This window comes from Rhincodon typus, chromosome 20 (genome assembly GCF_021869965.1).
Source record: "Rhincodon typus isolate 14 chromosome 20, sRhiTyp1.1, whole genome shotgun sequence".
Taxonomy (NCBI): Eukaryota; Metazoa; Chordata; class Chondrichthyes; order Orectolobiformes; family Rhincodontidae; genus Rhincodon; species Rhincodon typus.
Window position 1 is genome coordinate 17,354,043 of NC_063351.1, and position 72,089 is coordinate 17,426,131.

Here is a 72,089-nt window from a genome sequence, read left to right on the forward strand (position 1 = left end):
TATCAAAACGCAAGAACAAACGTGAGTAAATGGTTGTGTGGATAGACAACAGAAAACTGGATAAGCAAGCATGTAGTTTAGGAAAGGGAGGATTTCTCCTCGGTACTTAAATAATTCAAAAATCAACCTGTTTTGGATGTTCACTTTTGCCTGAGAGCAATAAATATTCTGAGGCAGAGAACAGTTACAAAATTTCATTCTCTCACATAAATGAATTGCTGGATGAACAAAATAACTTTGGGGCCATGATAAGTGATTTTAAAAAATCTGCAGCACAGGTGCATAACCAAAAAGTTAAGGAGATCATGAATCTCTCTATCTCTTAAGAAATCTTAAATGGACAGACAAAAGAAGACATCCTTTGAGTGTAGCCAGTATATTTCCAGCAACACATTCTCTTCCATCCCTCACAGTAACCTTGGCTCTCGACTGTTCCAGATGTAGCTCCTCAGGCTTGCAGATACACTCTGTTTCCACTCCCGGCTCCTCATTCATAGAGCCTGTTACAGGGTGGGAATCCACTTGAACCATGCTAATGTTTTGGGTCAGCAAATGCAGCGAATGTGTGGCTTTGACAGGGGTACTTTACCTGCCTGGTGCACCAGGTTGGTGAAGAGATAGCAGTTCTAGAAATTAAAACAGGGGAAGAATAAATACAATATCATCCAAAAATAAGAGGCTGCCCACTTAAGACAGAAATAAGAACTTTTTTCTTTCCCTGAGAGACTGTGAGCCTTTGGAACTCTCTTGCTTAAAAGGCAGTGGAGTCTAAATACTTTTAGGCAGAGGTGGATAGATTCTTGATAAGCAAGGGTTAAAAGGTTATTGGGGGCGGGGGGGATGGGAAGGTGGAATTGAGTTTCTAATCAGATTACCAATAGTCTTATAAAATGGCTTAGCAGGCTGAGTAGCCAAATGGCCTTCTCTTGCTCCAAATGCAGATGATCATATATTTGTAAATTTAATGTTAAAGTTCACGTAGAAGCATAAAAGGTACTGGAGCTATGATCAGAAATGGCACCATCAGACCAAATCCGGAACTGTTCCACTCACTCGAACTCCTATTCTTAAGAATATTGATTTTTATTTTGTTCTTACTAAAGCAGTTAATTTGGGTGTTTGTAGTATATAAATCTCTGGCCATTTATTCTCATAATATTGTACTGCGTTTTTTGAAATGTTTCTGAAGAAGGCAAGGTTTTGAGATTGTTTCTGCAATCTTAAATTACCATAATTGTTACAGTTAGTAACTTGTTACTTTGCTTTTCACATTTGGCCAACAATCAATTATTATACAGAAAGATTATAAAATCAGAGCAGACTTGAAACAAGAAGTGGCAATGAAAAAGGAGATATGAGCTGTGAATGTTAAGATGTACAAATAATAGCAGGAGGCACAGAAAGACTCCCATGTCTTGATATGGGTCTTTCTCTGTACCTTTTGCCATTGCATCTTGTGCTGCTTATACATTTTCAGAAATTAAAGCTATCCCAAAATATCACTGTGACACTTACTAATAAAGTGATAAATAAATAGTCTGTTGGCATAAAAGTATTTAAAGAGTCTATATAACATTCTGCAGTTGTTCTGTAAATGGATTCAAAATAACAACTTTAGCATTTATAAATGTCACTATATACCAGTACGTTTGAGTAAATTGTAAAGTAACTTTACAAGAAACAAAATAAACAAAATTGAATACTTACCCCTGACAATAGTCACTGAATGCTATATTATAAAAGTTGGCTTGTATATTTAATGTTTTAGAAGCTTGAAAGAAAGCTAACAAAATGGCTCTGACATTTATGCTCATGGCACTTTAGTCTTTAATATAGTCTGCCTCTCCCCAGATCACATCAAATAAAGAGATGATCTCAAAGACACTCAGGGTCAGCAGATCAATGGGGTAGATCAATAATAAAAACAAAATATGGCAATAATAATGGCAATAATAATAAAAAAACTTTAAAAGTGCATGAAAACACCTCAAATCTTTCCGACAGACCCTATTGTTTCAACTAACTTCACCTCTACGGATAAAGATTTCTTGTAATTTATATTTTTACAATCAAAGCTTTTAGAGCTAAGTCAGAAAGCTGGCTGTTGAAATGGGTGAGATAAGACTTTTCATGCATCACATCAAAAATACAATCTAATGCTGTTAAGACAGTGTGGATAATGGAAAATTGTGGTTGCCTTTCGCAATGTACTTGTGTTAATTTGTAAATTAAAATCAATTAAGAATATCTAAATGCATTAGTCACTGAGCAGATGGCAGAGTTAGCTCTAATTCTGTCTTTAATAGACAACAAGAACAATAACTAATATTTATGTAGCACCATCAATGTGCTGAAGAGTCCCAGGATATTTCACAGAAGCATTATAACATAGAACATGACATCGAACTGTTTAAGGACAATCTCCATTTCTCAGTCTGCAGCACATCTGATGATGCCACCATCCACCGATCTGCATCTGACATGATTTCTTTGATCCTCAGCCAAGGACTCCCTTCCAATTGTTGTTGACAGGGCATTCAGCCATGTCTGATCCATCTTCTGTGTTCTGCCCTCATCCCTTTCCCTCCTTCCTGGAACAACGATAGGGTTACCCTTGTCCTTACTTACCAGCCCATGTATTTTCACATTCAAAGGATCATCTTCTGCCATATCTGCCTCCTCTGGCAGGATGCCCCCATCAAACATATCCCCTCCACTGTCAGCATTCCACAGAGACCATTTTCTCCATGATACCCCCAGTCCACTCCTACATCACTTCTAACGCTTCCTCAATACCCCATGGCAGCTTTACATGCAACTGCAGAAGGTGAAAAACTTGCCCAATCATTCAACATCCAAGATCCCAAACACAACTTCTAGATGCAGCAGCATTTCCACCTAGCATTCACTGCTCACAATGCGGTCTTTTTTACATTGGTGAAACAAAACACAGACCACTTTGTGAAACACCTTCACTCTGTCTGTAGAAGTGACCCTGAGCTTCCAGTTTCTTGCCATTTCAATAAACCACATTGCTCTCACGTTATCATTTCTATCCTGGACTTGCTGCAATGTTCCAATGAAGCACAACGCACACTCAAGGAACACCACCCCATTTTCTGCTTAGGCATTTTACATCCTCAAGGTTTCAATATTGAATTCAATAAGCTCAGAAATTGACCACATTATGTCGGAAATCCATTTTTCTTATATTGTCGCTCCCCTCCAAAAACCCATCCCACAGCCTTGTCTTGTTTGTGTCTTGTTTACTTTGCTCTTAGTATGGAGGAGCCATTCTCTCCCTTTCACACCTTAATTTACATGCATTTTACATCTCTATTTCTCTTTCTCTGCCATGAACATATCCTTTGTCTTTTGCACTGGGCCAACAACATAATCAAAAATACATTTAAACCTTTCTCCAACATATTTCAATTCCGAAGAATAATCATAACAAACTTAAAATGTTAACTATTTTCCTTTTTCCACAGATGCTGCCAGACCTGCTGAGTTTCTCCACCATACTCTGTGTTTGTTTCACATTTCCAGCATCCACACTATTTTGCCTTGAGAGAAAAATTGGTCTGATGACCAAAAACACAGCCAGAGTTAGTCTTTAAAGAGTGCTTCAAAGGAAGAAAATGAGATAGAGACAGAAAGATGTAAAGAAGGAATTCCAGAAGTTAGGGCCAGGGCAACTGAGGCACAACCACCAATGGTACTGTAATTAAACGGGGATGCACAACTGGAGTTGTAGAGCTGGAAAGATTACAGAGATGCAGAGCCATTGACAGATTTGAAAATCAGGAATTTTAAAATCAAGATGTTGATTGACCAGGAGGAAATGTCATATTCAAAGAGCAAAGGAGTAATGGGTGAAAGGAATTTGGTGTGAGTTAAGGCAGAAGAGCTTTTGATAACCTCAAGTTTATGAAGTATAGGATGTGGGAGAGCAGGTGGAACACATTGGAATAGTTGAATCCAGGTATAATGAAGGCATGAATAGGGATTTCAGTAGTGGTTGAGCAGAGCAACAAGGTTGGTGAATGTTATGGAGGTGGAAATTGCTGGTCTACAGCAGGTAAATAAGGTTGGATGCTTATCGTCATATTATATGTGACAACAAAAGCACAAACAGATTCACGTATGGCCAAATATTTGATGCTGATGCAAGTATTTTGAGCCAGGGAATTTCCTGATTCTGCTGTGGTTTAAAGGTCCCCAATAGATTCAATTTCCACTCTGTAAGGGTGGGATGGATTACACCTGGTGTGCCAATATTAGAAGCAGATTCTCGATATCCAAAGGGCATTGCCAAGTTAGGCTGGTTAGAAGGACTGTCTTGGTTCTCTGGGGTTTTGTCCCTGTTGATTTGTTTGTTAGGCCCTGTAGTCCTCATCCCTTGCAACTCCTCACCGCTGACCCAATCCTTATGATCCTTTACAGTCCAATGTCAACTCCATGTCAACACACTTCTATTTCATAACAATGCCAGCATATGCCCACTCACTCCAATGCCCATCATACTTGCTTATCCCACCAGTTCACCATGACACTTCAACAGCTACTCTTATTGACTCACTCAATATTCAACGTGGGCAGACTTCAGAAATGAAAAAAATAAACCTAACAATCTAATACCACTCTTGCTCGCACACAAGGTAGTAGAAAAAATTGCCATTCAAGAAACCCATTCAAAGCTTTGAAATCGCAAGTGGCCAATCTCCTATAAAATAATTTTTTCAGACCCTACATTAAAGGCTACTAATTCTTTGATAGCCTCTTTAAACAGTCAAACAAACTATGAACTCAGAATCTTGCGTTGAGGTAATTCTTTCTTTCGAAACAAAATCAAGTATCCATAACAACATAATAACAGCACTTGGGGAATTGTCAACAAAGAATTCTACACAAGCAGCTTAGAAACTTGATAATACTTTACCTGCCTTACACCAAATGTCCAATCAAAGCAGGTGAGGCTGGCAATTTACTAATACTGATTTTGGTGAAAGAAGAATGGAATACAACACTGTCCAGGGAACATTCAAGGACACGTCAGTAAAGGACATTAAAATAGAGGCTCAGTGAATCAAGCGGTGAATTGCATCCACCAGTTAACCACTCTGACTTTCCAGTCAGGAATTGTCACCATCTAGATGCTCACGCAAGGAGAGGAATATTGTGAGCTGCATTTAAATGAGGTGAGTTACGGAAATAAGGTCGTTGCCACTTGTCGGCGAGTTTCTAGTCTCCCTACTTAAACTGTATTGGGAAAATTTATCTTAACGTTGACAATCAGCTTTTCTCATTCCTGACATATTTTTCCATAATTCCTGCCATTGCCCACATCACTCAAGTGCAAGGAAATTCTCACCTTTATTTTTGAACTGTAGTCGCTGTTCTTGCAGTGAATCTTAAATTTAGTCATTCTGAAATATGTTAAAAAGTATTATGTAGTATCTTCCCTGTCTATGCTTGATGTTTGAGCAAACATACAGATGAGGGGTGATTGTATGGATATTTGTAAGAATGGAGGTTGAACTGTTGGCAGCGGTGTTACATGCACACTAAGTTACATTATTAATCTAAACTTTATGAAGAATATGACTGACTTCAGACTTGACTTTGATGCTGTTTGCCAAGACTGTAGTTTCAGAATCACTTTTCTGAGTTCAGTTATCGTAAATATTTCTTTTATCTTAGGTTGTCAGCCAGTAACCATTTCCAGACTGATCCTACATTAATATAAGCACAAGGACTGACTAGATAGCAGTTAGGTGCACTTTCTTCATTAGTTTGGGAATTGTTCAGGTGCATCATCTTATTTTAAGCTCTGTTGTTAATGCACAAAACAAAACTAACACTGGGATAAATGATGAAGATTTGGCTCGTAATCGTATTCTCATAATTTAGCTGATAAGCACTGGTATGGTCATTTTTTTAAAAAATTCATTCTTGGATGCTGATTGAAAGACCAGCAGATATTGCTCAGTCTCAGTCCCTCATGAAGGTGGTGGTGAGTCTGCTTCACAAACCACTTCAGGTTACGCACTGAAAGACTGCCCACAGTATGGTTAAGCAGGGAATTTCAAGAATTTGGTCAGTGACAATGAAGGAATACCAATATGTACCTTCGTCAGGATGATGTGTGACTTGGAGGAGAACTTATGGTGCTCTTATCAATGGGTTGCTGCTGTGATGGTAGAGGCTGCAGGTTTGGGAAGTGCTAAGAAAACCAAAAGAATACTAATTCAAGGTAGATATCTAATTGAAATCTAGTTGACCTTCAAGAAGTTCACTTTTGATGCACAGGCCTAAATATCTTCCAATTCAGCTCATATTATTGGCTCAAAAACAGAAATTGCTGGAAAAGCTCAGCAGTTCTGAGGAAGGGTCACTGGACCGAAAACATTAAATCTGATTTCTCTCCACAGATGCTGCTCGACCTGCTGAGCTTTTCCAGCATTTCCATTTTTGTTTCTCAATTCCAGCATCCACAATCCTTTTGGTTTTCATACTACTGGCAGACTGAACCTACCGCTGCAATGCTTCATGGGTTATGTTTTCAATACTTCAGCACATACTTGGAAGAAATGACCCATTGTATTCTCCTGGCCCAGCAGGCTTCTAGGTCCAATGCTGAGTGGTATAAACTGACCATAAGAGGTAGGAGCACATGTACACTATCGAGTCCATTGCTTCTGGTCCACTATTTAATCATGACTGATCTGAGAATCCTCAACTCCACTTTTCTCCATAACCCTTGATTGTCTTAATGATTAAAATTTTGCCTGTCTCAACCTTGGTGGAGTGAGGAACAACAAGAGATACTGTGGAAGATTGACAGTGACATGTGCTGGAAGTATAGGGCTAAATTTTGCTCATCGTTTTCCATCCAAGCACAATTTTAAGTCAAATCTGAAATAGGTCTGAGAGGATATTTGCCTGGGTTAACACTCTGACACATCAACCCCACTCCTCACCCTTTGTCACAGCGTCATGACATGACATTGTGAGAGATGTCCACCTTTATGTAGGCAATAGTAATTAGAATTATAGGAGAAGAAATACAGCCTAATTGAACAGTGGTAAAGGAGAAATTGAGATATGAAATAGATGTTAATTATTGGTGTGAAAAGGAAAGAAAAGAGTCCACTCTGCTGAAAGCAAAGGCAACAAGACACAAGCAAGACATGGGAGGTATGATTGTAATCAAAATCAAAATGGAAGACTGTGTTCATGCTCTGAAGTTGCTGAACTCAATTCTGAGTCCTGGAAGCTTTAAAGTGCTTATTGGAAAATCAAGGTTCTTCCAGCTTGTGTTCAGCTTTGTTGGAACACTTCAACAGACCTAGGATGAAATCTTTTGCATTTGAAACAAGATTGCTTATTGAAATGGCAAACAACTGAAAGGTCAGGGTCATTATTATGGTCTGAGTGGAGATGTTCCACAAAGTAGTCACGCACTCTGCACTTGGCCTCAGCAATATAAAGGTTGAGAGCAGTAAGTAGAGCTGACTAGATGGACAGAAGTAAAAGTAAAATGGTGCTTGAACTGATTAGTGTGTTTTAGACCTTGGACAGCTAGAAAAAGGAGGTGATAGGGCAATGACACAGGAATGTGTCATGGGAGGGTGAGGATATGTTAGGAGTGATGGTGCGGAGGGTTCTGGAAGGAATGGTCCCCATGGAATGCTGACAGTGGAGGGGAGGAGAAGATGTGTTTGGTGGTGGCATCCTGCTGGAGGTGGCAGAAATGCCAGAGGATGAATGCAGTGACTGGTGGAAAGTGAAGAGAACGGGAAGCCCATCATTGTTCTGGTAGGGATAGGAACTGGTGAGGGCAGAAGTGTGGGAAATAGATCAGATATGGCTGACTGCCCTGTCAACCAGAGTAAAATGGTATCCTTGGTTGAGGCAAAAGTAAAAAGGTCAGAGGTACCCCTGTGGAAAGTGGTGTCATCAGAACAGATGGAATGGAAATGCAGAAACTGGGAGAATGCAGGAAGCAGAATGTGAAGAAGTCAAGATGAGGAACAGGCTTTGGGGAGCTAGGAGGTCAGCCACCACCACAGGGTCCCTAGCCTCTGACCTGCTCTTGAAGCCACAGTATGGTTGATCGGTTCAGATCCTGGTCAATGGTAATCCCCAGGAAGTTGACAGTGTATAATACAGCAATGCAAACACCTTTGAATATCAAAGGCAACAGTTAGATTCTCTATTTATGGTCATGGTCATCTCCTTGCATTTGCCATTGCACTTGTGTGGTGCAAATGTTAGTTGTCATTTTTCAGCCCAAGCCTGAACGGTTATTAGGTCTTGTTGGATATAGACATGGACTGCTTCAGTATCTGAGGAGTCACAAATGGTTATCAACATTGTGCAGTCATCAATGAACATCCCCACTTCTGAGCTTATGATGGCAGGGATTTAATTGATAAGGTAGCTGAAGGTGGTTGGGATGACAACACTACCCTGAGGATGTCCTGGGACTTTATTTACACCAGTTTGAGATACATTAAAGATTATTATTGTATTTGCAAAATGACTTGGCAAGTATTTTTAAGTCCCACGAACAAAACTGCATTCTCAGATATTGCCTATTTCAAAACCACACACAATCCTGCAATTCTGTATATGAATAATAAATGAAGCCAAAATAGGGTTTTTTCAGCAACTTTTTCATTGTGCACAGAATATTTTATTACTCAAATGCTTCACAGGAAAAACAAGAGAGAAAAAGTCAGGAAATAAGATTCATGCAGTGTCAAACTATTTTTATATTTGTGTAATGGTATCGTGTTTTATTTATTAACCTCAGTGCAGTAATTGTCAGCATTCTGAAAGTAGCAGCCCTTTTGTGTCAAATCCAATGCCGATTAGAGGAGTATGTCTCAGTGGTGAGGCACAATGACTCCCCCTCCTCCTGAGCTAAGCCCAACATAAGCAGCCTTGAGTATTGAGTACATGCAAGTCAAAAAAACTACTCCTATGTAAGATATCACCGGCCATGTTAAACTGTGCAAATTAATGGTTAATTTTAAAAATAAAAGTAAAAGATGTTCAGTTCTGAATTTCAAGGTTGATACTGCAGGCTCTTAGTTCCCCTTTGAAACAGAAATCCCTGTTGATCCTAAAGCTCTGGCAACAGAGGAAGCGACTGGGAACAGACAGAAACACATACAATGTTGAAATGGAGGGATTCAAGGTGAATAGATAAGACAGAGGAAGAGATGCCAGGAGCATAATTACTTGCACCACATCACTACATAAATGGGCTTGAAGATTTCTGCATGTGTTTGATTTACCAACATGGAAACAAGTGTAAATTTTAAGATTCACAAAGAACTAATTATCCTGTCTGCTCTTTACGAAAAGTGTGAGAACAGTCCCGGTTATTTTATACTTCAAAATTGCTCTTCTTGGAATGGGTTATTGTACAATTGCTAAATTAAATTCTTCCTTTGGTATTCTGAGATAATAAAATGTTTCTTTTAAAAAGCTGAATAAACTGTTACTGCAGCAACAAGGAAATTTCATATGAACATAGTTGCAAGTGTGCACTTTCAAGGCAGTCATTTCTGAGCAGTCACAGTTGATGCTGCTCTGCATCTATTTAATCCACACAGCTGGAACTAGCATAATGCTCAACTCATGTGCACATACTTTCCTAAAATGGCTTAGCACCTCATCTTAAAGTTCAGTCTGACAATATTAAACTAGAATTAATATACACTAAGACCACCAAAAGCAGAAACTGTGATGCAACAGGCCAATGAGACACCGAGAAAGGAAAGTGCCATTTACTCATAGAACATAGAACAGTACAGCACAGTACAGGCCCTTCGGCCCACAATGTTGTGCCGAACTTTTACCCGAAACCTAAGGTCTATCTAACCTGCACCGCTACCTTATACTATCATCCATATGCCTATCTAATAGCCGCTTAAATGCCCCTAATGAGGCCGACTCCACTACCCTCTCCAGCAATGCATTCCACGGCCCTACCACTCTCTGAGTAAAGAACCTACCTCTGACGTCTCCCCGATATCTACCTCCTTTCACTTTAAAACTATGTCCCCTCGTAAAAGCTACCTCCATCCTAGGAAAAAGTCTCTGGCTATCTACGCTATCTATACCTCTGATCATTTTGTACACCTCTATCAAGTCACCTCTCATCCTTCGTCGTTCTAAAGAGAAAAGCCCTAGCTCTCTCAACCTTTCCTCGTAAGACCTTCCCTCCATTCCAGGCAACATTCTGGTAAATCTCCTCTGCACCTTTTCCAACGCTTCCACATCTTTCCTGTAATGAGGTGACCAGAACTGGACACAATACACCAGATGTGGCCGAACCAGGCTTTTGTATAACTGGAGCATAACTTCACGGCTCTTGAACTCAATCCCTCTATTAATGAAAGCTAACACACCAAACGCCTTCTTAACAACTCTATCCATCTGGGTGGCAGCTTTCAGGGAACTGTGAACATGAACCCCAAGATCCATCTGCTCCTCCACACTGCCAAGAATCTTTCCGTTAACCCTGTATTCTGCTTTCAAGTTTGTCCTTCCAAAATGAATCACCTCACACTTTTCAGGGTTAAACTCCATCTGCCATTTCTCAGCCCAGCTCTGCATTCTATCAATGTCCCTTTGTAACCTAGAACAGCCCTCCGCACTGTCCACAATGTGACCCTCCTTCATATCATCCGCAAACTTGCTAGTCCACCCTTCCACTCCTTCATCCAAATCATTTACAAAAATCACAAATAGAAGAGGACCCAGAACAGATCCTTGTGGTACACCACTCGTAACTGAGCACCATGTTGAATATTTTCCGTCCACTACCACCCTTTGTCTTCTAAGGGTCAGCCAATTCCGAATCCAATCTGCCACATTTCCCTCTATCCCATGCCTCCTTACCTTCTGCATGAGCCTACCATGGGGAACCTTATCAAATGCCTTACTTAAATCTATGTATACCACATCCACTGCTCCACCTTCATCCATGTGTTTGGTCACCTCTTCAAAGAATTCAATAAGGTTTGTGAGGCATGATCTAACCCTCACAAATCCATGCTGACTATCATGAATCAAACTGTGCCTTTCCAAGTGATCATAAATCCTGTCTCTTAGGGCCCTTTCCAATAATTTGCCCACCACTGACGTAAGACTAACTGGTCTGTAATTTCCGGGGTTATCCCTGTTCCCTTTTTTGAACAAGGGAATGATGTTTGCCTCTTTCCAATCTTCCGGCACTATACCCGTGGACAGTAGGACAAAAAGATCATCGCCAAAGGCCCTGCGATCTCGTCCCTCGCTTCCCATAGAATCCTTGGATAAATCCCATCAGGCCCAGGGGACTTATCTATCTTCAACTTCGTCAGAATTCCTAGCACATCTTCTTTACTAACATCAACCTCCTCTAGCCTACCTGCCTGTTTCACAACATCCTCCTTTACAACTAGGTCCCTCTCAGTTGTGAATACTGAAGAAAAGTATTCATTAAGGACCTCTCCTATCTCTTTAGGCTCTGTGCACAAATTCCCTTTACAATCCTTGATCAGTCCTACCCTTTCTCTGGTCATTCTCTTGTTCTGCACATACGTGTAAAAAGCCTTGGAGTTTTCCTTGATCCTATCCACCAAGGTTTTCTCATGCCCCCTTATAGCTCTCCTAAGCACTTTCTTCAGCTCCTTCCTGGCTAACTTGTATCCCTCTAGAGCCTTTTCCGTTCCTCTTTTCCTAAACCTTACATAAGCCTCCTTCTTCCTCTTAACTAGTCGTTCGACCTCTCTCGAGAACCATGGCTCCCTCACTCGACCACATCTTCTCTGCCTGTGGGGACAAACATATTGAGCACATGCAGTATGCATTCCTTAAACAATCTCCACATTTCTGTGGTGCTCTTCCTTGACAGCATCTGTTCCCAATTTATGTTACCCAGTTCTTGCCTAACTGAATTGTAATTACTCTTTCCCCAATTATAAACTTTACCCTGCCGTATGTACCTATCCTTATCCATGACTGTCGTGAAAGAAACAGAGTTATGATCACTACCGCCAAAATGCTCTTCTACCAACAGGTCTAACACTTGGCCCGGGTCGTTGCCAAGCACCAAATCCAAAGTGGCCTCTCCTCGCGTTGGTCTATCTGCATACTGTGTCAGAAATCCTTCCTGAACGCACTGGACAAAATCCGCTCCATCTAAACTATTACAACTAAAATGTTTCCAATCAATATTTAGAACACTCATACCTACAATGGAGATAGAGAAGCAATCTACTAGTTCATGTATAAAAGCCCATGATGATACTGTCCTGATGCCTTGGTTGGTAAATGCGCTGTCATTGATCTCATAATCTGGCACTAATCTCACCATTTTTCAATGCCTTTGATGTTGATGTCAATGTTGATCAAGGGCAGAATAGCCTGCTAACATGATTGGGTGATGTGCCAATGGGGACGTCATCCCAGCGGTACCATAGCCCAGTAAATGTTTGTGACTTTTAGAACAAAAAATAGAAGAAGATTCAGAAGATGTGAAAATAAGAGAAAACAATACACATATGCCAGGAGAGGGATAAGAGATATGTAAATTCACTAAGTAGTAAAACAGAGAAGTCACATATTCACATCGAAAGAGGAAATATATACATATCAAGAGGGACAGTTCTATATGCATATGCTGAAACACACAGTAACATGTAGAAGAAACAAAAATATCATGCACCCAAAATACACATTAAGAACCTCACAGAGGGAAACATAAATAGAGAATCAAAGATATATATCAAAAGAGAGGGAACTTAAAAAATATACAGTCCAATGTGCATTAAAACCGAGAGAAAGATGCACACAAACCAAGAACACTAACACAAAGATACAGAGATAGAATAAAAATACAGAGATGGTGACATGCCAAGAGCAAGGAAGCAAAGATATACGTGAAGAACAAAAAACAAAGAGAGCCAAAAGCATCAGGAGATACACAGGAATAAATATTAGAAGCTGCGAGTCAAGCTTCTTTAATGGTTCAATGCTAAATGTTACTATTCTGTTTGACACTGAATTATACTGAGCAGGAAAATTTCAGATTTATTGCATTACTTACACTGAAGCATCGCTGAGGGAAAAAAGAGATAGCGGTTATCTTACTGGATTTGTAATCCAAAGGTGAGTTCAAATCCTGTTAGGTCAGTTTGAGAACTTGTCTTTGGTGATCATGGAGCAGTCAGATTAGTTTCAAACCTTAACCAGTTCATTAATGTATTTTAGGGAGGAAAGTTTGACATCTTTATATGATCAGGCCTAGAGTTAATTCCTGTGACACACCAATGTGTTGACCTTTAAATGCCCTCTGCAATGGCCTAACAAGCCACTTAGTTGTATCAAGTTGCTATGGGCATTAAATGTTGGTCAACAATGCTCACATCCCAAGAACAGATTTTAATAAACCTGCTGATACATTTGTTGAAATCCATCTTGCATGACAGCACATAGCAGGCTGCAATGAATTAGCAATATGTGATACACCCAGCCTGATTTTATTTTCTGTTAACTTTGAACAGAGTGTCAGCCAGGCTGGAAATTGGTGCTTCCACTGCCAAGGCAAATTTCACCCCGTCTCTAGCAATATTTGTTCCTGGAAAATCCATTGTGCTAGAATGCATAGTTGTAGGTAACTCTGACAAAGTCTAAGATATTACGTAAAAAAGAAGCAACTAGGTAATAAACAGATTTATACGAGGAATTGCAAAATGTGAGACAGACTCCAGTTATAATACATATAATGGTTTCAGATCAATATAAAGTATGATCAACAGACTGACTACAGAAATTATACAATCAACCGCACCTCATGCTGTTACCAGCAACAATGGACCTCCTCCTACAATCGAATCATAGAGTCATAGAGTTATATAACACGGTAACAGACCCCTCAGTCCAACTCATCCATGCCAACCAGATATCCTAAATTAATCTTTTCCTACTTGCCAGCATTTAGCCTATATCCCTCTAAACTGTTCCTATTTGTATACCCATACAGATGCCTTTAAAGTGTTATATTTCTCCACCACTTCCTCTGGCAGTTCAGTCCATACATGCACCACCCTCTGCGTAAAAAAGTTGCCCCTAAGGTCCCATTCAAGTCTTTCCCCTCTCACCTTAAACCTATGCCTTCTAGTTTTGGACTCCGCTACCCTGGAGAAAAGACCTTGACTATTCACCCTATCCATGCCCCTTATGATTTTATAAACTTCTATAAGGTCACCCCTTAGCCTCTGGCACTCTAGGGACAAAAGCCCCAGACTATTCAGCCTCTCCCTTTAGCTCAAACCCTGCAACCCTGGCAACACTCTTGTAAATCTTTTCTGAACCCTTTCAAGTTTCACAACATCTTTCCTATAGCAGGGAAACCAGAAGTGAATGCAGTATTCCAAAAGTTGCCTAACCAATGTCCTGTACAAACACAAAATGACTTCCCAACTCCTAAACTCAATGCACTGACCAATAAAGGCAAGTGTACCAAATGCCTTCTTCACTACCCTGTCTACCTGGGACTCCACTTGCAAGGAACTATGGGTCTGCACTCTGCTCAAGGGGTGGTGAGGTCTGCCTCCTTATCAACACCTCTTGGTGCTCAGAGTTGATGACCCTGGCGAGTTAGTGCTGCCCAAACCTAGAATATCTAATGGTGAAGTGCCATCCCTATCACCTGCCACAGGAATTCACCTCTGCTACCCTGACAGCAGGTTACATCCCCCTCCATGTGGAAGTGAAGAGCGCACATGATGAAGTATTCACCACTACAAATAGCTTTGAGAAGGAATAATCCACGGCTTTGCTCATCGTAGTCAATGACTTCAACCAGGCCAACCTCAAGAGTTTGCTCCCAAAATACCAACGACGCAGCTCCTGCCCCACCAGGTGTCCAAACATCCTTGATCATTGCTGCACAAGCAATAAAGACGCCTACCACTCCATCCCCCACCTGCATTTTATATAATCAGACCATAAGGCTGTGCGCCTTCTGGCTTACAAGCAGAAACTGATCCGTGAAGACCCAATACAAAAAGTAGTGCACAATTTGTCAGAGGTAACAGAAGGGCTTCTCCCGGACTGCTTAGAATCAATGGACTGGTCCACATTCAAGAACTCAGTGACCAACCTAAATAAGTATGCCACTGTTGTTACATCAGTAAGTGTGTAGAAGACTGAGTGCCAAAGGACTTAATCCGAGTGTATTTTTAACTTAATCCGAGTGTTCCCCAACTAGAAACCATGGATGAACCAGGAGACCCACTCCCTACTGAAGTCCAGGTCTGAGGCATTCAAGTCGGGCGACCCTGACCTATACAGGAAATCCAGGTACAACCTTCGCAAGGCCATCAGAGAGACCAAGAGGAAATACCATACTAAGCTAGAGTCCCAGACTAACCAAACAAACGTCTGTTGTTTGTGACAAAGTTTACATGACATATCGAGCTTTGAAGCGAAATTGATCAGAACTGCTGGCAACAGCACATCCCTACCCAATGAACTCAATACATTCTACACTCATTTTGAACAGAAGGTCAGTGACCTGAGAACCTCAGCTGTGCCTGCACCTACAGTCACCGACGCAGACATCAGACTGGCCTTCTCAAGAGGGAACCCACAGAAAACAACTGGCCCGGATGGAGTCCCCGGCTGTGCACTCCGATCCTGCACGGACCAGCTGGTGGGAGTACACACAGTCATCTTTAACTTCTTACTACGATCGGAAGCTCCCACCAGCTTCAAGATGACCACTATCGTCCCGGTGTCAAAGAAAAATCAAGCAGTGTGCCTCAATGACTACCACCTGGTGGCTCTCACATCCATAATTATGAAATACTTTGAGGGGTTAGTAATGGCTCACATCAACTTCAGCCTAATAGTTTACCTTGTTCCTCCACAATTCACCTGCCAGCGCAACAGGTCCATGGCAGATGCCATCTCCCTGGCCCTACGATCATTTCTGGAACATCTGGATAACAAGGATACCTCCATCAGATGCCTATTTACTGGCTACAGCTCTGACTTCAACACCATTATTCCAACCAAATCCATCTCCAAACTCTGTGACCTAGATCTCTGCTCCCCGCTCTGCAACTGGATCCTTGACTTCCTGACCCACAGACTGCAGTCAGTAAGGATAGGTGACAATAACTCCTCCACGATAATTCTCAACACCAAAACCCCGCAAGGCTGTGTACTTAGCCCCCTACTCTACTCCTTATGCACTCACAACTGTGTGGCCAAATTCTGCTCTACTTCATTTACAAGTTTGCTGATGACACCATTGTAGTGGGTCAGATCTCAAATAATGATGAGACAGAGTACAGGAAAGAAATACAGAGCTGAGTGACATGGTATAAAAACAACAATCTCTTCATCAACATCAGAAAAATGAAGGAGCTGGTCATTGACTTCAGGAAGCAGAGTGGAGGGCATGGCTGTGTTGGTATCAATGGTACTGTGGTGGAGATGGTTGACAGTATCACGTTCCTAGCAGTTGCAATCACCAATATTCTGTCCTGGACTATTCATGTTGACACCACAGTCAAGAGAGCACAACAGTTCCTCTACTTCCTTAGAAGGCTATGGAAATTCAGTATGTCCACAATGACTCTTAAATATTTTCTATAGATGCACCATGTAAAGCATCTTGTCTGGATGCATCACAACTTGGATGGCAACTGCTCTTCCCAAGACTGCAAAAAATGACAGAGAATCATGAACACAGCCCAGTCCATCTCACAAATCAACCTTCCATCCACTGACTCAGTCCATACTTCCCTCTGTCTCAGGAAAGCAGCCAATATAATGAAAAACCCCTCCCTTCCTGGTTATATGCTCTTTCACTCTCTTCCATCGGGCAGAAGATACAAAAGTTCGAAAACATGTACCAACAAAGTCAAGAACATCTTCTTCCCCACTGCTATCAGACTTTTGAACGGACCTCTCAAGTATTAAAGTTGATCTCTTTTTGTACTTTCTCTGTAACTATAACAGTGCATTCTGTTCTATTACCCCGCTGTACTTATGTAAGGTCTGATCTATCTGTAGAGCATGCAAAACAGTACTTTTCACTGTATCTTGGTACATGTGACAATAATAAACCAAATCAAATCAAATAAATTTCCAGGCAAGCAGGATTCTCAGTATGAAATTTGTAAAATCTACCTTATTGTCTGTTGATCAAGCAAGCAAACGTATCATTCTGGGTTTGTCCAAACTGTAACATTTTTATGCACAATATTAACTCAGATTTGTAGCGTGATGGATGTAACAGTGAGGATATGAGCTGTCAGGATTCTTACTAGATAAATTTGACAGCTGTCAATTTTTAACCCTTTTTTTAATATATCCCTGGATGGTAAAACATACATGGCTGCACAGACTATCGCCATCCTACCTACCTTCCCCAGCCCCTCTTGTCCTCACCTCCTTGACCTATCCATCATCTCTCCCACCTATCTGCTCCTCCAACCTCACTGACCAATTCCCACCACTGTCTACCTGCACTGACCCATCGCCATCCCACTTACCTTCCCCAGCCACACCACTCCTCTCTATTTATTTCAGAGCCCCCTACCCCCTCCCCCGTTTCTGAAGAAGGGTCCCGACCTGAAACGTCAGCTTTCCTGCTCCTCTGATGCTGCCTGGCCTGCTCTTTTCCTCCAGCTCCACACTGTGTTATCTCAGACTCCAGCATCAGCAGTTCTTGCTATCTCTATGGCTGCACAAGATGGTTTTCTGCTTAGAGGAGAGATAATCAGCCTCCTCATTATCTCCTCTTGTTAAGTCTCTCCCTGTTTGAAGTTTCCCTTGTATTTTACAGGTGCAATATTCTATGGGCTTCACATAGGACTTTTCCAGTCATTCACTGAATTCACATTGCAATTTTTGTTTCCTCTAGCAGCCCAGTCTACTTATCCAAAAGGCATCTAATTTCTGCCCCAATTTGGCCTTGGTGCTGAAAGCAGGAAAGGGCAACCATCAAGTCTCTGGCAAAGTTTAAATTGATGTATTCCTATACTGTTTCAACCAACTATAATTAAAATACAAATTGCCTTCAGCAATAGAAATTTGATGTATTTAATCAAGGTCGAATTGATGTAAATCAAACGAAATAAAGTAAACTACAAAAAGGACAATGGAAAAACTGATCCAAACAAGCTGTCTTATAGAGGAATAATGGAGATTCATTGAACATTAACCCATTCCCCTCCCCAGCACCTGTCTCCATTCAAGCAATTTTCTAAAAGGTGCCAAAAAAATTAGAAACTTCACAACATTAATTTAGGAAATTTTCTTGAAAATTTCAATGAGAGCATGCCCAATATGTGTAACAATAGAAGGAATAGATACTGTTTAGTTGCAAAGGTAATTTGAGTTGAACAAGAGAGATAGAATGTGGGAAGACAGCAGATGAAAAGAGAACATAGAATCAGGATATATTTCCTCATACTTTTCAACCTCCAGAATAGACTGCCAGAAAGATTGGCTCTTGATTATCAAGGGGATCCAGGGTTATAGAGAGAAAGCAGGAGAATGGGGTTGAGAAACTTATCAGCCATGATTGAATGATGAAATAGACTCAATGGGCTGAATGGCCTAATTTCTGCTCCTATGTCTTATGGTGTCTTAAAGGGTGTGAGTACCAAATCATATCAGATCTTGAAAAGAGAGCAGGATCCATTCTTCAGAATGTGAGGTATCTAGGGTTACCTAACAGAAGCTGGGACTAGAGTTCAGATTTCGCAACCTCCTGCAACTTGCTCAGTTGCCTCCAGGTTCAATGAAGAGTGTAGAAGGGCAGGAACAACACCAGACATACCTAAAAGTGAGGTGTCAACCTTATGGTGCAACCAAACAGGACTAGTTGTGTGCCCAGCAGCATAAGCAGCAAGTGATAGACGGAACAAAGCAAGCTCACGACCAACGGATTAAATCTAAATTCTGCAGTCCTGTTACAACCAGTTGTGAATAGAGTTGGACAAGTCAATAGCCTACTGGAAGAGAAGGCTCCACAAATATCCTCATTTTCAATGGCAAGAGAGCCCAGCACATCAATGAATGAATGATTTATTGTGACATATATCAAGGGGGACGCAGTGAAAAGTGTTGCAAAAGGTAAGGTTGAAGCATCTAACATAATCTTAAGGCACAAGTGCCAAGTGGATGATCCATCTCCATAAGCCAAAGGAGTGGAATTAGGCACTTTGGCCCATTGAGTATGCTTCATCATTCGACCATGATATGTTTCTCAACACCATTCTCCTGCTTCCCTCAAAAGCATGGTGCTAAAGCCAGGTGATTTCTGAAGGTGGTTAGTAGAAGAATACATTTTAGAAAACTCCATGACTGACGGCAAGTGTAGACAATGCAGTTTATTCCTTAAACAGCACCATTGTGGAGCAGGCAAAAGGCCTGGTAAAAATGAGAATTGATCTGGGGGGTGGGGGTCAGGGGTGGAGGGCTTGTAGTATGCTACAAACAGAGTACTGCATAATCCTTGCAATCTATGCCCTTCACAACTAGATCAGGCAAAAAGGGGATGTGATGGACACTGTGAAGAGCTGGGAAAAGTGGTAGCAGTTTTCTAAGGTGGAAAATGAAGGCATTGAGCAGGAGGAACATCACCTTCAGCATGAAACGGTGCAGCAGTGTCAGACACAACAAGTCAAACAGGACTCAATGACACCCAGTTTCAATAGATGTCAGCTGGATGCAGTCATCATTCATTGACTGTAACTTTAATTGCTGCTCAAAAAGCAAGCAGTCCCTTTTTGTTCACAGAAGCAAATGCAGCTTTTTGTCTGTTTTTTATTTGTTCTTGCAACATTTTCAACCATTTAAAGTCTTTCCAGTATGTGACGTTCCAACATTGAACAATGAGAAGATGTTATGCTACACTGGGCATTAGTGAAAGTATAGAACTCCCTTGGACAGGGCTCTCAGTGGTACGTAGCTAAGGCCAGTTAACTTGATTGATTCTTGTAGGTACAGTTACAATAGCTGTTGATCAGATGGGTAATAATATCTAATAGCAACACATTTATAAATGTAGCTTGTATTTGCAATGAAATGTCACCTGTGCCATGTATGTACCTCAGAAGCATTTCTTTTCTGTATCCCTCCCACGAGGAGCACTGTGGAGAGAAGTTCCTCTGTACATTATGGAAATATGTAATGTTGATTTATTCAAATGCAAACTAAATAGGTTTCTTCTCGGAAAAAATATTTTGTGTTACGTGGTATGAGTATTTTAAACATGACACCAAGTAAATAGGGCACACTGTGGAGGAACTGGTGACTTTTGACAGATGATTCCCAAAGATTTTCACCACAGGGGATTTTCCACAACTCATATCTGGGTCTGTTGCCGTCTAGTTGATAGAGATTGATGGTTGTGATTAGTCAACCACTCCATTATAATAGTATCAGGATGGTGGAAAGTGAACTAACAATCCCAGCATTTTCTACCTGTCTTGGGCAAACAAAAAATAACTGACTTCCACAGGATGAGTTATCATCCTCCAGCTGTCGAAATATAGCAGTGTCAGAACCTGCAGTGCTGAGTCTTTTCACCAATTTCATAACCAGACAAAATAACTCATAAAACTCAAGCTGTGGTTACCAAAGTTCCAGGACTGTCCTGGGGTCTCCAGGAATTACATATTAATCTCTTGGACACTGAGTGAGCACCCAGGAGGGGGAGAAAACACAAGGGCATTTAAGACTTGTATGTTTTTTTTAATTTTTATTTGAATTCTTATTTGTTAGTTACAGAAATATTACTGATGGGACAAAAGGCTGATTGACTGGTTGGAGTAGGAAAATGGAAGTTCATGTCATATAAACTCTTGAGATACATTGACCAAAGTTGGCAACCCAAAACCCAGCAGAACCAGGTTTATAATGCTACTTTCGAAGCTACTCATATGCATTATCTGTCACTTTAAATCACTTCTGCATCCACCATGCACCTCACATAAATGGATGAATTAATAAAACAATGCGAACCTTGGGTAAACAGTGGCAGATTATTTAAAACCTGAAATAACATCATATTCACACCACTGACATAGCAGAATTAAGCTCTCATCTTTTCTCCACGAGGGATTTCTTCCAGCTGTCAACCACCTCCCATCTAGACATGTGTATCATCGACTAAGATCTAACCTTGCTTTGATTGTTAGATTGACTTGAAATATGAAAATATTCAGGAAATCTACACTACTGTCACTTCATCACATGAAAACCAAGTTAGCATCATTGCCCCTCGGTCAACAATCAAAGAGACAGGCCTGCTTTAATTTCATCTGTGTCTTACTGGAATTTCTGCTCTCCATTTACACCATTATATTCGCTGCAATAAGGGATTGACTGAGCTGTTTGAAGTAGTTTTGCAAAGGTATGAAATATAATGAAGGATGAAAGCTTCAAACTGTCACCCATTACTGGATGGTGTTTCTAGGCATGTTTGCTTCCATTTTCTGCATTTTTTTTGCCTTTTAGTTTTTGCTTGCAGTGTCAGCAAATTAAAGTCAATAAAATTATATTGAAGCGATGGTTTTTAATTCACGACAAATAAAGCTTTCTGCTTACCTAAACTGTCCCCTAGAGAAGGCAGAATATAATGCATACATACTGACCAAGGTTTCAGGGAGTGAGCTGCACACAAGAAATGGTATAAAAACTGCTAATTACTGCCAAGGTCTGTCTGAGCATCATCATTATTACTGTTATCATTATATTAGCATTCCTCACTGTTTAGAAACACAATCTATGGGGTTACATCTCAATATCTTTTAATGACAGCAGTTTCTTTCTTGATTACGCTTACAACCTTTATCTGCCAATTTTTCACATGATGTAATTCAATGTTACATGAAACATGTTGAGCACAGACAGGTTCCTTTCTTATTCAACGTTGGGCATTTAATTGGCCTGCCACCAGACTGAAAAACAAACCTCATGCTGGGGATAAATTCTATCCGTGTTTATAATGTATCCTGTAACACAAAAAAGCAAGCTGAGATAAAACAGTAACACACCAGTTTGATTGTCTTCATATTGTGCTGACTGCTGATCTTTTCACTGTCTAAGGTGCTAGTTTTGGATCCTGCAGATTACAATAAATTTAGAAAACAGTCAGTGTATGAACTTTTGTGCAAATAGTAGCAGTACGGTTTGTTCCAAACTTTCAAAAAACGAAAGAAAACACAGTAGGTCATAAATTGTCGCAGCAAGGCATCTAACTATTAGTTACACTTTTTATTTGTTGCATGTATAATATTCTTCCATAGAGTACGGATGGTTTGGGTATTTTACCAGGCCGCAGGGATGGGTGGGGCAGACGAAGAACTGGCCATTTCACTCGGTGGTCACCTGTAGACACCATGTAGCTGAACACGAGATGGGTGTTGAGACGCTAATGTCACCAGACTGGGGATCAAGGCTCTAGCAGATGTGGGTTCAAATCTCACCGCTGGCAAAATTCTTAATTTGCATTTTTCTTTTTGGAAAGAAAAATGCATCAGAATTAAGAGGTGACTATTAAAAAAAAATTCCCATCGCATTCACTATTGGTCTTCAGGGAGGGAAATCCACCCTCCGTACCCTTATAGTCTGGGGCTACACGTGACTCCAGGCCCGCGGCGAGCCCACCGATGTTTACCATCCCCGAACCCCTCTCAGTTCAAGGAGCAGTCAGGGACTGGCGGCTCTCTCCCAGTCTTATCTGTGGTGTTCCTGTGCAAGAATAAATAAATGAAGGGTGAAATAAAAACAGGGTGTCTTTATTGGTCATAACAGTGAGCATAGGAGTTGGGAGGTCATGTTGCAGCTCTACAGGACATTGGTTAGGCCACTTTCGGAATATTTCATTCAATTCTGATCTCCCTACTATAGGAAGGATCTTGTTAAACTTGAAAGGGTTCAGAAAAGATTTACAAGGGTGTTGCCAGGGTTGGAGGGTTTGAGCTATAGGGAGAGGCTGAATAAACTGGGGTTATTTTCCCTGGAGTGTTGGAGACTGAGGAATGACTTTATAGAAGTTTATAAAATCATGAGAGGCATGGATAGGATGAATAGCCAAGGTCTTTTCCCCAGGGTAGGGGAGTCCAGAACAAGAGAGCAGAGGTTTAAGGTGAGAGGGGTAAGATTTAAAAGGGACCTAAACGGGCAACTTTTTCCCACAGAAGGTGGTGCGTGTCTGGAAAGAGCTGCCAGAGGAAGTGGTGGAGGCTGGTACAACTACAACATTTCAAAGGCGTCTGAGTGAGTACATGAATAGGAAGGATTTGGAGGGATATGGGCCAAATACTGGCAAATGGGACTAGATTAGTTTTGGATATTTGGACGGCATGGATGAGTTGGACCAAAGGATCTGTTTTCATGCTGTACAACTCTATGACTCTATGACTATAATCTGCTGCAAGTGGAAACTGGTAACAGTGCAGTGAAGAGAATGAGACACCTGGGATTTGAGAGAACAAGTGACTGTCTGTCTCCTTAGCCAGCCAGAGTGTAGTAAAATAAACAGCAGAGCAACTGAGCAGGAAATAGTGAGTAGGTGAATTTAATGCCAAATCAGATACAGAATGAGAAATTAAGAATAACTGGGTAAAGAGAAAGAGATACCAGATGTAGGAATTGGAAAAAAGAAAATTAAATTTTATTTTTAAAATTTCAACAGCAATTAAATCCTGAAGGAATGAGACTCCACATTCAGAACAGTTCATTTTCAATGCCAAAGAAGTTGATAATGTTAAAATATCTCTTAGATTGAAGTTGACAAGAGTTAACATTCTCTGATGCATGCAATTTGCATCTAGCCGGCAAGTGCAACAATTTCGCCCCATTCAAAACATTTCAAAAGTGAGACAGAGAACAAACACTGATTTTAAAAAAAGCTACCACAGTAGAGAGGTGCACTAAACTCACCAAAACATTTTGGTTTTCTATGGTTAATCTGTCTTCATCTGAGGTTGCTGTAGCATTTTCATATAAATAATAATGAACAATATTAGCCTCACTGTTATTTTACTAGGAGATCATAGACCATTTTGTTAATGTCCTAAGAAATAATTTACATGTGGGGTCTGGGAAATAGACAGGACAAATTTATAAATAATTGAAATTGCATCTAATATTTTCAGCTAAATAAAAATTTCCAGCAGACCCCTGAACACATGTAGAGTTGTTATGGTTTGCATATAAAGAGGCTCGTTAGCCTTTAATCAAAAGGCAATCCGCCAGTACCTTCTAGCATTGACTGCAACAGGATTAGTTTCATTGATCCAGTTAACCATCAGAATATCAGGTCATCTTTATATGCCTGACTGAAATCTTCTAGAAACCAAGAAATCCTAACTGGAAATTTCTGAGGAAATCTGCAGCAAATTCTGCCTCGCCAGATTGGCCATGATTGGGGTCTGGCCCACAGATATCTTCAGCCAGAGGGAGAGCAGTGTCAAGGCAGTCATGTTCACCATATCTCTACATCTAGATATGCCATTTCTCCTCTTCTACGATTTTTCATCCAATAAATTAAAAGGGAAAGCTGTAGGTTGGCAGGCAAATCCAAAAACAAAAACAAAACTTATCCACCATGATCGTATTAAATGGTGGAGATGGCTCAAAGGGCCAAATTGCATATTCATGCTCCTAGTTCTTCTGTTCTTATGTTCTTTATTCTTCAGACTGATTCCAATATTCCAAAGGTGTCGCCTGTAACAGTCACAGTACATAGATGCAGAGAGTTTCTGACACATTGCAAAACAAAGCAAACTCCTTACTGCTTTTCTCCATAGAAAATTGGCAGACTTTGCAAAGTTTCCTGTCATAGGATTTGCAAAGCACCAACCAATTACTAATGGCACTTGGTCCTCAAAACGTAATCCAATGATCTTCTTGAACCTCAAGAAGCTGCATTCCATCAATAATCATTGACCATTGATCATTAGTCATTAACTGACAAATCGACCTGTTGCAAGCCAAAGTCACACTAACCTCATTTTAAAATATTCATTTTTGTCTAGACTATTTGAAGGAGAATGCAGACCAGGCAGGACTGAGCCAGCCACCAATTACAGCCAAATAGTGAACTTGTGAGGCCTATCAACTGTCAAGATTATTATCAAACACACTCTAGCCATCCTAAAACAGTACTTCAAGTCAATTTTACAGTTTCTTACAATGAACTGGTTTTAAATTTAGGGTCATGTCTTAGACATTTTCTTGCATTCAGTGGTGACAGCCACTTCCGCAACTGTATGTGTTCCTTCAGTAAGAGCTGTGCCAGTACTTCTCATATCTTCAAATACCTAAGTAGACAATACCATAAACCAACTCAGTAACAAGTCTGCAATCTCAAATGGATGGTCAAATTTTTTGCAGGTTTTTCTTCCATTTCTTTAAGGGCGTGTTGAGAAGAAACTTGATGAGACAAGGCAATATACAAATCATGAAGACATTTTATTTCATAGCAAGTAAAGATAAAATACAGCTACATTAACTCAGCCTTAACTGTGTTCAACAATGAGCTCCACTGTGTAATAATACAAAGTAACACACTACGCCAGCTTTTCTTATTCATCTGTGGAATGTGGGCATCACTAGCTAGCAGGCATTTATTGCCCATCCCTAGTTACCCTTGAGAAAGTGGACGTGAGCTGCCTCCTGGAACTGCTGTCATCCACATGCTGTTGGTTGACCCACAATGCTCTTAGGGAGGGAATTCCAGGATTTTGATCCAGCAACAGTGAAGGAATGGTGCAATATTTCCAAGTTAAGGTGGTAATTGGCTTGGAGGGAAACATGCAACTGGTAGTGTTCCCATGTATCTACCTATCAAGGTGCTGTCTAAGGATCTTTAGTGAATTTCTGCAGTGCATCCTGTAGATGGTACACACTGCTGCCAGTATGTTTTGGTGGTAGAGGGATTTGATGTCTGTAGATGCAGTGTCAATCATGTGGGCTACCTTGTCCTAGTTGGTGTCAAGATTCTTGTGTTGCTGCATCCATCCAAGCATGTGAGGAGTATTCCATCACACTCCTGACTTATGCCTTTAGATCATGGGCAAGCACTGGGGAGACAGCAGGTAATTAATTACCATAGAATTCCTGGCCTCTGAACTTGTAGCAATAGGATTTATATGGCTAATTCAGCTTATTTTCTAGTCAATGGTAACCCAGAGGATGTTGATAGTGTCGGATTCAGTGACGCTTATGCCATTGACTGTCCATGGGAGATGGTTCCATCTATCCTCATTCACTGGAAATAGACAATTGTCTGGCACATGTGTGGCGTGAGTGCTACTTGCCACTTATTGGCCAAAGCCTTGATGTTAACTAAGTTTTGTTGTGTAAGGAAATTAGCATCTGAGGAGTGATGAATGGTACTGAATATTGTGCAAGCATCCAACAGTTTCCCCAGATCTGACCTTATGAAGTTGAGATGAAGCAGCTGATGATGGTCGGGCCTAGGGTGTTTCCTTGAGGAACTCCCGCTTTGTTGTCCTGGATCTGAGAATGATTGACAGTCAACAACCATAGCAATCTTCCTTTCTACTCTAACCAGCAGAGATTTTTCTACCTGATTCCCATTGAGTTCAGTTTTCCTAGGGTTCCTTGTTGCCATACTCATTCAAAAGCTACTTTGATGTCAAGGGCAGTCATTCTCACCTCACCTCTAGAGTTCAGCTCTTTGTCAATCCTTGGAACAAGCTTGTAAAGGAAGTCAGGAGTTGAGTTACCTGGCGGAACCCAAATTCAGCAGCAATGAACAGGTTATGACTCAGTAGATGCCGCTTGATAGCATGGTTAATAACCCCTAATATCACTATGCTGATGATCAAGAGAAGACTGATGTAATTGGGCCAACTGGATTTGTCTTGCATTTAGTGGATAAAAATACCTGGTCAATTTTCCACATTGATGAAAAGATGCCAATACTGTAGTTGTATTGGAACAACTTGAATAGGAATATGTAGAGTTCTGGACCACAAATTTCAGTGTCCCCAAAAGACTGTTCAGTGGTCACCTACAACGTCATGGCAACAGGCATCTGCAACAGGTAGATTGGTGAGGATAAAGTCAAGCAAGTTATTCTATCTTGTTGTTTCCTTCACAACCTGCCCCTCACCAATTTGTGTAGTTATGCCTTTTAGGATTCAGCTATCTCAGTGACAAGTGGTGCTACAAGCCACTTTTGATAGTGCATATTAAAATCCCCCACCCAGAGTACATTCTGTGCTTCTTCCAATTGATGTTAAACATACAGCACTGCTTCAGCAGCTGAGGTGGGATGCAGGTGGGTTGTAGTATTGGCTAGTCAGTTGCCAATTTCTTTCCCCATGTTTGACTTGATGCCCTGAGACTTTAGGGGGTCTTCCTTCCCCTTTCCCAACCTTACTCAAAGATTCTGTATCATGCTGGAATGTTGCTCCAAGTGGTGTAAACTCTCTGGTAATTTGTTGTCTAAATTGTGAGTGCCAAAATATTTTCTGGTCTTCCGTGTAAGAGAGAAAAGAAAATTGAACCCAAAACCCTAAATTACACTTCTTTCAAGAGGATTATTAAACAGAGATCAAAATGAGAAGCCCCACTTGTTTTTCTCTCCTTGTTTCACATAAATATTAACAGAAAAATAATTATTATTTGCCAATTATCCCAGGCCAGGGATCAAACTGGGGCTTTCTACTTTGCAATGATTCATTACAGAGAGGATCAATGTTAAACTTATTAGATAGTGTCCAAACAGTTTTAACATGTGGAAAAATAATCTTCCAGGATGTCCTTTGTACCATCCTTAAGTTTCAATTTAAAAGGCCTTTATACATTTTCCCAGCATTTGGCTGTCAACTAGCTGAGTTCTAGCCCAAGCATTAATTTGGGTACTTCCATTCTTCAATTTCTCAACAATTCATTATTATTGCTGCAGTCCACCTAGAGAGTTCCTGAAGCACACACTGACAATTTAATGATAGCAGAAAGATAAGAATCCTGATAATTAATTCATCCTACATTGTCACTTAAGATATTAACGTGGGGACATATTTATCATCAGAACATATTCATATAAAGAAGCAATGTATAAATAGTAAAATCAAGATGATTTTAAATGTGGGACAGTCAGAATCATCAGATTTTAGAATGACACAGCATAGGGAAAACTATTTAGCCATGTGTGCTGAATGTTGCTATTGTCCAAAATACTTAGATTTACTTTGCATCATGAACAGCAGACACAACCTATACATGATTTTTGATGTGAGACTGAAAAGCATTGACTGAATCACAAAGACCAGTTGCCTCAATGAGTTCAGTTCCTGGGCTTAGTTCACCAATCTTAGCCAAAGTGGTATTGGGATGTTATAGCTTGTTGGTGAAAATTCAGCCAAATCTCACATTAATGATCATTATCCAGTGCTGCTGATTAGAAAATATATAAGTGTGGAAATTTAAAGGAATGGATGTGGTTCATCCACAGTGTCTACCGCAGGCCAATAGGCAGTACATCTTCATTGCCCTGGGTCACAATTAGGAAACAAATCATTTAGAAAGAATTTTGTAGGGAACCATTTCCAATGGAGCAAAATTATGTCAGAAGATATTGGACCTTCATTTCTGAAGAACCTACTCTGGATAAATACTTATTAGGTTATTTTTTTCACATGTTAAAACTGTTCAGACACATAACTAACAAGTTTAAAATACCAATTTTCTATTCCAGGCCAAATAATGCAATGATCATCAGGGGAAACTTCAGAACAGTTTCACACTTTTCATTGTTTCACATACACATATTGAAATAGACTAATTGCAAGAAATTGACACTGCATGTCTTTAATATTGACAATGCTATATTAATTGTATTTAAAAGATTGGATCTGTGGATATAATAACTGAAGCATGTAGCTCAGTTTTCTCATCTTTGACACCCATGATATTTGCTTGAACAGCAGTAAAAATCCTTGTACTCTGTCCTTGATGCCTGCGCCCTGTCATATCTGTTGGAGGGGAGGCAGTGAGATAAGACCGAAACTTACTGTAAACTCCTTGGAACTACGAGTTCTCCATTATATCATCATTTTGAATGCACTGACGCATAAGATGTATCAACAGATGATAATAAGAGCAATCTTTTCGAATATAGGACACATGTTAACAATGTACATTTTTCCTCCAACTCTTTTCCAATTATACATATCATAACTCTTCCACGAGCGTTTGTTAAATACGTGCTATTCCGTTTGAACGAGAGCTTTGTACTAAAAAATCTTGCAGGTGCAGCAGAGACCTTGGCCGGAGTCTGCAGCTGATTTTTTTTATATTCGAAAACAGTTACACTGTGTTGTTAAATAAGCCGTCAAGGTCTTTCAAACGGGATAAATGTGGATGAGAGACAGCTTCTCGGTATTCTGTCTGCAAGAGGGGTAAGTAGTGCTTTTGCAGTGAAAATTGATTGGGCATAATTACGAACAGAATAATATCAATGTAAATTTATACAACTGTCTGTTAAAATGAAAGAAAATGCATTATGTCCTAGTCTTAAGGACAGATGTGGTTAGGTGAAACTTTACCATAGCATAACAGTTAAGATATTTCAAGACATTTAGGAAAGCTTTTATAGAATCTCATAAACGAGTTCTTTTGTGTGTATAGTACATGTTTACGTCATCATAGAGCTTCTATTTTTATACACTGACAAGGATAAATTTGTTTTTGAGAAAAGCTTCGATTTGGTACCGAGACTAAAAATAACAACTTGAAATGAGCACCGTTGAATTTTCGCGTAGGTCTATGTAGTTGAATAATGCCGCGTGTCCAATTTTAATAAAGGCTTGTGAATGGTTTTATTACAGGACTGCACAGCACTTGCTGGGACTTCGCCTGTACTCGTTGTTCCTTTTTCCTATGCACATACCTCTTTGAGAATTTGGTCTAAAGAGGCATAGGGCATGGGAAAATGGGGCGATGGAGGCTGCGTCTTCTGCCCGCAAGCCATTGAAGAGAAGGAACCTGCGTCGTTCTAGGTCAACGCCAACCGCTTTGCTAAAGTGGCTGGCAAAATCTCTGAACGTCTTTCTTTTTCAACATGCTACTTTAAAATAAAATCAAACTGCCGAAAACTTTATATTTCTATGCATTGCTGCAATAAAGTCGTCAATATTCAATTTCATTGCCTGAGTGTCTTTGTTTCAAACTACTTTTCCACATCGGGTGCAAATCGAAAGTGGAATAATCTATTCAAGCACAGTTCTGATTAAACCAGTTATATATTTCAGAAATGGCATATTTTACAGCAGAGTTTTGTCAAATACATCACCAAATATACAACTCAAAGTGTCAGTCACTGTCAAAACCATTCAACCTGTCAGTCACATCTCGGAATTCCGAGTTCAAAAACACACACCCTATTTCTGGACAAGAGTAGTATAATATATATACAGACATGGGGTCAAAATACTTCCAACATTTAGAGACTGTAAATGTTCAACTGGAAAACATGCCTGGGGACGATTAATACAAAAGCTAAGCAACTGGTGGGAGTTCTTTTTCACTACTCAAGCTAAAAGAAACACATTAAAGTTCACGTGACAGTGACAAAAATACGAAAATAATCTAATCAAAATGTGTGGGAAAAAAAGGAAAGAGACTATGAATTAGCGTGAGGACTGTATTCTAAAAGTGCCTTTGTAGCTAATGCAAAACCACAACTTTAGAACTAAACTCACAATAGCTCCTTAAAGAAACCTCACCATTTATAAAACTGAATTAGAAAAGCCATTATTTTAGGTGGTGGTAAGGACAGTGACTCTCATTTTAAATGACGCAGAATCAAAGATCTAGTATTTAAATTTGCTTTGTTTTGGTTTGAAATTTTCCAATCCAGTAACCCATGCCAGTGATAACTGTCCGGTTATTTTAAGAGTGCATTGATTCTATTCGCCGTCCATGGCCAGTAACTGTTCGGTAGCTTTTGCCCCGGGTTTAAATGGAGTATTTCAGGCCGCCAGCTCCCAGCAAAAAGGTCTTCCAAAGCCGTTGGTTGTCAACCTCAAAAGTAAACTTACTACATTCCTTAAGTCTAGCAAAACAGAATAAACAAACGGTGGTTCTTCCAGGCTGTCTGCTTTAGAAAATCAAATTCTTTCTTTCTCAAGGGGTTATTGCCGGCAAAGTCTCTCAGGTGCCCATAGCATCACGTTAAATAGAAGCTAAAACAAGTGAAGGTATTACTATTTGACTGAGGGGGGCTTCACAGTTCCAACTGAGTCTATCCACGCTGGCGCGCAGGGGCGGGAAATATGTTCCGTGGATTTGCTTTAAAACAAATGGATTAGATGCCACCCGCCTACTGTTGTTTTTCGGACACCTTTGAATACAAGATACGGAACATGTTGCCCTCACTGTCAAACTCACTACCTCACAGTCACGCTGCAGTTCAGTGGATACCTGTAAAGATATGACATTTAGAGCGTGTGACCTATTCCTTACGAATAGTTCACAGATTTCTAACATCCGCAGTTCTTTGTTTTATTTTAAGGTTGATTTGGAAATGCGCTCTCACACTTTGGAGTTGGGTGATCTCAGTTTAGATTTGCAGTTGTATTAATATGCAGTTGCATTTATGTCACTTTTCTAGAAGAGATTACTGAGCCTTCGGGAGCAGGAACTCTGTTTGATTTTCTCTCAAACCAGGAAAGCAAAGATTTTGGAGCCCTCCCCCCTCCCGCTCACTCATGCCTTTCACCTTCCAGATTAAATAAAACAGCGTTATTCTTACACTGCACTCCCGAGGGCCGTCCCTCGGTGACGCCCAGAGCACATTCCCAAAACAACCTTAATTAAAACAAACAGCTGTGATGGTAGAAATCTCAAACAAAAACAGAAATCACTGGAGTATCTCAGCAGTTTTGGCAGCACCTGTGGAGAAGAAAAAGCGGAGCTTTACGGTGGCTCAGTGGTTAGCATTACTGCCTCACAGCGTCAGGGACCCGGGTTCGATCCCACTCTCGGGCAACTGTCTGTGTGGAGTTTGCACATTCTCCCCGGGTTTGCTCTGGTTTCCTCCCACAGTCTGATGATGTGCAGGCAAGGTGGATTGCCCATGCTGTTCAGCGATGTGGTGGGTTGTAGGGAATGGGTCTGGGTGGGATGCTCTGAGGGTTGGTGGGCCGAAGGGCCTGTTTCCACACTACAGGGATTCAATGACTGACGTTTCGGGCCTTCTCTGAAGAAGGGTCAGTGGATTTGAAACGCTAACTCTTATCTCCTCACAAATACTGCCCGTTCTGCTGAATTTCTCCAGCGATTTCTGTTTTTGTACCTTCCTATTCTGACACAATCTTCCACACTTATATTAATATTCCTTTCCTATTAAGCAAACTAAACATTTAATCCATTTTAATTCGGGCTGCGAGGACTCGAGTGGAACATAGAATGAGACAGTTAGTCAAGTGATTGGATACTCCGTTCATGCAGGACTAGCGGTGCCGACAGGAATTGCAGGCAACATTAATGGCGAGTGCTGGCGGTTGTTTGATGGGTAACGCCGGTAAGAAGCAGGGACACGAGTGGGCCATTCTGCCCATCGAGATTGCAGCTTCATTTAATAAGACCATTGCTGATCTGATGTAGCCTCACCTGCACTTTCCTGCTTGATCTGCATTAGGGTCAGACTTGGGTTTGCACTTAAAACGAGAGCTTCCCAGCTCGCGGTTCCTCACCGTGGCCAGGATTGTGGACAGTTCTGTGAGCGAACGGATACAACAAAATCATAAACTGGTATGTATGACCAGATCAGAACCAATCTCAAATGCCCAACAAAGTAAATGGCTTGCGTCCCAATTTTTTTTATTAACCTTTTGCTCTAATCAACCTATTTAGAGATGTTGTTGCACATCTAAAGACAGCAGATGGGACTTGAATCCGGGCCTCCCGGTCCAGGGGTAGGGACATTACAACTGCGCCACAGGAGAGTTTTCAGGCAGATGTGCAAAAGTAAATGATTTAAAATTGCGTCTTCGAAAACATACGGCATTTTTAAAATAACTAAGCGGCAACATGTTCATTTCATGTACTGTTTCAGAAGATTGAAACAAGGAGACCGTGAATTTGTAATATAGTCCCAGCAGACGGAATAAATATCTTTTAGGGATCAAAATGCAAGTGACAGCAGATGCTGGAAATCAGAAGCAAACGGAACAATGTTGGGAGTTTAGAGTCAACACAGTGTGGAGCTGGAGGAACACAGCAGGGCAGGCAACATCAGAGGAGCAGGAGAGTCTACGTTTCGTGCCTGAACCCTTCATCACAGCGGGGGAGGGGGAAGGGAGCTGGGAACTAAGTGAGGGGGTGGGGCTGGGCGTAGGTAGGTGGGATGGCCAAAGGTGGATGCAAGTAGGTGGTAGTGGGGTTTGGTCAGTGGGAAGGGAGGGAAGAAGATTGACAGGTCGTGTCAGGTCAAGAAGGAGGGATGAGAGGGAGGGTTGGACATGGGATGGAGAGATTTTGAAACTGGTAAATTCTATGTTCAGGCCATTGGCTGTAGGCTCCTGAAGCAGAATGTGAGGTGCTGCTCCTCCAGTTTGGGGGTGGCATCATTGTGGCACTGGAAGAGGCCCAGGAAGGACATGTCACCCAGAGAGTGGGAGGGGGAGTTAAAATGGTTAGCAATCAGAATGTATTGTTGATTATCGCGTATCACCACACCGAAACTGGAGGAGCAACACCTCATATTTTGCCTCACGAGCCTACAGCCCAATGGCCTAAACATAGAATTCACCAGTTTTAAAATCTCCCCACCCCCCCACCTCATCCCACATCCAATCCTCCCTCTCATCCCACCTCCTTGACCTGACACAAACCTGCCCATCTTCTTCCCTACCTATCTGCCCCATCCATCCCACTGACCAATCCCCACCAGCCCCTACCTGCATCCATCTATCACCATCCCACCTACCTTCCTCCAACCCCATCCCTCCTCCCTCTCACCTCCTTGACCTGACACAAACCTGTCCACCTTCCCTCCCACCTATCCGCCCCACCCTTCCCACAGACCAATCCCCACCACCCCCTACCTGCATCCATCTATCACCATCCCACCTACCTTCCTCCAACCCCATCCCTCCTCCCTCTATTTATTTCCCCTCTCCCTTTCCCCTCCCCAGTTCTGAAGAAAGGTCCTGACTTGAAACATCAGCTTTCCTGTTCCTCTGATGCTGCCTGTGTTCCTTCAACTCCACACTGTGTTGACTCTGACTCCAGCATCTGCAGTTCTTGGTATCTTTGAATGTTGGGGTTCACTTGCAGTCCTGAGTAAGGCCTGCAGTCCAACTGTAATACAACCTGGGAATTATAGGTGGGCTTTTGCCAGAAATGCCTCACCATCAAAACGTTAATAACATTTGGACCCACTGTGCTCACTAAAGTATTTAATGCTAACAATGTTACAGGCTTCTCCAAACTCTGAGCAGAACCTTACAGGTATGTACTTTCCTCATAGACAGCAAGGCTTTCCGAACTAGAAGAAATACTCAGCTATTGCATCACAAAAAAAGGCATAGTTGCACCCCAAGACTTTAATTGAACACTCAGCAGTTAATGGGAACCATTATTTTAGCCAAATATTGAAATGACTAATAGAATGGAAACAGAACTTCAACATGTCCTTAATTCCATTGAAACACAACAATGAAACATTATTTTGAGACATGGATAACGTGATACTTTTAAAGACAGGTCCAAAATGGCCATGCAGGACATTCTCAATACCGACATTTAGACACAAGTGGGTGTGCGAATCAGATAGGAATGTAACAAAAACAGAAGTTGCAGGAGAAACTCAGCAGGTCTGGAGAGAAAGCAGACCTTCCAGTTCAGTAACTCTTCTTCAGACAGGAATGTGTTGTGTTTAGTCTGGAGCAGAATTTCTGCGATTAACTTTCTTCAAATTTCACGATTGTTTTCCCCGAACATCTGATTTTGTAACAACTCCACATCTGCTTTGCTCCAGTTAAGAGCTATTTGACTTTGGTGGAAGTTTTAAAACAATCGATTGCTATTGAACATGCCAGCCCAATGGGGTTAGAAATTCAGCCTAGTACATCAAAACCTCTCAATGTTAGCCATGATTGGCATATTCCCCGTGACCTGACATCCATTTGTAAATGTTTTGACCTACTGAGGTTTTACTCAGTAAACCTGATGCATGCAGGCAAGTTGTCTTTTGATTTTCATCCTGAGCTGTAGCAAAGGTCTCATCATATTTTATAATTACAGCCATTCTCTGAGTTATAAAATAAAAAAAGCTTCTTACTTTTTGTAAAATATCAAACATTTATCACATTTTATTTAAGAACACACTATTTGGATACATTTGACATCTCACTTCATTGTGTATCTGATGTTCTTTAATTTAATGCCAGTTGTCTGAAAATGGATGAAATGTTCACCTCTGCCCTTCCCAAAGCACTTGTTGTTAAATTCAAAAACAATAAAAATCAGTAGGCTGTTAATTTAACAATACTAAATAAGTACACGTTAATTGCCAACAAAAGTATTTGCAGAAGAGAAGGGGAATGAAATGAGACATAATTGAGTCAGATTGTTACAAAACTGCTGCTTTGTGATGATATTGTTGGGTAGAAAAAAATGGTCCAAAAAGATATGCTGGTTAGGTGGATTGGCCATACTAAATTGTCCATAGTGTCCGGGGATGTACAGGTGGGGTGGGTTAGCCATTGGACATGTGGAGTTACAGGGATAAAGGCGGGGCGGGGGATCTGGAAAGGATACTGTTCGGATGGTCATTGTAGACTCGATGGGCCAAATAGCCTTCTTCTACACTGTCGGAATTCTGCGAAAGAAAAGGTTTTTTAGAAGGACATGATGATAAAGCCGACAAGTATAGGCCTGTCAGCCTAACATCCATAAAGGGGAATCCTTCAGGTAATAATGTGGGGGAAAATAATTGGCATTCGAAGCATATGGTTTAATGAATGAAAATCAGTGCGGATTTGTTAAAGGTACATGGTCTTTGACTAACTGAATCAAATTCTTTGAAGAATAATGGAGTGAGTTATGAGATTAGTGTGGTTGAAATGAATATGAACCTTCAAAAGGTGTTAGATAAAGCACCATGTAAGAAATTACGAGATTAAAGGGAGCAGCAGTTTTTTTTAGCAGATTAGAGGGAAGCATACAATGATGTTCTCCAAGCATCATAATTAGAAGCACTGCTCTGGTATTAATCATCTAGATATAAATTAGGGCACAAGGTTTCCTATTGACAGAAGACCTGGAAAGGTAGTTAACAGGAACAAGCAGACAAATAGACTTTGGAACGATTTAAGCAGACTGTGAAATCGACATATATATGGTGGATGATATTTAATACAGGGTATTGTGAAGGAATTTAGTCAGACCATATAAAATAGGAGCAGAGGTAGGTCCATTCAGACAATTGAGTCTGCTCTGCCACTCAATGAGATCATGACTAATCTAATAGCCTACAACTTCACTTTCCTGCCTTTTCCCCATATCCTTGATTCCTTTACTGATGAAAAATCTGTCACTCTCAGCCTTAATGAATTAGCCTCTTCAGCCCCCTCTGTGGTAAAGAACTCTACAGATTCTCTACCCTCTAGGAGAAAATATCCTCACCTCTGTCTTAAATCAGTCATATATTTATTTAGTTACTATAAATTTACTTTTCTAAATTTACTTTGACATGGAAAATGAGAAGAGAAACAGAGATTTAAAGGTGTAGGCACAAGCTTGCAGAGCAAGTTGTTAAAAGACCCGGGTGATAACGGATGTTACACTTGTGGAAGAAGTATCTTTGGAATTACATAATAAATTAAGTAAAAGATCATATGTCATAATTTAAAATAGAGCAAATGCCTTGGTGATTTAACAAATATGGCTTCTGCGGTGTCTTTAGTGGCATTGTGGTCTGGCCGGGCATACCAATGGGTGAGATTAGGTGGCTTCAATGTCAGCTTTCTACAGTGGTGGAGAACGTGGTTCTTTTCTTTTTACATGACCTTGGGAACCCATTAGTCTGAATTGAACAAAGATGGCCTTTGTCTTAATTTTTTAATATACGATTTCTGTTATTAATATAAGCACTGGGATATGGCAACTTAAACACTTTTGACTGTATTTTTTGTAAAATTGCAAGTGACAATTCATTACTATTCTATTCTAATATCCCTCATCCCATAGCTGTATTGGGAAGTTGATATGGTGGGTCCTTTCTGACTATCTATTTCATCCTCGATGCCTCAATTTCTTTTTAAAATTAATGTTTCTTTAAATTTTCTCCTGGCCCTTCCCTCCCCATCCCTGCAAATATGTCCAGCCTGAGTCCTTTGTGACCCCAGTCCCTCCTTTGCCCCTACTATTAATGAATAGGGTTTTTTGAACTCTGGACTTCTTTCTCTAAGTCTCAATCTCCTGCATTGAAATATATCTTACAATCTGTCCCCTTAGTAGACTTTTAGATATTTCCCCGGATGCCTGCACGAAAAGAGCTTACTTCTTTGCTAGAGGTACAAGATACATACAGAACTAATCTAACCAGATTGGGCAAAACTGCTCCCGCCACCCATATATGAATGAGAACCAGAGGGCACAGCTTTAAAGTAATTGGTAAAGGAAACACAAGTGACATGAGGGAAAACATTTTCACGCAGCGACTGGTTAGCGACTGGAATGCATTGCCTGAGAGTGTGGTGAAAGCAGGGACAATCTAAGTTTCAAAAGGAAAAGATTTTAGACTGTTATATAAAAAGGACGAATGCGCATGGTTACAGAGAGAAGAGGGGGATGGCGCTGGGTGAGATGCTAATTCTGAGCCCTTGTGCAAAAACAGGCACTCCTTATGGCCTCCTTAACAATAGCACCATTCAGTGACTGTGTGAGGTTGCTGGTCGCCAATCTGACTACGCCCCTCATCTGGTTCTGAAAAATCTACTCATGTAAATTATAAAACTGTGATCTTCCCTGACACGTTTAAATCAAGCGTGCCACTGAGCTGGCGCCGAATATATAAATTGCACTGAGTTCATAGCTGATTCAGTGAAGAACAATCACTTATTCAATTCCAATTATCATTTTCAATTACAATGTCCCAAAAAGAGAAAACGCAGGCAGCATTAGTCGCTTCCTCTGTGAAGGACAGACACTTGTTCATCAAAATCATTCCCGTCGGATCTCAGTAAATGACAGCACAAACTCATCCTTCCATTCCAGGCGTGATTAAATCTTGTCTCCACAGTTTAACACAGAAATAAATTAGACCATTGTATGTAAATGATTAATAGATGCAACAAAGCGAAACAAGACTTTATAACCACCTTCCCCTTTAACGACTTCAGTATAAAATATCATAAAGTTAGCACTCGCATGAAATGGTGCCCATCAAATGCAGATTTTTACTCGAATATCCGTAATGTTTTTGATGACATTGTCTGGTCCCGAGGTAGATATTTCCAACCTGGAAGAACGGACCGAATGGTCTCAATCTGTTTCAGAGATAGTAGGAACTGCAGATGCTGGAGAATCTGAGATAACAAGGTGTAGAGCTGGATGAATACAGCAGGCCAAGCAGCATTTTTTCCCTCCGGAAAAACCTCAGTGGATCTCTCTCCCACTGCAATTCTCTCGTAATCTCTTCGGCCTTGAAACTGCTCGACCACGTCCTGAAGCAAACCGGGTACTACAGCCACATCACCTTTCTTAGTACCTGCCTACGGAACCGGTATCAATGCTGCTTGGCCTGCTGTGTTAATCCAGCTCTACACCTGGTCTCAATCTATGCCTTAATGTTTCCGAGGCTGACATGTAGTTGCCCCCTTTGGAACGCTGTCAACAAAAAGAAATCTGTGACAAAGAATAAATAGTTTGATCTGATTCCGCAATTACTGTTCCCCCCTCCCCCCCCCCCGTCCCATTTTAATCCCGGATCTCTCTCCTTCTCTCCCACCCCCACCCCCCATTGCAGTAACTGTGTTGTGTTTAGGTCAGATAATCATATCTGTCGGTTGGATTCACAGTATTTACCTTGAGTTAATTCATCACCGACACTTATCGGTATATTGATAATGTCATTTTATTTCTAGTTGAACTTGGCGCCACATCTCGATATCCTCAATTTATCACGTCGTGTATTCATGGTTCTTCTGTCGGATGTTGCAAGGGTCTGCTGGTGAGTCAAACTCTTGTTTATTGGAATCCTTGCTTTGATGTAGAGGCGAATTTACTCACCAGTGTAAGAAAAAGCCCCATAAATACTAGCTGTTCCTGACACCGCCGCGGCTCTCTTGTGCTGGGGGTTGAGGATGCTGGAGGTCCCCTATTCTGTGGAGTGGCTTGCTCAGAGCAGTCTGAGACTGGGTGGGCCTGGGCAGCATGTCGGCCTGTGCCATGACCGAGACAGACAATCGGCCGGCAGCAACCAAGCGTTCCCTGTCCAACAAGAGACAGGAGATGGTGACCTGTGCAGAGCCGACACAGCACACAACAAAGACAGAAGGATTCCCAATAAAGGCAGCCCAGTAAGGATCAAGAACCAATGGGGCAAAACTCCACAGGGAGCTTCTGAATCCCCTGGTAAGTAATGAGTGATGAGTAACTAGCAACGAAGGGACATCGTACTCCTTAATGAACTATGGTTTCAACTTAGATCCCCTTTTCCGGTCTTAAACTTTTTTTTACTTAGTAGATTTATCCCCTTGTCGTTTCCCAGTCTTCACCCAGCTTTCTTTAGCGTTTCCACCCCGTGTGACGTTTTGTATAATGGATTCGTTTAGAAAAGATAAATCTAGAGGTAAACTGACTTCTGGAGCTGGAATCGAAACCCAGCTGACCTGGTTTCAAAGAAGGGTCCAGACCCGAAACGTCAGCTTTCCTGCTCCTCTGATGCTGCTTGGCCTGCTGTGTTCATCCAGCTGTACACCTTGTTATCTCAGATTCTCCAGCATCGGCAGTTCCTACTATCTCTGACCTGGTTTCAAAGACTAGACAGGTTACAGCGGAGGGTTGGCCTTATGCATTTTACTGGAGAAGACCAAGCAATTGTCTCCGGTGGTTTGCACCAACCTTCAATGAGCAGCATGTTTGCTTTTTCTAAACAGTGACCTGCGGAGTTAGTGCTTCCGGGGACAAGGACTCCAGAACCGAGGAATGGGCTGATCGCCGGCGGCTCCGCACTGTCTTCACGGTGGAACAACTGCGCGTTCTCGAGTTGAGTTTCCAGTGTCAGCAATACCCGGGATCCGAGCAGAGGCGGAATCTAGCTGGAGAGCTTCACCTATCCGAGACACAGGTGAGAACTTCCCCCTTCTCTACTTCGGCCCATGTCCATGCTCAGCTGACCCTTTCATATGCATCCCTCTAACATTGGCGGACTAAATGAGTGGATAGACGGCTCATAACCAGCTTCTGTCTTTTGCACCTTATCATCAGCCTTGGGAAAAGTTTTCATCTCATGCTGCCACCTAACTTGGCTAAGAAGGGAATTCTTGTCCAGCTACCCAGGGAACACAGATTTTACTCTGCTGTCGAATAGCACAATGAAATTATTGGGCAGTGTACAGTATGTGAAAACTCCCAAAGTATTTCCATACAATAATAGGGAAACTGTTTCCAACCCTCAACTTATCCATACACAGCAAGCTCCTTTGGTTTTTATGCCATTGAGGGAATGATTGAAAAGAGTTCTGTTGAAAGGCCATCACCAATCTAAACCATTCACCCCATTTCTCTCTACTTGGCCCAGGCAACCCATATTCAAGTCCCATCCACTAGGGTGTCTAATTTGAACAGATTGATTAAAAATAGTTATTTCTCTCCAGAAACCTACTGCACATTTCCATCATATTCTGTTTTATATTAGATTTCCAGCATTTTCAGTATCTCGCTTTTACTGATTTGATTAGATTGGTCGTTTCCACACTTAAAACAGCCAATATCCGACCAGTGGATCAGTGACAGGGATTCAAAAAACTTCAGATATTGTGGTTTTGCAATGAAAATGACATACGACCAGCAGGTTTTTTTATTGCAAAATTATGCTTTATTCGTAGAAATTATGTACATAATTTGGCGCGGCACAGTGACTTAGTAATTAGCACTGCTGCCTCACTGCACCATAGAGCTGGGCTCAATTCCAGCCTTGGGCAACTGTCTGTGTGGAGTTTGCACATTCTCCCCGTGTCTGCGTGGGTTTCCTTCAGATGCTCCGGTTTCCTCCCACAGCCCAAAGATGTGCAGGTTAGGTTGATTGGGCATGCTGAATTGGCCCATAGTGTCAAGAAATGTATGGGTTGGGTAGATTAGCCATGGGAAATACAGGGTTGCAGGGATAGGGTGCGGATTGGTTCTGAATGGGATGCTCTTTGGAGGGTCAGTGAGGACTTGATAGGCTGCATGCTTCCACACTGTAGGGATTCTATGATTCTGTGATATGAAAGGCCCTAAAATGGTCCTATACAGTCTGTAGCAAGAAAGAAAGCAAACAACATTTAAATTTGACATCCCTCAGATCACCTCTGCAGTTGCAAAAACAGAGGTGTTTCCAATCATGGAGGAAAGTATTTACATTAATTTTCAGGCAAAGAGGGTGTCTGAAAACTGAATGGACCCCTGTTATACTTGGGCAGAAAGGCCTGAGATGGTGGCCTTTCCCTACTGCGCCTTGGTGGCACCTTTTTTTAATTTCAAAAATATACTTTATTCATAAAAGTCAAATGCATACATAGTCACTACAGCAGTTCAATTCTGTACAGTTTTTGCATTTGGGGAACAAACAAACCCAAGGCATTTCTTTCTTATACAAGATTATGTTTACGTACATTTGAAGCACCCGGAGGGTTCAATAACTGAATGGAGCCCCATTATACTTTGGCAGAAAGTCCTTAGATAATTGTCTTTTCCCACTGCGCCTTGGACGCAGCTGCCCCAAGAACAGCTTTGGCTGAAGACTATTTAGTCAGAATTGCCACATTGTATGGCCAGATTTTCAAAAGTCAAAACCAGCTCACATTAAAAAGCCCTTGGGAAGTCAAGACTGCTACAGTTGAGTGACCAATACTTGGAGTCTTTGGGAAGGTTATGTGTTATCTTAATTGGCCTAGATACAAAACAATCATGTTGTAACACACAGTTGCAATGCATTGCTCCCACCTCAACTGTTACTGCATCTGGCCAGAGACTGTAAACCCTAGTGGACAGTTCGTGGGGAACGTAAAACTTTTGTTTTATCTTTTGGCTAATATTCAGTTTATAAAAGTGTTGCAGTGCTGCATCTGAAAATACTACTCAGAAAACTGCCTTCCAATGCTCCCAGACTCCATTACCATCATGCCAGTGCCACTAAAGGCCAGAATCTGTTTTTTTTGTACTGACATTCCAACATTTTCCCAACCTTCTGCCTACTCTTGTTGCATATGGAATATTGAATTCAAACATGCTCTCACCCTATTTTCAAACTAAATCTTCAATTTAAAAGGTCCAGTCGAAATAGGTAGAATGTGTTATGGCCAAATTTATAACACACACTATTGGCAAATGTCTCAAGCATCATGGAGTCAGAGAATTCCTCGAGTTATTATATACAAACACGGGCATGGATTGCCAGGTTATTATATGACTAACACTCCCACAATAATCTGTAGTAAAAAGATCATTTGATTTATTCAATTGCCATAAAATAATGACCTCCTAATATGTTAAAAGTACATGGGTTGGCATTCTATTTGACCCTGAACTGAACCTCAAACATCTAACCCCTAAAGCACCAAGCCAACCTACTTCAAGGTCCATTCATTTACCCTACTTTCAGCTTTACCCCAGCACATTCAGTGCTGAAATACTTCTCCAGTACCTCATGATCTTTAGAATGGACTATATCAATGATTTCCTGGCTAGCCTCCCAACTGGCGCATTCCATAAACCTGAGCTCATCCAAAACTTTACTGACTGTATCCTAACTACCACAAAATTCCCTTTTCTTGTTGACCTACATTGGCTCCCAGTCTGCTAATACCCCGGTTTTAAAAATTTTCAACGTTGCTTTCAAATCTATCTTCATCATATACCCCAAACCTCCTCACAGCCCCATGTTATCTCACTCAGTGGTCTCACCCCTCACTATTTCTAATCTCCTTCAGTCATACAAGCATCAATGATATTGGAAGATTCCAATTCTTGCACATCTTCAATTTTCATCATTCCATTATTGGTAGCCCTGCCATCATCTTTCTTTGCCCTAAGACCTGAAATTCCTGCTCTAAAAATCTCCAGTTATTTATCTCTCTGCCTTTAAGAGACTGTCAAATTACTTTTATTGACTAAGCTTTTATTAATCTGTGCTATGTGGCTTGGTGCCCAATGTTGTTTGCCAATGCTCTTTTGAAGCAACATGGAATGTTTTACTACATCATATCTAGTATAAGGTAACTTCTTGTTTTTAAGGCAGCATATCCTCTGGCTGACCATGTGAAATTCCATTGGCGATCTTGCTAATGTTTATCATGACATGGAGTTCTTCTATTCCCAGTGTACATTAACAAATTTCAGCAGGGAAACAATACGAATCCCTGGGTTACAGAGGAGGAAAAAATTCACCTTGGAATTGTTCAACGACCTTTGCTAAAAAAATGTCTAGCATTGTCAATTTTGTGTAAAGCAGGAGCAGACTTTATTGCATGCTTCCTAAACCTTGAACAGCATAGCAATGTTTCCTGTCCAAACTCAGAGAGCAAACAGTGGCAATTTGAGTGAGTTGGTGGGGCAAGCTGGAAACCATGGAGTCATAGCCCTGTGAGTCACTCACAGTAGGCTGATTTTCTTTTGTTAATTCATGGATGTGAGCACTGCCAGCAAGGTCAGCATTTATTGACCATGTCTAATTGCACTTGAGAAGGTGATAGTGAACCACCTTGAATTATTTCATTCCATGTGGTCTAGGTACTCCCACAGTATTGGTAAGGATGATTTGCACAATTAAAGCAAAAAGGAAATGGGGTCGTAATGTTCTAATGCTGCAAAGTAAGGACATTTTTCATGGTCAACAATATTTTGCACAGTTCCTGATGTCAGTCATGCTATCTGCTTGCATGAGTATGAAGTAGAAAAAGCATGCATAAGGGTGTGCAGGAAGGAAAATTTATTGTTTGTGCCCAGGTACTTAAGATCATAGAAACCCTAAATGGCTTGAAACCAGATGTTCATTTATTTGTGCTGATGCTGTTTCATATTCATTTTCAGGTCAAAACATGGTTTCAAAATCGTCGAATGAAACTCAAACAGCAGCTTCAAGATGCTCAGGCTGAGGCATTTAAGTCAAGATTGTTTCTTCAGTATTTCTCCAATCCTTATGTCTCCATTCAAAGTTTTTATCCCATGACAGATTCTAGCTGTGTTGCTCATTTCAACGAATTTGGACCTCACCATACACAGACTTCTATGCCTTTACGTTCTCTTGACCATCAGTCAAACTTACCTCAGAGCAATGCAAAAGCCACTCCTTGTCGATTCCATCCATATCTGCGTATCTAATAAAGAAATACATTTATGGTAACATAAAATGCACATCAAAAGAATAATTATAGACATTCTTTCATCAGGCAACATATTATAGTATATTTATTTTTTCATCTGTTTTTGCAATCATTCGTAGGACATTATTGCAATTGTAGGTACTAAATCGTGATGTCTTGAAAATGTTCATCAGTAATCTGTGCTGAATAATCCACCCTAAGTCAGGTTGTGCTGAGAGTAAAGCATTGGTTTGCATTATTGTAATATACATTCCTTTTTATTTGTGAATTTTTTGATAGATTACACAGGAGTTTTCAAAGGAGTTACTGCAAGAATACATACAAAGTTATATGACAGAATATGGTTTCTGTAAGAGAGAGTTTCTGGCTCACAATATCATATACACTGGATAAAATATTTATTATTATTTCCCCGTGGTAAGCTTCAGAACTTATTCTTTTGGATTTTTCTCCTGGAATACTCTAGAGCTGATTCCAAACTGAGATATGAATTTGTAGAAACAGACAGCACCAAGGCATCTAAATGACAATCTCTCCTGAATATTATTTGTGGAACTGCTGTTCTGAACAGTCATTGGACAGCAATAAGGAACAGGAACCCTGTTCATTCATTTCTTTTTCTTGCAAACTTATAATGCTACCTCTTCTGAGATTTGTGACTCAGCCTAAAAAAAATACATAGTTTGGTTTCACCTAAAGTATTATTTACATCAGCTTATACATGACATTTTCATATTACAGTATTGAACTTGATCTATAATAGTACTAGTAGTGGTATAGGAAAAACATGGAAAAGAAAGCATTCTGCAATGAGCTGTAATGTAAAGTGTGTTCACACTGTAATAATATAATTACTTCACGTGGATTAGAGAGTCATTTTAAAATGATAGGCCAATATTTGCAAATTGATTGAAATGAGGTTCTTGGTGATAATGAGGCAGTAATCCAGTTTAGGTACTTTGCAAATCAAATTTTGAAAATATAATTACCAAATGGCACAGTAATAGATGATGTGATTCAAAGGCAAATTTGTTCAAATGGTGATATAATGCCCTTTTTAAGGTGTGGTCCCTGAAGCTATAACGGGCTGAGATAAGATGGATAAGGAAAACTTCTTCCTGTTAGCTGATGAAGGAGAGGGAAACAGAGATTTAAGATTTTAGGCAAGTGATGCCTTGGGAATATGAAGAATTGTTTTATGCAGTGAATGGCAATGACTGTCCATGAGGTTAGTGAAACAGGAAATAATCAATGGTTTCAAGAGGAAAATGGATAGCACTAACAGTAAATAAACCTTTAGGCCCATGGGTATAGAGTAGAGGAATGGGACTGTCTGGATTGGTTCATGATGAGCCAGAATGAATCCAATGGACTAAACAGTCTCACTCAGTGTCATAAGTAGCTCTGACACAAAATACATAATACAATTAGTTCAAATTCCTCTGTCTCTTTCTGAAAGTTTAGCAGACACATTAACCCATTTATTTAAGGCTGATTAATGCCTCTGGTTAAACTGCAGTTTGGAAATTTAGGCAATGTGTTGTGATGTAATTTGGTCTTCAGTAGTATTCTATAACTATGTTGAAAGTAACTAATAAAACTACATTATTTCTAATCTAATGAAGATGAGAAATAAATGTCAAAATTTTGCTATAGAAGGGAGATCAATTCCACTTGGTTAAACCTTTACAATAACATAAAGGGAAACTTTTGTTCCAGTAAAATGGGTGAGGGTGTTATTTTATTATGAAGTGACATGGTTACAGCCACAAATACAGGTTTCTTTTATGTTTTCAGAAATGCATTGTGCTCTAAGGTTACCCACCTAAAATGGGCCTTGATACTGAGCAGTTTCTGACCCACGTATATACAGATATGTGCATCAAGAGCAGACTAGACCATTTGGAACTTTCAGTCTGATCCACTATTTGATAACATCTTGGTTGTTTTGAACAAGGCTTCAATACCACTTTCCTCTCCTTTGACTCTCTTGTCAATCAAAAATCTAAAACTCAGCCTTAAAAATATTCAATGACTCTGAGCCCGGTGCTACCTTGGGAAGAGAATTCCCCAAACCAACAACCTCCTAAGAGAAAAAAAAAATTGTCCTTATCTCTGCGTAAGAAGAAATGTATTTATTTTTTAAACTGTGTTCCCTAGTTCTAGTTTCTCCTTCAAGGGGAAGCATTTGTCAAGAAGTGAGCATTTTCAGGAAGTCTTGTTTTTGAGAGAAAATGTTGAAGTTTAGATTCATGTTAAGTGATTTGCTTTATCCAAATTTTGACTGGTACAATTTTGGTTGTAACTGACACCAATCCCCTGATGTTTTCATTCCAGTCAGGCTATGGACTGTTCACCACTATCATTGAGCTATATTCATGATCTTACAATACAGGTCTTATATTTGTACAACACAAAGCTGTCTCTTTATAATAAACACATATACATATTTTATCAATCATGTGGTCCTTTCCCATTGACAACTAAATAGTTCTACTTTGCCCTCCTTTTACTAAGTCACCTCCTGTTCTCCTGACCCCTGTTTCTATCATGAATAATGTTCCAAGAATCCCATCTATTGCATCATGTCCATAATGCAAAATGCCTAAGGGTCCACTGAGCATCTTCCTCAATGCGTACCCAAGACTAAATCCATCATGGCTTTTGTCTGTTCAATACTAAGCATGTTTCACTGCAGTCAGTGCTAATCTCCACCATGGCCTCATTCTCTTTTCATAACATATTTCCCACTAACCTTTCTTTTAGAATTGAATCTCACTAACTCACACCCTTTACTCTACAAAAGTGTGATAAGGCCGGCAGATAGATATTGTGAAAATCGTGATTTTTTTTAATACATGCTGCACTTCACTCTTTTTTCAATGGGAAGATGGATGATTCAAGCAATGCAACCTTGCAACTAATTGACATTGACACATATGGCCATGACCATTTGGAATTGTGTTGCAATGCTATAGATATGCTGTCAGAGAGAGTACATGTCAAAAAGTACTGCACAGAGTGCATGCCAGAAAACCAAGTGAGTCAGTTGAACCTGTATCAGTTATTCAATTAGTCCCAGTCCCCTGCTTTTACACATTTTGTTCCTTTCAAATATTTATCCCAATTATCTTTTAAAGATTGAAAATATTTCCAACACCCTTTCAGATAGTGCCCTTCACAGTATGTAGCATAAACATTACTTTCTTCAAGTTGCCTCAGGTTCTTTTTGCCAAATCTTAGTCTGACTAACCCTTCCACCACTAGAATGTTTCTACTTAGGTACTTAATCAAAACCTTTAAATATTTCAGACACCCCTATTAAAAATTTAACTTTATCTGCTCTAATGAGGACAACATAAGTTTGTCTAATTATTTTTCATGTAACTGAAGCCCCACATGCCAGCAATCTCAAGACTGTGACAGCTTTTCTAAAGTATGTAGTATTCAGAAATAACAACAATTCTCCCCCTGAGCCGTACTGAATGTTTTGCAAGTGTTTAGCAGAACTTTTTTACTCTATGCCTCTGTTTATAAAGCCAAGGATGCTATATGATTCAAATACTTATACAAGACTTGTGACTCTCAGGTTCCTCTCTTCTGCAATCACTTCAAAGTTGCAGCATTGACACTGTCTCACCTTACTCCATATTTCTCTGCATTAAATATGATCTGTCATGAATCTTATTCAATTCACCCACCTGTATATTTGCTTCTGAAATCTGTTACCATTTTCCTGACCGTTTGGTACATTTCCAAGTTTTGTGTCAACTGGAAACTGATACAATTCAATGTATTCTGAAATCAAAGTCATGGATATAGGTCAAAAGTTACAGTGATTCCAACAGTGACCTCTGGGGAACACAACTGCACACATCCCTCAATCTGAAAAATAAGAAGGTCTGCTTTCTGTCCCTTAGACAATTTTCTACCTGCATGGCTACTGTCCTTCAATCTCATGGACTCAATTTTACGAACAAATCTGTTGTGTGATACAATATCAATGTTTTTGAAAGTCTATAAATGCAACATCAATCTCAATCCTTACCAACATGCTCCATATTTTATCAAGTATCTCAAACAAGCTCGTCAAACATAATGTGCCTTAACACAACCCTGGTGCCTTTCATTTATTAACTCACATTTTTGCAAGTGAAAATTAATTTTGCAGTGGATTAGGTGTCACCCCGGCACAGAAATTTCATTGACTGAATCCTCTTGTTCTTGAGTTTATCCATCCTCTTTAAAGAAGGGTGTAATGTTTGTGCTCCTCCAGTCATCTCGTACTATTATCCAAGGAGGATTGGATGATTGTAGCCAGTATGCATTTTCAACCTTTATTTTGCTCAGCGACCTTGGGCACATTTCATTCAAACTACATGAAATTTCTACATCAACGTTTCATCCTAATCATGTTCTCTACTTCCTATTCCATTACTGTGCCATTGGCAGCATCCTGACCTTTAATGAAGACATGAGATACTGATGTAATATCTCAAGGGTGGCCTTTGCATCCATGAAACGTTTCTTTTTAGTACCTAAACAGCCCCAGTCTCTTCATATTTTGCCGTCAAGGAAGACACTGTATGAATGTAAGTTCATTATTTTATCACTCCAGGGTGTGTTCTGAGGAAGGATCACTGGACCCAAAATGTTAACTCTGTTTTTTCATTCACAGATGCTGCCAGACCTGCTGAGCTTTTCCAGCAACTTTGTTTTTGTTCCTGATTTACAGCATCCGCAGTTCTTTCGGTTTTTATATTGACAAGTGTACCGCACATTAAGATTCTTCTCCTTTAACTCATACTAACTGATATCTTCATGAAAACCTAATTCTCTTGTGAAAACCAGCAAGACACTTTTCAAATGGTCTCCTGTTCTGTGATGCTATAACCCTACAAAACCCCATCAATGGAATCAATGAATGGTAACAGAGCAGCAAGAGGTCTTTCAACCCATCATATCTATGCCAGCTCTCAGCAAGAACAACTCAGCCTAATCCCACTTTCTTGCCTCTAAGCCCTGCAATTTTTTTTTTCTCGATGGCTTATCCAGTTCCTTTTTAAAAGGCCATAATTGAATCTACCCTGTTACATTCTAAGGCGAGGCATACCAGATCCTAACTATTCACCGAATTAAAAATGTTGCCCTTCATGTCATTTGTTGGTTATTTTGTCAATCAACTTAAATCTGTTTCCATTGGTTCTTGACCCTTCCACCAAGGGAAATAATTTCTTTCCACCTGTTCTGTATAGATTCCCCTATGGTTTTTGAATACTTCTATTCAATCTCCTCTTAACCTTATATGAGCAAAGACATTCCCAACTTTTCCAATCTATCCATGCAAATTTATTTGTTCGTCCTTGGAAGCATTCTCAGAAATCTTTCTAGTATTCCACATAAAGCTAATCAAGGTCCTAAGTGGCTTTTCCCTTATTTTAAAATTGTGGCCCCGTTTCTAGACTCCCTAACTAGAGGAAACCTCTCCTGTCTCTATCCCTTTAATCATTTGAAGATTTCAATGAGATCATTTTTCAAGCTTCAAAATTCTAGAGAATACAGGCCCAGTTTCCACATTCTTTCTTCCTAGGACAGTCCTGCTATTGTAGGAACAAAACTGACAAACCTTTGTTACACTTCCTCAATGACAATGTTGATCCTTTCTAACATAAGGAAACCAAAACGACAAACAGTACTTCAAGTGCAGTCTAACCAATGTTCCAGACAACTGAAGAAAGACCTGACTATTCCTGTACTCAAACCCTCTTGCAATAAAGGCTAACAGGCCATTAGCTTTCCTAATAACCTGCTGTACCTGCATGTTAGCCTCCAGTGACCTACTGACAAGGACACCCATGTCCTTTGGATATCTGCACTTTACAACTTCTTGCCATTTAAGAGATATTCTGTCCATCTGTTCTTCCTACGAAAGTGGATAACTTCACCTTTATCTACTAACCAAGTCTGTCCAATCCCCTTTGAAGTGGCTTTGCATCTTCCTGACAGCGTACATTATCACATAGCTTTGTACCATTTGCGAACTTGGCAATATTACATTTGGTCCCCATATCCATATTTTGTGTAACAGCAGGGACCGCAGTACTGATTCTTATGGGATCTCTCTATTCACAGCCTGTCAGAAAATAATCTACTTATTCCTTTTCTCTGTTTTCTGTATATTAAACGCTCAAAAATCCACCTAGTACAGTACCTCCCAACCCAAGTGCTTTCCTTTTTTCAAGGTAACATCCTTTGGTAAGGGTAGTAAGAACTGCCGATTCTGGAGTCAGAGGTAACACAGTGTGGAGCTGCAGGAACACAGCAGGTCAGGCAGCATCAGAGGAACAGGAAAGCTCTGAAATTTCTGAAGAAGGGTCCCAACCCGAAACGTCAGCTTTCCTGCTCCTCTGATGCTGCCTGGCCTTGCTGTGTTCCTCCAGCTCCACACTGTATTATCTCTTTCTTTGGTAGGGTTAGGGTTAGGGGGTTAGCCTTCTGAAAATTAGAATATACGATGTTCACCAACCCCTGTTTATCAATTCTGTTAGTAACCTTCTCAAAAAACTCCCAACTGGTTCCTCAAACATTATTTGTCCATTCACAAATCCACATTGATTATAGTCAATGAGATCAGTATTATCTAATGGTCCATTTATCACATTCTTTATAATAAATTCTAGCCATTTCCTACAACTGATATAAGGCTAACAGGTCTGTGGTTCCCTAATTTATTCCTATATCCTTTTTCAAACAGTAGGGTTACATTTGCTCCTTCCCAATCCACTGGAACCATTCCAGACTGTGTCAAATTTTGGAAGAGGATCACTGATTTAAAATACACAAAGGTGGATAAATCCCTGGGACCTGATCAGGTGTACCCTAGAACTCCGTGGGAAGGTAGGGAAGTGATTGCTGGGCCCCTTGCTGAGATACTTGTATCATCGACAGCCACAGGTGAGGTGCCGGAAGACTGAAGGTTGGCTAACGTGGTGCCACTATTTAAGAAAGGTGGTAAGGAAAAGACAGGGAACAATAGACTGGTCAGACTGACATCGGTGATGGGCAAGTTATTGGAGGGAATCCTGAGGGACAGGATTTACATGTGTTTGGAAAGGCAAGGACTGATTAGGGATAGTCAACATGGCTTTGTGCATGGGAAATCATGCCTCACTAACTTGATTGAGTTTTTCGAAGAAGTAACAAAGAGGATTGATGAGGGCAGAGCAGTGGATATGATATATATGGACTTCAGTAAGGCATTCAACAAGGTTCCTCATTGTAGACTGGTTAGCAAGGTTAGATCTCATGGAATGCGGGGAGAACTAACTATTCAGATACAGAACTGGCTCAAAAGTAGAAGACAGAGGGTGGTGGTGGAGGATTGCTTTTCAGACAGAAGGCCTGTGAGCAGTGGTGTGCCATAAGAATCAGTGCTGGGTCCACTGCTTTTTGTCATTTATATAAATGATTTAGATGTGAAATAGGCATGGTTAGTAAATTTGCAGATAACATTAAAATTGGACAGTGTAGTGGACAGTGAAGAAGGTTACCTCAGAGTACAACAGGATCTTGATCAAATGGGGCAATGGGCCAAGGAGTGGCAGATAGATTTTAATTTAGATAAATGTGAGGTGCATTTTGGAAAGGTAAACCAGGGCAGGACATTTACACTTAATGGTAAGATCCTGGGGTGTGTTGCTGAACAAAGCAACCTTAGACTGCAGGTTCATAGTTTCCTGAAAGTGGATAGGATAGTGAAGAAGGTGTTTGGTATGCTTGCCATTATTGGTCAGTGCATTAAATATAGGAGTTGGGAGGTCATGTTGTGGCTGTACAGGACATTGGTAGACCATTATTGGAATATTGCGTGCAATTCTGGTCTCCCTGCTATAGGAAGGGTGTTGTGAAACTTGAAGGGGTTCAGAAAAGATTGGCAAGGATGTTGCCAGAGTTGGAGGATTTGAGCTGTAGGGAGAGGGTGAATCGACTGCGGCTATTTTCCCCAGAGTATCGGAGGCCGAGAGGTGACCTTGTCGAGGTTTATAAGATCATGATAGGCATAGATAGGTAAATAGACAAGGTCTTTTCTCAGGTGTCGGGGAGTCCAAAACTAGAGGGCATAGGTTTAAGGTGAGAGGGGAAAGATTTTAAAGGGATGTAAGGGGCAACTTTTTCACATGGATGGTGGTGCATGTATGGAATGAGTTGCCAGTGGAAGTGGTGAAAGCTTGTACAATTACAACATTTAAAAGGCATCTGGATGGGTATATGAATAGGAAGGGTTCAGAGGGATATGGTCCAAATGCTAGCAAATGGGACTAGATTTATTTAGAATATCTAGTCGGCATGGACGAGTTGAACTGAAGGGTCTGTTTCTGTGCTGTCTATATCTATGACTCTATGATTTTCCACCATCTCCATAGATTATTTTTTGCAGAGCTCTGGGATGTAAAACAGGTGCCCAGGGAGTTAACAACCTTCAGTCCCATGAATTTCTCTGACACAACCTACTTACTAACACTAAGTCCCATGGATTTCTAATTTTGGAATACTGTTTATCAGAAACAGTAAAGACAGACCTAAACTAATCATAGCTTCTATGCTTCTCGCATTATAAATTCTGCTGACTCTGCGTTTTATCAACCTTTGTCTTAGCCAAGCACTTCCTTTCTAAATAAATGTCAAATTGCTTAAAGCCTGTTTTTTTTTGTTGTTTCTTTTTGGCTAGTATATATACATATACTGTTCACCTTTTATTAGTTTGTTGATCTTCCTTTGCTGTGTTCTAAAATCCTTCCAATAACTCAGGTTTACTGGTATTTATGGAACATAGACCTTTTCCTTTAATCTTATACAAAAAGGAATGTCTATGTTAGCCATAGTTGACTGACTAGTTTAGATTTTTGAGATTTGAATGAATGATTGCTGTACACTATTTAATAAAAATTTAAGGACTATCCTTGCCCACGTATCATCATAACTTTTAATGTATTGTCCCAGTCCACATCAACTAATTTGCACCTTATTCCTTCATAACTTCATTGTTCAAATGTAACACCCACCTCAGATTACTCCACCTACTTTCAACATACACTATAATCACTAATCCCTACAGGTTTTTATTTAATAACAAGATTATTAATTAGCCCTTTTTGATTATATATTGCTTGATATGAAATAGCTCATTTTCTAATCAGAGATAGTAAGAACTGCTGATGCTGGAGTCAGAGATAACACAGTGTGGAGCTGGAGGAGCACAGCAGGCCAGGCAGCATCAGAGGAGCAGGAAAGTTGACGTTTCGGGTCGGGACCCTTCTTCAGAAAAAAAAATTTCTAGTCAGTTCCTCAATTTTCTGCTCTAGAAAGCCATTCCTAACACATTCCAGGAATTGCTCTTCCACAGCATTAGGTCACATTAGGTCTACCTAGCTTTTACACAGATTGAAGTCATCCATGATTCGTGGGATGGCAGGACCAATATATTAAAACAGATTGGATTGGTTAGGACTACATTCACTGGAATTTAGAAGAATAGGAGTGGGTGGAAGGGCCCTCCGAGATCTCATAGAAACCTACAAAATTCTTACAGGACTAGACAGTGCAAGAAGGATATTCCCAATGACTGGGAGTCTGGACCAAATAGTCACAGTTTAAGGATAAGGGGTAGGCCATTGGTTTTGAGATGAGGAGAAATCTTTTCACCCAGAGACTGTTGAGCCTGTGGAATTCTCTGCCACAGAAAGTGGTTGAAGCTAAAACAATGAACGCTTTCAAGAAGGCATTAAATATTGTTCTTAGGGTTAAAGCGTTCAAAGGGTATAGGGAGAAAGTAGGAATAAGGTAATGAGTTGGATGATGGACCATGATCATACTGAGTGACAGGGCAGGTTCAAAGGTCCAAATGGACAACTCCTGCTCTTATTTTCTATTTTCTTTTGTTTCTGTTAGTTACTGTTCATATGTTTGCATTCAAATTTTGAATAACTCAAAATGTTGTAGTCATGATACTCAACTGTAGGTATCCAGTACACTTTTTAATATATTCATGCAAGCAGTTGTGACATGTGGATTGAGTTTCATTCTATAAAAGAAGGCGGCTTTACAGACTTCGGTACAAGAGCTGATTCTTGTTTCACAGGTGGGGTGTGGGGGAGGGAATGATACTAACAGGTAGGATTTTTGTGAATTGTTTACTTTTGCGAAGAGATTAAATAAGCCACTACTGGCGTTTATAAATCTACTGACAATCAATATTGGTTTATGTTTGAAAGAAATTATATCAAATATCTCTATACCAAATATCTTGATTGTTTTTAAACGACTCGTTTCGTGTTATGAGATCCTAGGGATTGGCGCGCCGGCTGGTAAATTGCACAGATCACTGCAACTTTGGGCACACCCAGTGCCTTTGAGGAACACTGAGATTTTCTTCACTTCTGCCCAGTCATTTTCGATAGCAACTGGACAGTCCGCGGTTTAACCTTTCAAAGCACTGCTGTAGAAGAGAAAGGGATCACAAAACGCTTTAACTGAAAGAAGCATTCTTGGGATTAATGCTTCAAAACAATTGGATATCGCCACCATTAATACACGAGAGTCATTCACATCACTGAGGAAAACCTTAATTTATATCGCAAAATTAAAGCCCCCGTGAACCCCAAAGGTTCACGTTATTGGGGCAGGTTTGTGTTCAGAAATTCTCATAAGTTTAAACAATAAAGTGACGAATACATTCTGATTTTAATGCAATCAATTACGCTGATACATGGACCGCTTGTCCAGTTACGTATTTTCAACAATGCCGCCCAAAGCGATTAGAAGGGGAAAGTTTGTGCGTTTTAACCAAGTGGCTGAATTTGAAAGAACCAAATTAGCCCTGGTTCTAACATCACAGCGGCTACATTTTCGCACGCAGACGGGCGCCAGGAGTCTGGCGCTGAAGTGTTAATATAAATCGTCCTTGTTGTGGCTGTTCCGATCGTTTGTCTATGATCAAAGTCTCGTGGGAAGGGAAAACAATAAAACCAGCCAAACAAATGCAAATTATAGTGTTTACAAATCATTTACAGTGCTGGCGGATTATTGCTAATCTCCAGAAGCGGCCAGTGATATACAAAATGTTTATGGTAAACCTCACGACAACTGATAGCCGTAACCCGAGGTTTCTTTGAAGATGAGAACTGGGTAAATCCTACCTAACGGTACACTTTTCAGTAAGAAGGACTGATGTCGTCATATGTTTAAAAAAAGCGATAAATTCGCCTTGAGTATTGAAGTCCGTCCAGCATCATATGCTCACATTTCTGATATTACTCAAACATGTGAACTTGTAAGTGGGAATTTGAGAGTTCCTTTACAAAGGACCCTTACAGGATAGAATGCTGTTTTAATATGAAGCAATTTACTGCGGATGCTGGAAATCTGAGTGAAGTTTTCTTTTTGGGATGTCTATTCTGTTCTAGCGAATATGGTCATATATTTCATATATCTATAATCTGTTATACATGACCCCAGTGTCCATTTGACCATGAGTTAAACTTTTAAATCTATAATTTCTATATCACCAAGGCTTCCAATTCAGTAACATTACCCCTTCCCCCCACTGCCTTAGCTTCAAACTGTTGAGGAAGAATATATTACTCTTGGACGGAGTACAGCAAGGATTTCAATTTCTTCATAAACCTTTCAGGGATGTTGGTGTCACTAAACAGGCTAGCATTTGATGTCTATCCCTAACTGTCATTGAGAAGATGAGCCATCTTCTTGGGCCACTGCAGTCCATTTAGTGTAGATGCCTTCATTGTGCTACAAGGAAGGGATTTGCAGGACTTTGACCTGGTGACAGTGAAGGAGTGGTGATATAGTTCCAAATCAGGATGGTGTGTAGCTTGACAGGGGTTTTACAGATGGTGGCATTGCCATGCATCTGCTACTCTTGTCCTTCTGGGTAGCAGGGGTCAGAGTTTTGGAAGATACTGTCACAGAAAGCTTGGTGCGTTGCTAGTAAATTGACTGTTGCTTCTGTATGCCATTCGCTGAAGAAGTGGTGGATGATGCGCTGAGAAATTGGGTTGCTTTGTCCTGAATTCTGTTGAGCATCTCAAATATTGTTGAAGCTGCACTCATCCAGGTAACTGGTGTGTATTCCATCACATTCCTGACTTGTTTGTTTTAAGTGGACAGGCACTGGGGAGTCTTTGACCCTCGCCTTGTAGCCGCAATATTTATATGGCTAGTCTAGCTATGCTTCTTGTCAATGATAATTCCAAAATGTTGACGGTGGTGGAATTAGTGGTTGTATAGGTTATACCTCCTTAATCCAGGTGCCTCAGGGCTAGACATTTGACAGGCCGGAGAATTTGCCTGACCATGGGAGGTTATGTGTTAGGTCAATACAAGAGTTTTGTAAACCATTCCTTTCTCTACTATCCTGAAGACTTGTATGAATGCACTCCCCATGTGTCAGTTTTTGATAGTGGTGCTTGCTGAGTTATTCAACTGTGAAATTCTCACTTATACAGGCACTTATAGAATGGTGGTGACTATTCTTCTTGCCCATCTTCCAGAATCAGACTTGTGGCTTGGTTTGAGTAATATATTTTGGTCTTTATACATCCATTACATCATATATACAGATATGACCTTATGCTTGAAGTTGTGCATTTTGCTCCAGTCCAGCTATAATATCTGTGGACAACTGAATGCATCTATCAATGAAAATTCTTTCTATAAATTTGGCCTCAATCTCTAAATCACTTGCTTCCTTGTCTTTATTTCACCTGCCTGTACCATTTGCATGATCTCTTCATCAGTCTGGTGCATCTTTGTTAAAATTCATCCAATTCTGTAAACTTTCCTCTCTCAAATTTTGACCCACTTCAAGCTCTGCAGGGCTGGATGTCTTGTTGACATACTCCAACAACTCAAGAATAATTTGTCTTGAAACTGTCTCAATCCAGTGAAATCATTCTCCTGAGCTGCATCGGACTGCTCTCAAATATGAAGGCTGGGCACAGATTGTGCTATACGTGCTTCAGAGTGGGCACATTAACTTTCTCTCAGGTGCAAGCTCGTGTCTGAGTCATGTCCTCGAGGTTAAATTCTTTCTGAATTGCTTCACAGATCTTCCAGCATTAACAGCCACAAGCAACAGGTGCATAAATTTGGACCTGCAATTCAATTTAAGGGATTGTTAGAAATCCTGATTGCAAGGCTGAATCAGGGATATACAGTTAGGGGTTAATTACACTTCAACAGACTATCTTTAGCAAGCAGATTAGTTTTAGGGTGCATGTAAAAATTCTCAAGAATCTACACAATTCTACAAGGCACGTGCAGGGCAACACTTGTGTAATGGGCTTTAACCACAGGAATACATGTTTTTTTTCAAACCACTCAAAACATAATTTAGTGATTATCCAACGTTCCTTGTTGCCACAGTATATATCTGGGAATGTTACAACCATTTGAATGCCCTTAGACTCACATCTTTGCCAATAACCACAAGCTTGCACTTGTGTGAGCCCACAGTATTGCAACATCAATCATCCTGTCCTTTAACCCCTTCACTCCAGTTGGCATCTTCTCAGCCTCTGCTGTTAATGTTTCATGAGGCATACAATGATAGTAGAGGGCAGTTTCATCAGCATTGTATATTGTTCTGGGGATAACCTCTCAGTGCCAACTAACTACAAATTCTTCAACAAACTTGGCAGTTGCTTGAATATCTGCACTGCTTTTTCACTGCTCACATATTGTAGACTAAAGTAATGCCCATTCCTAAACTTCTGCAGACATCCTTGTGAACATTGATATCCATGGTGAAAATTCCATTCTTTCCGGAATATTGTATTAGAAATGAACATCTCCTCATAGTAGTATTCCACAAAATCTAAACCCCTGCAATACTGCACTATCAAAATCATTACTCTTACCTTCCTTTAATGTCTTCCTGCTGCCATAACTTTCTTACTTTCATTGTCAGTTAAAAAAAAACCTAAGGATCTTATCCTTGTGATATTTTATACCTTACACTGTGGACAACCCAGCATTGTAAGCTTCACAAAGGGCTAATTTCTTCAATAATTCAACATATTGCTGTATTGATAATGGCAGATGTTTATGCTTTGCTGGTCTCGTTGATGTAATTTCAACTCTCAAATAACTAAATGCAAGGAACACATCAGAAAAATAGGAGTACTGTGGGTTCCTCAGAAAACTTCAAAATTGGGCAGTTGCTGGACCACAGAGGTTGCCAGACCACAGACTGATGGATTAGGGAGGAATAACTTGTTATGTCATTGAATATCAAGGGGCAATGTCTAGTCTGTCTGTTGGATGTGGCCACTGCCTGTCAACCGTGATTGTTAATTGCCACGTATTAGACCAAGCTTGAATGTTATTCATGTCTCTCAGACACAAGCTGCTTTAGTATCTGAGGACTTCAGAATGATATGGAACATTGTACTATCATCAAACATCCCCACTTCTAATCTTATGACAGGGAAAGGTCATTGATGAAGCAGATGGAAATGGTTGTGCCTGGAAACAGCATTAGGGAACTCCTGTAGAGATGACAGAGAACCAAAATGACTGACCTCCAACAATTAAAACCATCTCGCTTTACATAAAAGCAACATACTACGAATGCTGGAAACCTGAGTATGAGCACGTTGTTGTGGTGTAATTGTTGATAATTTCCATCAATCTGTTCATGATGAGAGGGCAGTGGTAGTGTCTGTACCTCTGGGTCAGGAGGTCTGAGTTCAAGTCCCATCTGTTTGTCATAAAATGCCTGGTTAAAATAATTATGTCACAGATTGGTCTCAATCAATCTACATAGTGAAGGTGTTGAGAGTAGATTTGAGGTGTTGCTTGGCTGGGATTAGACTTTTCCGGGTTTTTATATACCTGGGCAATTGTCCACATTTTCCTATAGATGCTCCAAATGTACTGGAAGCGTGCGGCTAAGGGCTATTCTGAAGCACAGTACTATTGAAGTATTGTAATGTAGTAAATTATAACTTAAAATTAAAAGCTGGCTTTTCAGACATGAAGTTAGAAATTTGGAAGGAGTTTGAAACTTTATTTTATGAACAGCAAATAAAACTCAAAAAAGTCTAAATATTATATCTGAGACAGATGGATACCTGTTAACCAAAAGGTATATGGGGTAAAAGGAGGGTGATGTATGGTGATCAATCATCCTGATGTTCCAGGACCATCCCATAACCTCTTGTGCCCTAACGATTCTGTGCCTTTGTATAATTAGTATCAGCATTTAATACTGATTTGCTTACGGTGCAACAGAAGCATAACGTTGATTTATCTCTGAATGTGCAGTCCTATGAATGTGTCTGGCTCAAGACTGGCTGATGAGGCACTCCAGGGAAAATTATGTAATAATTTGAATTATGAGCTTGATAACTCATTTCCCATTTGCTGTTCTTGCATTGATGGATGATGTGTTTGTACACAGTGTGGCCTTTGCGGAGATATGCTGGAAAATGGAATTACAACAGATGGATGTTTGGTGACAGCTATGGACACAATGGGCCGAAGAGCCTCTTTCGCCTATGACTCTATAATTTGATTTTATGTCCAGAATGAGAGTATCGCCAGATTTAGTGGGCCACTTACTATTACATTTCTTTGAAATATCTTCACATAATTGCAGAATTGTCACGGTGCAGAATGACGCTATTCGACCCATCGTTGCATTGCTGAATTGCAATTTTGCATTGACAATTGATATTACACACAGCACAGGAGACAAACGGGTGGAGTATGGAGACGCTCACGGTGTGGATCAGTAACCAATTCACGATGGAACATGCTCTCTCTCATTACAGCTACTTCAAGCTTGTGATCAATTGAGAAAGGGTAGGACGCGGGAGCAACCTGCACAGCAAATAAAGCCGTCTCCCTTTCTTGGATCTGTCACAATCAATTAAAGAGGAGAGCGTTTGTTCAGGCTGGCTGAAAATTTGCATGTCTGAAGAGGCATCAAAAGGGAAGATAATGAGCAAACAGCGGGAGCCGGTTTGAACTAATTAAAGACATCAATGAAATATTGGGAATCGCTAAAGCTGCTAATCGTTGGCGCCATGAGGTCTGTGTGTGTCCATTACGCTGTAGACTTTTACCTGGGCAGCCACCGCACAACAGATCCCAGGGAAATTTGTATCAGAGATAGTAGGAACTGCAGATGCTGGAGAATCTGAGATAATAAGGTGTAGAGCTGGATGAACACAGCAGGCCAAGCAGCATCAGAGGAGCAGGAAGGCTGACGTTTCGGGCCTAGACCCTTCATGGCCTCATTCACGTCTCTTGGCCAGCCTTCATTATTTATAGGAGTTATTTCTGAGGTTATGTTTCGAATGTCACTACCGTCTATTTTTGCCATATTTTGAGACACAAACGAGAGACTGTACCCATAATCGAGGACTTTTTTTTAAATAAAATTTTGCGTGAATCTTGTTTCATCTCAAGATCATCCAGAAGATATGACGTTGTTATAATTGGCTCCCGTGCCGATGGAGTTTCACGTTAACGGAGACAATCTCAAAAAAATCTCAGACAAAATCCAAAATAAACTAAAAGGTGTTAAACAAAAGGTTCCAGTGAAATGTCGATAGGGATGAAATAATTAAAATTAACTTTGAGTAATTTAATCTAAATTGCCATATTTTTATCAAAAACATTTTCTAATTTTTTTTCTGGTGTTTTCGAGACCCGCGGACAGTATGATCCCTGAATCATTCGTGATAAAAACGAACATCAGCGCCTCGACTGAAGGTCTTCAACAGCATGGATCTGAACATTTGAAAACTATCCACATTTATGAAGATTGCAAAACAGAGACTACAATCACACTTTGAGAGCGGGCACCTTGTCTAAAAGTATCACCCATCAAATATCGTTAGGAATAGTTTAGCGACAAGAAGGTGGCGAATAAAGCGATCTGATTGTGAGGGCGCCACTCCTTGGCTTTGTTAGACCGTTTGCCAGGGCCCTCTGCAGCTCAGTGGGGCGGCGTTAGACCTCCTGTTAATTGATATCATCGGCAGCCTTTCACGTCTACGGTCAGCTCAAAGGTGTGATCCACACTACACACACAGCCTAATGAAAGTTTAATGCTTCCCAAGCGGATTGAATCGATTTACAATCATCCTAGCACGCCATTCTATTGAAGTATAGAACACACGTGGCACAACCAACAATGTGAGATAGCAAGAACTGCAGATGCTGGAGTCAGATTCGATACTGGAGTTATCAGGTTGCAGAGTCTAGGGGCGAAATGTCGACTCTCCCGCTCCTCTGATGCAGCCTGACCTGCTGTGTTCCTCCTGCTCTCCACTGTATCAACAACGTGAGACGATCGGGCCACCACTCTTAATCCGAATTACAAAAGTTTACATTTCCCGGTCGATTATCAATGTCTAGAGAGATTCGGTTTTTCAGTGAATAGATCTATTGAAAACTACTATAGGAAAAGCAGCTGCGTACAATGTATAAGTTTGATCGAATGTGTTTATCTTCCGGCCAAGAATTCTTTTAGAAGTAACAGACGCCACATATTAACCAACATTCATAACAGATTCACATGCACTAAATTTAAAGTGCAACAAATTCCACAAATCTAATAGCTTTAACTAAATTAACACTCTTTGCCATCATTTTCATTACAGTACTAACATTTCCATGAATGTTACTTCTCAACATAGATCCTTAAAGTAATGGCACTCTACAACAAACTGGATTATTTTGTTGTTCTAATGTAGTCAAACATCCAAGGGACCCAAACAGAAAAAAAATATATCAAAATATGAATATCAGGCCAGAAAAGAGATATTAGAACAGGTCACCAAATGCTTGACTGAACCAGCAGATGGGTCCAGACCCGAAACGTCAGCTTTCCTGCTCCTCTGATGCTGCTTGGCCTGCTGTGTTCATCCAGCTCTACACCTTGTTATACCAGCAGATTTTGAGAAGCCTTTTCAAAGAGGAAAGTGAGACAGAAGGATTTGGGGATTTTCAGGGAGAGATTCCAAAGGTCACGGCCTTGTCAATGAATCCCTGGCTGTTCGTGGAGCAATTAACGTCAAAGACCTCAAGAGGGTAGAAATAGAGTGGCACAGATTCCTTGTAGGGTTGTCATGTTGAGAAAGATGACAGAGATGGGGGGAATGAGGCAATTAATCTATTTTAAAAGATGAGAAACTTAAAATCAAGATATCACTTTAGCAATGAATTGAGGGGTAACAGATAAATGGTACTTGGTGCAAATTAGGATATGGACAAAGTTTAGATGATGTTCAAGCTTATGAACAGCTGAATATGAGAGGGTGGCTAGGAATGCATTGGAGTAGTGAAGACTAGAGGTAATGGAGACAAAGATGAGGGGCTCAGCAGCAGATGAGCTGAAGCAAGGGTGGAGTCAGATGATTCTACTGAGATGGAATTAAATTTGAATAATGTTATGGTTATTTGGTCAGGTCATCATGTCAGCTCAATGTAAGTGTAGAAATGTACAATTACAAAGGACCATTAACATGGCAAACCATCACACAAAGGTTCTTAAGAATCCACTAAAAACAATGAATGAACATTTCAGGAAAAATCACAGAACCTTGATCAATTACAGATAGTAGGAACTGCCGATGCTGGAGAATCTGAGATAACAAGGTGTAGAACTGGATGAACACAGCAGGCCAAGCAGCATCAGAGGAGCGGGAAAGCTGACATTTCAGGTCTTCTGAAGTTCTGAAGAAGGGTCCAGACCTGAAACGTCAGCTTTCCTGCTCCTGTGATGCTGCTTGGCCTGCTGTGTTCATCCAGCTCTACACCTTGTTATCTCTTGATCAATTAGATTTTTTTTTAAAGATGTGCCTTAAAGTTGTAGAGACAGCCTACTGAAAGAAGAGAATTCCTGAGCTTAGACCTTAGATGGCTGAAGGCAGAGCAAGCAGTGTCCAGGGAAATGGAAGGAATGCAAAAAAAATCTGAATCAGAGCATTACAGTTTTCTGAGGACCGTAGAGCTTGAGGAGGTTACAGAGTATGGATGGTTGAAGAGTATGGAGGGTTTTAAAAACCAGGATAGGAATTTAAAACTCAGAGGTTGGAAGCCAAAGCAAAACTGAGGTGATTTTGTGCAATACAGGATCAACTACATTATGGGTTTGCATGAGATCATGTCTTTGCTGGATGTAAGGAAATGGGGCAATGAAGAGAACATTGGAATAGTCAAATCTGGGGGTCACAAAGGTATGGATGTAGATTTCATCTGGACTGATATGGATGATGTTAAGAAAACAGAAGTCTTTGCAGTAGAGAGGATATCGGGTTGATCAGGTCAAAGTTGTAAACTAAGCCAAGGTTGCAAGCAGTCTTGTTCAGTGACTATATAAGGGAAAGGAAATCAATGTCAAGGGTAGAGAGATTGTAGTGGGGTTCAAAAATAATGACTTTGATGTTCCCAATATTTAAATTTAAACTGTGACTCATCAAATACTGGCAACACAGAGGCAGTGGGGGATTGAGAGAATGTGGTACTAAGTTAGAGTTAGCGTTTTCAACATACATTTGCAAGTTCCTCCAATTTATTCCAACCCATGTTGCCATGTAGACAACAACCAACATTAGATCCTTGAAGAACCCCAGGAGTAATACCAGGAAGTGAAGCCACTGAGAACTGGAAAGAGAACACTTACATCTGATATATTCCGTAAGTGTTGTACAAATTCAAAGCCTAGTGCCTCCACAGCTAAAAGATAAATCTATGCTTTGAGATCTGAGGAAAGTCTATATAAGAAATCTCAGTGCATATTCAGTGCTGAGCTCTGTCATGTATTTTTCATATTAGCAACTTCTCTTATAGAGGCTCCAATACTGAGTCTGAGGGAGAAATTGAGTAGTTTGTAAAGCAAACTAAAAATAACTGAAAATACTCTGAAGTTTAGGCAGCTCTGTAGAGAGAGAAATAGGTAAAAATTCAGGTAAATTAACTTTCATCAGGATTGACAAAACACCGGTGACCTAGAGAGAGGAGAAATAACTTGCTTTACTCATATTGTAACATTATGAATAGGTTGGAAGTGGCCTCTCCCACTTTGATAACACCCTCATCCACCAGATAGGTACCAAAGTCAGGACTGGAAAGAATTCCATTGAATGGTACCATTTTATGACATCACCTGGAAAGGTGAGGAAAAGTGGAGGAGGTGGATTCAAACAAGTCTTTAGAAACTGTGGTAACAAGGTGTAGAGCTGGATGAACACAGCAGGCCAAGCAGCATCAGAGGAGCAGGAAAGCTGACGTTTCGGGTCTGGACCCTTCTTCAGAAGCTTTCTGAAACGTCAGCTTTCCTGCTGCTCTGATGCTGCTTGGCCTGCTGTGTTCATTCAGCTCTACACCTTGTTATCTCAGATTCTCCAGCATCGGCAGTTCCTACTATCTCTATAGAAACTGTGGGACTGGAGAAATAAGGAAGAGACCCAGTTTAACTGGTTCTCTCCTGGGAATCCATTTGCCATTAGATAGGCTACATTTTCATTGGTGTAAGATCTGTCAGGCTATAGAAGGAGGCGTCAAAAGTATCACTATGATACATGTTCCTACAATGCTCCCTTTGAACCTAAGATTGTATCAATAATCATCTGCTCAGGTATTGCAACAAATTAAAATTTGAGATTGGCTCTTTTGTAGTGTAGCCTGTTCTTTTCAAATTATTATATTTATTCGGTTTGTAACCTCACAATGTGCTAAAGAAAATTCACATTGGATTTTATCAAATCTCCATAAGATATTGCTGCCAAGTAAGAAAATGACAGCAAACTATACTGTCTATCTATTGTTACTAATAAAATGCAGTTTTCTAAATACAACGTACAATTCACAGAAAAATCAATGTTGAGCAAAACAGTAAGAGGATAATTGCTCAAAGAAATGTCTGTATGAAAGTTCCTTTGAGACAATTCCAGTTCAACATGTTGGCAACACAGAGCAATCACCAATAGGTCAGCAACTTATTGGAACTTCAGATGGACTCGCTGAAGAAATGCTAATTAGTGAAGTTACTTCAGTGAAGTAAATGAAGAAAATATTTATAAAGGACCTCCAACCTTTAACTTGGAAGTGCACAGCTAATTGTTGAGGCTTAAGTTCCACATCCAACAGTGTGTGTTCTGTTATTTTCATTAAGTGCCACTTTCCTAAACATATAATGCACATTTGAGATGAAATTATAAAACTTGTCAATGTAACAAAATAGTAGTAATCAACACTTTTCGATAGTATGTTGAGAGGCATGAAATCGAGCAGCACTGCATCAGAATTAGTGGATCAGAAATGGCCGAAATTAACTACCAGTTCTGCTGACCTTTTATATGACTATCCTAACTATTAACTAAAGAGAATATGGATATTATTCGACTTATTTGATCGCTTTCACTGGAGAAAAAAAACTTAACTACATTGAGAAGCAGTTGGGATTCGCTGGAGAGTCAATGATTATTAATGTCTTAATATATTGATGTTTACAGATTGGTTACCTCAAAACACTGAGAAAAAAGCTCGTCAAATTAAACAGATGTGAATTTCTCCGGGATTAAAGTTTCTCTCGATGTGACTATGTATTGCTGTTTATCCCATTGTAAGGGACCTTTTTAAACACAGGACACAAATTAAACCTCTGGTTGCAGTTTCGTTTGACTGGCTCATTATACATCCATGTTAGACGGCGGATACACTTTGCAAATTGCTGACAGCGACACTAAAAGAAAGCGATACGTGTTTAGTGTGTATAAATATATATTCCTTTCATTATTTATCATGCCCATTTACGAAACAGCACGCATCCTTCAGATGTGTAATTTTATGTCCCATTTAGAAAGGCCAGGGAGAAGGGCCGCAGACATAGTGGAGCCAGCATTCACGGATTTGCCGGATACTGGAGCACATTAATGATTTCCTAAATTAGACCCAATTGTTTGGCATTGTCTGTCCGTTATCTTTGCTTTGAAGTCTCTTCACACATGGAAATCTCCGCTGAGAAAGGCCACATAAATTAAAAAGCTGGTCACAAGCAACTCAGACGGATCGAAGAGGCAGACGCATTGGAGTGGCTTCCAAGTGGCAAAACAGAGAGATGGTCAAAGGAAACTTTTCGATCGACTGGCTTGCTCGGAGTAGCCGCGAGGGGTGCACTAAAGAGAAAGCTGAAGAACACAGCCTGTGCCTGCCTCTGTCTCCCAGCGTCTATCCACGAAACTCAACACAGCCCAAGACGGATATCGCCCAACAGAGACTAACAAAAAGTGGAGACCCCACCTGCGAAATAAGCAGGCAAGCACTACCCTGGATGGGAGACTGCGAGCCAGAACCGGCTCTGAAAGACTCAGCCGGCGCGGAGTGTAAGTAAAACATCAATGACTGAAAATGGCCAGGAGAACTGCAAGGTGTTTTCAGGCGCTCACTGGTACCTTGTGTTTAATTTGTTGTTGTGCAGTGTCCAGTCGTGAGGATTGCTGGGCCTCGGAGAGCGAGTCCGGCCGTTCAGACTGTACGGGCCGGGAGGAGGAGGAGGAAGAAGAGGCGGACAGAAGCCCGGAGGCTGACAGCGATGGGCCTCGGCGTGTGCGCACCGCCTTCACCGCCCAGCAGATCCACAAGTTGGAGAAGAAGTTCAAGCGGCACACCTACCTGGGGGCGGCGGAGAGATCCAGGCTGGCAGCTTTACTGCACTTATCCGAGACTCAGGCAAGTCAAGAGAATCGCGGTAACTCCATTCCCACTTATTCTAACTCCCAAAACACCTCATTCAGCATTTCTCTCAAAAAACCTCATGTCAGCTTTTTTGTCAACAGTTCTGAGGAAGGCTCACCGGACCCGAAACGTTAACTGTTTTTTCTTTTACAGATGCTGCCAGACCTGCTGAGCTTTTCCAGCAACTTTGTTTTTGTTTCTGTCAACTTTTTTGATCTAAAAAGGATGGGACTACTACTCTTTTCATGCACAGCCTAACAACCTGCAGTGTCATGTTGTTAGTAAGTACATTTTTAATGGGATTGTTAGTTTTTTTTAACGTGGTGTATTTCTCCTCCTTCTAGGTGAAGACATGGTTTCAGAATCGCAGGATGAAGCTCAAGCGCCAGCTGCAGGATCTGTACTCTGTTTCCTTCGCTGGCCCCGCTTTGCTAACCACCCCGGCGCGGATGAGAGAGCCGCCTCTGCCACTCAGCTCCTTCCCGGGGTATTACCTGCAGGCCACCAGCGGCCCCCACCGCCTCCCCCAGGCCGCCTACCAGCAGCCGATTGCCGGCCACTGCCCGAGTGTGGAGCAAAGCCTATCTCCGTATCAGGCCTTTCTTTACCCGCTACTGCTGAATCCTTCTCCAGGGGGCCTGTACATCTGTTCCTGATGAAAAACCAGACCTTCACGATGCCAGCAGCTAGGACTTGGGACTTTGGGAAGTCATGTTGTGCAATATCGCTAACGAGGAACGCGTATTAAAACTAAAAACTGCCCTTATTTAATGCCCTATTTAATTTTGTAATTTTCTATCTATTTTGATAATAAAATTGATTGTTCGATCAAAGAGGTCATTTTTCTGGAGTGCATGGTGCTATTTAGGTTGTTGTTGATTCCAACACAGTTTTCCATTTTCCAATCCAATTTCATGCCTTAAACTGGAGCAGTCTGCTTGGACAGCAGGTTCCAGCATAGTAAATTCCAAGATTGATGCAGAATCTGTACAGGACACAGTACTGAAGGAACATTGGTATTGTCAAAGGTGCCATTAAGGGCTTGTGTTGTCAAAGGTGACATTAAGGGCTAGCAGCCTGATCCCAGACCTATCTCTTTCCAGACAAATGAAGTATCACCGCTTGAATCTGCCCAGTACTAACGACTAATTCTCACGGGGTAAACAGTAGATTACCAAATGCTTTCAACATAACTGTAATCCAAATGAATTTCAGGGTCACTAACAGTGTCTAGACTGATGGCCCACATTTGTGTTGATGAAAGGGTCATCCAAGCTTTGCAAATTTTGTTTTCCTTCAAGATACTGATGTTTATTGGGCACTTATCTCTAAATAGGAATATATGAAGTAATTTGTCATTTCCACACTGACCAACATGGTAACTAGTTCTAAATTATATATTGCCAGTGCTAACAGTTACATAAATGCGTAACAAACACGTTTATTTTTTGTTTCCTTTATTCATTAACGGAATGAAGATGTCACTGGCTAGGCAGCATTTATTGTCCATCCCTAATTGCCCAGAGGGCAGTTCAGTCAACCACATTGCTGTGGGTCTGGAGCCAGACCAGGTAAGGATGGCAGTTTCCTTCCCTAAAGGACATTACTGAACCAGATGGGTTTTTCCAACGATCAGCAATGGATTCATGGTCATCATGAGATTCTTAATTCCAGATTTTTTAAAATTGAATTCAAATAGCACCATCTACCATGGTGGGATTCAAACCAGGGTCCCCAGAATGTTATCTGGGTCTCTGGATTAACAGTCCAGCAATAATACCATGAGGCCATTGCCTTTTAAGTACCAAAGAATGCAGGCTCAGGTATAAATAATTTGGGACAATGTAATACTGAAAAAATTAACACTTTTTTTTCCCTCGAATACTTGGAATTTCAGGATTTGGGTCAATCCCCACAAAGATTCTTGGCTTAATGTTGGGCTGCTCTGGAACAGTTTTAATAAAGTAACAATAGAATTATATTAGCAAATTTATGAAGTTTATTAGCAAATTTATGAAGTTTACCTACTTATTTAAATGTTTTAAAAAAAGCTCTTGGACTTTCGTCTTGTACATGCTGAGAAAGGTAAAGCCTAGAAGGGGATATTTCATTTATAGTATGTTAAAAGCTAAAGATTCCTCCATCTAGTACAACTTAACAATGCTAGTAGAACTTAACTGAGGGACCCAAACAAGACCCATAGAGTTTGAAAGAGCCCAAAGTTAAAAAGGTGAGCAAAAATGCTTGAATCAAGAATTGAGTTAGGCAATGCCAAAATTTGGACTTTAAATCCTGCATAGAGTGAGAAAAGTGAAGCAGAATGCACAATGTTTTACTTTTTGGAGGTTAGCAGGGTCAGAATTTAAGAGGAAAAATATGTATGATGAATAAATGGTGACTGGACGAACAGGTTTCGTCAAGATAATTAGAAAAGAACTAGAAAGGTTTGCGATTGTTTTCAAACACAGCAAGTAATGATCTAGAATTCACTGCAAAACAGGGATTAAAAGCAGATTCAACAGTAATCTTAAAAAGTGAATTAGATGCAGGTCTATGAGGAAAAGACAGGTAGCAGAATTGGACTAAACATCTTATGTTTTCTCCTCCTGAAGGCACTGAATCATAGGGTTTTATTTCAGTCATATTGGTCACACTATTCAGGCATTCAGAAACCAGTAATAACCATGTCCACTGATGTAAATGTCAGTATTGCTACACTGCTAGAAATGTTTGAGTTAGTTTATCAGCGGACATTTTGTCCAATACGCAATATGGTTTGGCTTAATGTTGCAACAAGTTACTTAACCTACAGTGACTACCTAATAAAACTGTAAAATTGTAAGTCATCCTCACTTTAAATGAAGGCATAATGACATATGCAAAGCAGAGCCTCAAACTGAAAGAATCATTGAAGTGTAGAAATGGAATTGTTTATAATGTGCTAATAGCTGATAGTGCAATCTAAAGATAAATATAAAGATTATTTGCGAGACTAGTCAGAAAATGTGCAAGGAGTTTCAACAAAGGCAGTTTCAAAATCAGTTGAAAAACAATCAGTGGTGTCTGCTTCAGTTGCATAGTGAAGGATGACATGATTGCTAAAGATGAAACAATAAAGCAGGCTACTCAAACAAAGAAACTTGTAAAGGTTCACTTGTCATGTAATACATCACAGTAGAGCTACAGACCATAATTCAAAATGGCATACAACCCCAATAAGAGTGTAATCTCTCTTCAACACCATCTACAAGGCTTGAATACTTTCCACTTCTCCGGGTCTGGCACTATCTATGGAGAGAAAGCAGAGTTAACAACATGAATCCAGTGACCCTTCTTCAGAGAAGGAAAGTTAGAGCCGATAAAAATGAGAAGTTGCATCTGAAGAAGGATCACTGAACTCTGCTTTCTCTCCACAGATGCCGCTGAGTTTCTCCAGTGATTTCTGTTTTAGTTTGTTCCACAACCCTAAGCCTTCTCTCAGTCCACTCATCAGTGTACGTTGGCTGTGGTGTAGATGACATACAAGTTGCACCTCAATAACTCACCGATGTTTCTTGGGCAGCACCTCCCAAACCCATAACCTCAACCATGGAGAGAGACAATGGCAACAGATATATGACCTTTACCTTCAGTCATAGACTATCCCAACTTGAATTATTATTGTTGCCCAATATCGGTGTTGGTCAAAATCTTGGAACTCCCTACCTGACCACACGGTGCGAATATGTTCACCACATAGACTGCATCCATTCGAGAAAGTTGCTCACCACCACCACCTTCTCAATGAAAGGTCGGGCAACAAATGTTGGCCTTGCTAGTGGTGTGCAAATTCTTCAAATATTTTTGTAAAAGTTGGATAGAAAAGAAAGGTGGAAGGGAACAGGTTATGTTCTAGGTCATCATCCCAAAATCAATTATTAGCTTACTGCATAGATGCTGTCTGACCTGCTCTGTTTCCATAGTTTCTTACTTACCTCAGACCACACTAAGAAGGTAAAGAGATTGCTTGAGTTTAGGGAATCAGCCCTGCAGAATTACCAATATAGGAAGAAACTGGATTGGGCGGGATAATCAGTCTGTTTATTGTGTGGCATTAAACAGAACGAGACTTGCTCAGTGAATGAAATATGCAGGTGCAGGAAAGGTTCGAACACCATTAGGAAGAACAGGGTTGGATCATGAACATTAAAAGCTTCACGTTACATTGCAACAATAGACAGATCCCTATTATCTCGCCTCACAATAACTAGAAAATGAGCACTCTTTCAAAACTTTTACTTTCATCTTTTTAATGGATCACACAACATTTTACCGTCCAATCAGCAGCCTTTTGAATGGCTCAGCTTTCCTTGCATATTGCAGCAGATCAAAAGGCATTGAAATAGTTCACAGGCTGTGAGCAGCGGTACTCATAAACACCTCAGTTAGGTGGGTGCTTCAGAGCCAGGCTAGGAAACTGCTCAGTGTTTGAAAGTAAACAGCCGCAGGAGAAATGTACAGAGTTCGCTGGACTGTGAGGCGTCTGGAGGAGGTACTTGTGTCAATCAACTACCTCCCAGACAGAAAGAGAGCACACAGCGTGACCGCAGGGTCCACACAGTCCTCTACTTCCTGCTCCTTTCCAAGTGAGCCAGGCACACAGCTACCCAAACATTTATTACTCTATATCATCGTTAAATGACAGTAATTGGATATTTCCAAATATCAACA

The 72,089-nt window shown here is 40.6% G+C and overlaps 2 protein-coding genes and 1 long non-coding RNA gene across 3 annotated transcripts; all 3 read left to right on the forward strand.

Annotated features, from left to right (window-relative positions):
• The first annotated feature begins 29,146 nt into the window (after positions 1-29,146).
• On the forward strand, positions 29,147-30,215 carry LOC125485599. Its single transcript, XR_007264312.1, has 2 exons — positions 29,147-29,474; positions 29,904-30,215. It is a non-coding gene; the product is annotated as an uncharacterized LOC125485599 (long non-coding RNA).
• A 2,497-nt stretch (positions 30,216-32,712) lies between these two features.
• On the forward strand, positions 32,713-46,441 carry LOC125485582 (homeobox protein vex1-like). The gene is made up of 5 exons (XM_048609040.1): positions 32,713-32,829; positions 39,171-39,254; positions 39,380-39,660; positions 40,185-40,375; positions 44,320-46,441. The coding sequence occupies exons 2-5, from the start codon at positions 39,238-39,240 to the stop codon at positions 44,608-44,610; spliced, it is 780 nt and encodes a 259-aa protein (XP_048464997.1). The 5' UTR covers positions 32,713-32,829; positions 39,171-39,237; the 3' UTR covers positions 44,611-46,441.
• Positions 46,442-66,535: 20,094 nt separating this feature from the next.
• Positions 66,536-68,149, forward strand: LOC109932444 (homeobox protein vent1-like). The gene is made up of 3 exons (XM_020531612.2): positions 66,536-67,027; positions 67,123-67,373; positions 67,724-68,149. Exons 1-3 carry the CDS (start codon positions 66,763-66,765, stop codon positions 68,033-68,035), a joined length of 828 nt encoding a protein of 275 aa, XP_020387201.1. The 5' UTR covers positions 66,536-66,762; the 3' UTR covers positions 68,036-68,149.
• The last annotated feature ends 3,940 nt before the right edge of the window (positions 68,150-72,089 follow it).

Coding starts and splice junctions, on each gene's coding strand:
- LOC125485582 (XM_048609040.1), top strand. Junction 39,661..40,184: donor GGGAGCTTCTGAATCCCCTG/GTAAGTAATGAG, acceptor TTTTCTAAACAG/TGACCTGCGGAGTTAGTGCT. Junction 40,376..44,319: donor TTCACCTATCCGAGACACAG/GTGAGAACTTCC, acceptor ATTCATTTTCAG/GTCAAAACATGGTTTCAAAA.
- LOC109932444 (XM_020531612.2), top strand. CDS start 66,763: ATGGTCAAAGGAAACTTTTCGATCGACTGGCTTGCTCGGAGTAGCCGC. Junction 67,028..67,122: donor AGACTCAGCCGGCGCGGAGT/GTAAGTAAAACA, acceptor GTTGTTGTGCAG/TGTCCAGTCGTGAGGATTGC. Junction 67,374..67,723: donor TGCACTTATCCGAGACTCAG/GCAAGTCAAGAG, acceptor TCCTCCTTCTAG/GTGAAGACATGGTTTCAGAA.